The following is a 72,089-nucleotide window of genomic DNA, read 5'->3' on the forward strand; positions in this document are numbered from 1 at the left end:
AGCAGAACTCGTAGCACTCGTTGAGGTGCTCCTAGCATCTCAGGGGCGTTGTGTGACTGTCTATTCTCACTCTACATACATCACCACCATGGTGCACTCTGGACTAGCATGGTGGAAGCGGAGGGAGTTTAGGAGGGCTGGCGGGTCCACAGTACAGCATGTCTCATTGCTAGACAAGCTAACAGATGCGCTCTCAGAGCCGTCCATGGCGGCGTTGGTAAAGTGCACCAACCATTGCAATGATACAGATGAGGTCTCACTCAGTAACGCCACCGTGGATGAGGCGGCCAAACAAGCAGCACATCTCACGGTGCATAATGTTTCAGACTATCCAGTGTTAGTACACAGTTGAGTGCAATTACCTGAATCGTACAACTCACTAACATTTGCACAACTCATAGAACTACAGGGACGGGCCCGCCAGGAAGAGAAGGACCTATGGGTGAAAAGAGGATGCAAACAGACCCCAACAGATTTGTTGTGGAGACAAGAAATAATAGACAAAGTGGTCATGCCGCATGAGTTGCTGCTGGTCTCTTTCGACCAACTGCACCATCCATTGCAAGTGTCAAAACATCATATTGCCACAGATTTACAGGAGGACTGGTTTATCTCCAATCTGCAAGAATTACTAACCAAAATTATGATTAAATACACTACTTGCCAATCTTACAGTACTGGACACACCTTGAAAGCAATCTGAGGTACCTTGCCCCACCCAACTGGGCCATTACGCAAATTGCACATCGATTACGCAGACATGGGGGAGAGGTGTAATGAGTATCGCTAATAATAGCTGAGTTACGCCTTAAGAATCAGGGGGGTAGGGGCTACATCTCACCAGAGGGGGTCTACGGAGGGAGCCTTTCAGCAAGCCAGGAATAGGCATCTGCCTCTAAGGGGAAACAACAAAAGCACTACAGAGTATGTGAATTCGAGTCGGAAGAGGCCCAAGGGCATCTTGTTAATATTGCGTTGATTCGTGCCTAAGAAGAGTGCATTCCAGTAGTCAATTTTGGAGAGTACTAGCACCTCCGTAGCCAGAGCGCTAGTGCTCTCCAAAATTGAATACTGCAACGCACTGTACTTAGGCACAAATCAACCCAATCTTAACAAGTTGCAAGTAATTCTAAATAATGTGCTCAGAGCAGCACTAAATGTCCCTGGATCCCATCATATCTCGGATATTGGAAAAAACACCCAATGGGTCTCTGTCCAACAAAGGATAGAGTACAAAACTTTATCACTCACTCACAGGTGTCTTGACAACTTGGCACCAAGATACCTGGCCGACAACTTCACTGGAAACACCACAACACGTCCCACTAGATCTGCACAAACCCACTGCCTGACAGTGCCAAGGTTCAAGCTGCAGAAAGCTGGAGGTAGCAGCTTCCTGATACTGGCCCCCAAGCTGTGGAACAAACTACCTTCCACTCTAAGAACACAACCTTCCTACCACCAATCCAGAAAAAATGTAAAAACTTGGCTTCTGTTGAAAGAAGCACAGATTCCCTATACACTCCAAGGCCTATTATCACTGAGACCGCTGCACACACATCCTATGTACATCATGTAATTGTAAATAATTTGTATTACATACCTGCTTCTGTAACTATATGCATGTGTAAATAATTTGTGGGTACTTAGTTACAGGCACATGTAAATTCAAATAACCTGTTTGTTTCCTACTGTAAGCTATCATATTGTATTTGTAAGCAATGTGCCCGGATGCCCCAGGGCTTGGTGTGCTGTATAAATAATAAAATAAAATAAATAAATAAAATAAATAAAAATCTGCAAGAAATGATTTACAGTCAAGGTGGTTTGTCGTCCGAGGAGAGAAACATTGCCTTAACATGTAACTCCAAGGCTCTGCGCCATGCTGTGGTTTCTGCTGCGCTCCATTTTAGGAAGTCTTTGTACCATATACAATATTGCAGCCCCTTTCTCTTTTTCCAGGACATTGCAATGAGTCGCTTAGCCAGGTCCATAAACTTAAAAACATTGGCAAAACTTTTCCGGTCTAGGGTATGCACTCAGAAGCTATTCCAAAGGTTCCCATTTGAAACGTGTTATCCCCACCTTGACACGAAGGGCCTCATTCCGAGTATGGAGGTAATCATGGCGTTATTAGCGCCATGACTACCTCCAATACCGGTACTGAGTACGCCCTGGTTCAATGGGGACTTACCGGTCTATTACGACCTTTGCGGGACCGGTAAGTCCCCAGTGAAAAAGCCATTCCCCATTCCCATTTGAGCCCCCATAGGACTCAATGGGAAGGGGGAAGGCGCTAATAACGGTACCGCAAATTGAGGTACCGTTATTAGCTCTAAAGACCTTTAACGGGTCCCGTCCTTACCAGGCGTTAAGGAAGGGACCCGCTAAGGGAACTCGGAATAGGGCGCACAGGGATTACCGGCACCGGTGTCCTTACCGGTGCCCGGTATCCCTTTGCGCCCAACTCGTAATGAGGGCCAAACTGTTTTAATCTGATACCAGAAGGATTGCACACACACACAATGCCAGAACAAATGTATAGGTCCACCCCTAGCATTCCAAATCATGGGCAATCAGAGGACTTTGAAGGGTCAAAAGCAGCTATACGGTGGGGGGGGGGTCATGTAGGTTCTGTGTAATAGGTGGAACTGTGCATTACGATACACCTTTTTGGGAAAGATCAGTGCAGCATTCCATTGAGTATCACCTATTTCCTGGTTCAGGTCTCTTTCCCATTTCATTTTTAGACCCTCACTCCGGCCAAAGATTGCATGCAACCATACAGCCTCGACACAGATTGCCAGCCAACTTCTAGTTCATACATCAATTGTAATAGTGCACATGGTTCAGGTTCACCCGGTCAAAGTGGCCATTTATTTTCCGGTATCCTCGTCAGCCTCCGATATCATAAAAACTGAACTTTAGGTGGCCCCTCACATTGTGACAGATCAGCAAGCTCTCTATATACCCCATCCCTATACAGGTGTCCCCATGTTCCGAGGCCATACTCTTCCCATGTCCTGGTCACAGCTACCTCCTCCTGCCCAAGGCATGCATCTGTCCCCATAGTGACCAGTGGTGAGTACGGATCTCTGATTTTCAGCACTTTCATCGTCCTCGCTCACACTCGCCTCCCCAGCATTATACGTAACATCTGGTTGCTCACAAGCCCTTTCAGTACTATTTGTTTAATCAGTTCTTGCAACAGGTCTGATTCAGTTGTAGTTTTGTCAAACAGCCAGCACACCACATATTGTAACTGTGCAGCTAAGACGTACAGCTCAAAGCGTAGCATCTGTGCACCCCCATCCTCATGTGGCATGCATAGTGTTTTCAGGGCTATTTTTTGGCTACCTTGGCCCCACAGAAAATCATGCAACAAGGTGTCCAACCGCTATATAATGGTGCACATTGGCAAATGGGTAGAGCAGTCATGGCAGTACTATCATTGTAATCGGTGCAATTCTACCCATTAGAGAAAGTGGCAGCTTCCCCCAGAACTTCATGGACCGTTTCACCCCCTCCACAGCCCTAACCGTGTTGTCCACATGCATGTCCTCCGAGGAGTGCCATATGTGTATCCCCAGATATCTAAAAGACCCAGTCTCCCACCGTAACTCTAGGTCATGTAGGTCCTGTGGGTCAAGGTAGCGTAACCCAGCCAATGGGAACAGGCATGATTTTCCCCTATCGAAAGATTTCTCCATCAGTTTAGCGAAGTTGCCCAACACCTCCACTAGGATGGGCAGATTGTGGTCAGGCTCGCATATGTATAAGAGACCGTCATCCGCATACAGTGAAACAAGGTGAGTGAACCCCCCACAACCACGCCCGCTTCCAAGAATTCCTGTCTCATGTACACCGTCAAGGGTTCCAGGGCAGGTATATAGAGCATAGGTGACAATGGGCATCACTGTCAGGTGCCTCTCTGTACCTCCCAGGCCTCTGACACCCACTTCCCAGTCCAAACTCTGGCCTCCGGTAGTGTATATTGTAATCTGACCCATTTAATAAAACCCTTGCCTATGCCGAAACCTTGCATTGCAGCTAGTATCCACTCCCAAAAGATGGAGTCAAATGCCTTAGTGGCATCCAGTGACGCCACTACAAGTGGGGCTTCACTTAGATTAGTCTGATCAATGATATGTTGTATCTGTCGTATGTTCATGGAAGTATTTCTTCCTGGGACAAAACCTGTCTGATCTCGGTGAACTAGAGAGGCTATTGCCTTCTTAAGCCTGCCTGCGAGTAAAGTGCTCAATATCTTGATGTCCTGGTTCAGCATTGCCAGGGCATGGTAAGAGTCACACAACTCCTCAGGCTTCCCTGGTTTAGGTATGGGAACTATTATTGCTTCCATCATGCCAGTGGGAATCCTACCTCTATTATCGTAAGCCTCTTCATACACCTTCAGCCGTACAGAGGTGGTAGTGGAAGTGAACGTTCTGTAAAACTCTGCCAGGAGCCCATCTGAGCCTGGTGTTTCCCAGCAGTGAGATACATAATCACTGCCCCTATTTCTTCCTCCATCGGCAGTAACTCAAGAGAAGTGGCCTGCTCAGCCGAGAGCCACTGGAGCTTAATCTGGAATAGGGCCTCCTTCACCTCCCCAGGATCTACTGTTTGGTCATTTTAGTATAGTTGGTTGTAGAACGTGCTGAAGGCACCATTTATCTCTGCCTGCGACGTCCAGAGTTCCCCACATTTATTCCGTATCTGTGTTATATCTAGTGTCTTGGGCCCTGCCGCCTCTCCTTCATTTATTCTATTTTCGAGCTGTCCCAGCTTCTTACTCAAGATGTTCCTTATCCCACTCGCTCCTGCCGTAGCCTCCGCTCTCTTGACTACCTTAAGTGCATCCCATAAGGAGCTCCAACTGTCCACACTACCAGTATTAGTTTCCAGAAAGTTAGTTAGGAATTCACCCAATTGGTTCCTGAAGGGCTCGTCAACGAGCGACTCAGTCGACAGGTGCCACAGGGAGATCGGGGGACACGGGCCCCTTCAGTTACAGTTTATCAGCAATGGGGAGTGATCAGAAATAGTACATCCCATATACTCAGCGCCTGAGAATTCACCAGGTTCTCAGTCCCCACTAACAAGTAATAAATGCAGGGATTCCAAGATGGCCGCCCGCAGGTGAAGACGCACGTCTCCGAGCTCCGCGCCTGCAGGATTCAAAAGGTGTATAAAGCAGAAAGCAAGAGCTAAAAACAAAAGGCACAGAAAGCGCACGGGATAAAGGCGCTAATAACGTCTGACTGCGGACCGGGGGAGGCTCCCTCAGCGCGGAGGAGAAGGAGCCCCGACGGACAGCGGTGCCCCAACGGTCCGAGTCAGACAGGATCCTCGAGGAGAGAGGCCTGGAGGGGGATGGGCGAGTGAAGTGCCCCGCTGTCAGAGCCCCCGGGAGAAGTGAGAGAGAGCGCGAATAGCCGCCCCCGCCAAGTGTTCTGGTGGCGGTTATTGCCGGGGGGGGCGGTGCGACATCCTGTGTGGGAGAGACGGTGGAGGCCCCACCGAGGGAGAGAGCCACGGCCCGTACCGCCTGAGAGTGATCTGAGGCCCCTCCCCCACCTCCGGCCCCTGGAGAAGAAAGCACAAGAAGGCCGTCCGCCAGCATCGGTGGGTGGATCGGGAGCAGAGAAGCAGCTCCCCGTTGGAACGGCCCAGGCGCGGCCGTGTGGAGGTGGGAGAAGGGGCTGGAAACAAGCGGTGAGCCCCGCGGTGCTGCCCGGACCTTGGAGGGAGTCGGTCCGGGCGGCAGGATCAGACACAGAGGGAACCGGCATAGGTGGCTGGTTCGGGAGCAGAGAAGCAGCTCCTAGTTGGAGCGGCCCAGGCGCAGCCGTGTGGAGGTGCGAGAAGGGGCTGGAAACAAGCGGTGAGCCCCGCGGTGCTACCCGGACCTTGGAGGGAGACGGCCCGGGCGGCAGGATCAGACGGGAGGGAACAGCAGCAGCAGCGAAAGGAGAGCCCTCGGTGGGGGCGAGGTGACAACGGCAGCTGGGGAAGGACCGAAGGGACCGAAGGGACATTACATTACACAGCCTGATCCCACCATTAAACAGTGCAACACAGGCTACGTGGCCGGGTTACCAGAAGCGGTTCCTGGGCCGTAGTAGATACTGGAGAAACTTAGCGCATTGCCCAACGGGGAAAGGTGAACACCATCTGACAGCAGATGCACCCCATCGGCGGCACGTCAAGCCCTGCCGCAATACAAGAAAGGGAACAGAGGGCCTAGAGAGGGCTTAATAAACCCTGGCCCAAGCATAGCAAATGGGATCGGCATCAGTGGCAGCCGCCAGAGCAAGGTAGGAGGCTTGCATCCCTTAACTAACACACAACCAGGGAGGAAGGCCCAACATCAGGCACAGGTCCGGAACAGGCCCGACGGAGGCGAGGAGGAGCGGTGCAGAGGCCTAACAGACACTCCTTCGGGGCCGGCTGGACTCCGGGAAATTAAAGGGGACTTAAAGGACAATCCCCCTCGGGGGATAACGCAGCAACCCCAAATAATACACAATCCCAGTAGCCGGGACGCACGGCCAGCCAAGACCCGCCTCAGCAGCAACGCATTGGCGGAGGGCACAAAAGAGTAGAGATATCTTTGATTAGCCTAAATGCCTGGCGCCAGGACGAAAAGTGCACCCCCAAAGGCGAAAAGGTCCCCCAAAATCCAGGATAACCATCTGGTCAAGTGCTGGAGTCATCAACAACCACAGGACCTAAACACACCGTCACAGCCACAACGCCCTGCAGAGAAATGTCGGATACATTCCCTAGCGCCACAGACCCGAATAAGGAGGACCTGGTGACCTGCTTGAAGGGAATGGAGTTAAGTATGACGAATGCATTCCAGACTCAAATAGGGCAATTACGGGACGACCTTAGAACTTCACTACAGGAAGTCCATAAGGAGATCAACAAGCTGGGAGAGAGAGTGGACACTACGGAGAATGGCCTCTCCAACCTATCAGAAGAAGCTAAACAAGCCAGCCAGTTGCTGGACCAGATAGCGGTAGCTACGAACAACCTCGAGCTGCAAGTGGAGGATCTGGAAAACAGATTACGCCGATCCAACATTCGAGTTAAGGGCCTACCAGAATCGGTTCCAGACGGAGATCTGCGGGACACATTACAGCAGGCCTTCGGTAGCCTGCTACTAGACATTAAGCCGGAATCAATAGAGTTTGATAGGATCCACCGAGTTGAGCCCCGCAGAATGGAACCAGGAGCTCGCCCCAGAGACGTGCTGGTGGCACTAACATCCTATGTCATAAAAGAAACTATCCTGAAATAAGCCAGAGCCACCAGAGATCTGACAATCAATGGGAGTTCAATTCAGCTGTTCCAGGATCTGGCACTGTCTACCGTACATAAGCGGCGCCTGATGCGCCCAGTGACGAGAATTCTGCGGGATAAACAAATCCCCTATGGATGGTCGCACCCGTTTGGCCTTACATTCAGTTGGGAGGGTAGACAGAAGAAAATCAGCACCTGTGATGAAGGCCTCGAGTTGCTGGGAGTGGAAGAGAACCAAAACAGAGAGGAGGGTGGCCGGATTCAAAACAAACAGCAGACTGGGGCCAACGCATGGGAATGGTCTAGACCTCGCAGGAGCAGACCAAGGAGAGAACCGCACCTTAGAGGCCCAACTAACAACTCGCCATGTCAGGAAGCTTAAGGTTAATAACCCGGGAAGCCCCGGGGTCTGCGACCTAAGATCCCTACAGCAACAACCTAAAATAAAAGCACACGTATTTACAGGCCTGCAGGGGCGGAGCGGGGAGATATCGAACCTTGGAATCCAAACCGAGACAGGGATCTCGGAGGGGAGGAGTTCGGGGGAGTAGAGAAACAAAACACAGTATAAATAGCGACAGTATGAAACAGAATAGAATAAAAATGCAAAGAGCAGGGACGGGCGTCATTGAAGTGAATTGGGAGCGGGTCACAGAGAGAGGGGACCCCCCATAGAGGAAGGATGGCAGAATCTAATGTAGCTTCCCTGAACGGACAGGGGTTAAACTCTCCGACAAAGAGGAGAGCCATACTGGAAAGGTTGAGGGCTATGAGGGCGTCTATTGGGATCCTGCAGGAGAGCCACCTCCTCCCGAAAGATGAGAGGAGGATGTCCCACCGAGCTTTCCCACAGCAGTTTTACGCCTCCAGCGGGGGAAAAGAAGAGGGGAGTGGCTATCCTGATAGGACGGTACTTAGAGTTCAAAATGCTACAACTCCGAAAGGATAGCGGGGGAAGGTATCTTCGGGTCAAGGGGAGAATAAAGGGCTGTTTGTATACAATCCTAGCTGTTTATGCCCCCAATGAACGGCAGGACCAATTCCTCTTGAACTTACTAAACCAGTTGGGCAGCTGGTGTGAAGGCCAGCTGATAATAGGTGGGGACTTTAACTGTGTCATGGACCTGGCGCTAGATAAAACCCTCCCGCCCACAGCGGCGGACCAAAAGAATAGGCAGACACTGGGACGTCTCTTGAGAGAGCTAGGGGTCACAGAGACGTGGCGATACTTTCATGAGGAAACCAGGGAGTACACCCACTATTCAGCGGTTCAGTTGGGTTATTCCAGGATTGATATGATCCTAGTATCGGCTACGCTAATCCCCCAAATAACGTCAGTAGAAATAGGGGTGGAATACTGTTCGGATCATGCTCCTGTCATGGTGGGGGTGGACTGGGGAGAGAGAGCGCAGAAACAGAAGCCACCTTGGAAACTAAACGAACTCCTCCTGAAGGATATAGCGCTACGGGCCCATATAGAAAGCACCATCAATAATTACTTTAAAGAAAATGACAATGGGGAAGTGAGCTGGGGGGGAATATGGGATGCGGGGAAGGCAATGATTAGAGGGGAGTTCATACCTCAGGCGGCAACGTACTATAGGAACAGGTCCCTCATAACACAACAACTAGAGAGAGAGGTGAAGAATGCTGAAGTTCAAACCAAGGCCCGGCAAACAAGGAAGTCCCTACGCAAACTCAGGAAAATCCGAGCCCAACTCGAGAACCACATGGCAGAGCGCGTGGCCCAAACACTATTAAATGCGAAACAGTCCTATTATACACATGGAGGCAAGGTAAACAGATTCTTGGCTGCTAACTTGAGGAAAAGGAAGGCCCGAAACTACATTACGCAACTGTACGATAAGCACAGCACCCCCCACACAGCAGAAGCCAAAAAGATGGAAATAATATTGAAATTCCATGGAGACCTCCTGTGTAGAGAGAACCTTGACAGGGCGAAACAATTCTCCTACATTCCCTCAACCATCCGGCCAAGAATCACGGAGCAAGAAAGGAGCGACCTGGGAAGCCCGATCACAACAAAGGAGATCAGTGATGCAATTACAGCACTTCCGACGAGGAAAGCTCCAGGCCCAGACGGCTTCAGCAATGGCTTCTACAAAACATTTCGCTCGCAACTTCTGGCCCCATTGACCAAGCTCTACAACACGATCAGGAAAGAGGGTCGAGTGACGCCAGACATGGGGCGATCCACAACCATACTGCTATTAAAGCCAGGGAGAGACCCCTGTGAGTGCACCAGCTATCAGCCAATCGCATTGCTAAATACCGATGCGAAAATATACACCAAGATCTTGGCAACAAGACTGATGAGGATCCTTCCGAAAATGATCCACGAAGATCAGGCAGGTTTCATCACAGGCAGACTCACACAGGACAATGTAAGAAGGGCAATAGATGTAATAGATATAGGGAGAAGAACGCAACAAGCAATTGCGGTGGCCGCCCTGGATGCAAAACGTGCATTCGACAGTATGGATTGGAGCTACCTGGAAATGGTGATGGAGGCCTCCGGATGTGGACCAAAATTCATAAATATGGTGCTAGCTAACTACCAAATTCCGGCAACTAGCTTCATGATCAACGGACAAAGCACAAAATACATCAAAATTTGCAGAGCCACGCGACAAGGGTGTCCACTATCCCCGTTGATATTTGCGATGGCAATGGAGCCATTTGCCACGTGGGTTAGGCAGGATGCCGAAATCAGGGGCCTGAAATTTGGTCAGACAACTCACAAAATTGCGCTATACGCCGATGACATTATGCTTTTTATGAAAGATCCAGAAGTAAAGATGCCCCGAGCAATGTCACAACTACAGGAATTTCGGGAGGTTTCTGGATTCGCCATTAATCTTTTGAAATCCAAAGCAATGAACATTACAGAGAACAGAGAGGTGATCAAGCACCTAGAGAAGGCCTTCCCGGTGCCGTGGGTGAAAGACTCACTGGAGTATCTGGGGATTCGCCTAACGAGCGACCCGCATAAACTATACAAAACGAACATACCCTGCCTATGGAAACAGATGCAGGATGATATGCTCAGGTGGGAAAACCAGGAACTGTTGTGGTTCGCCCGAATCACGGCAGTAAAAATGACTATCCTCCCCCGTCTTCTCTACGTGGTGGGAGCCATCCCAATGACCATTCCTCAGGCCAAAATCAAAGAACTGCAAAACGCGATATCCAAATTCATATGGCAGGGGAAGAAACCTAGGGTCCAGAAACACATCATGCCGCGCCCACCGCTGCTCGGAGACCTAGGAGTGCCGGATGTGAAAGGCTACATATTGGCAGCTCAGCTAGCCCCAATGTTACGGTGTGCTAACCCCGAAAATCATAAAGGCTGGTGTCAAAAGGAGCAAGCGGCCACAGCAACACCTCTAAAAGCCCTAATATTCCTTAAAACAAGGGACAGAGAGAAAGGGGCCTTCTCCTGGAAGCGACGAGGTGGTCCCTGCTTAATTGGGACACTGCCCGGAAAAGGAAGGGAATCCCGCGAGGGCTAGGTCCTAACTCTCCATTAATGCACAACCCGGATTTCTCACCGGGCCTCCAGAAGAGGTTCTGGGACGGGTGAACAGGAACAGAAGAATTGACTCTACACGTTTTATACATTAACAGCACCCCAGTGTGCTTCACGGAATGCCAGCAGAAATTTGGCCTAGATGAAAATGAGCGATTCAGATACACACAAGTCAGACATTGGATAACTCACCCAACAGTGAAACAGGTGGGCACAAGGACACCAACAGGCCTAGAACTGACCTTACGGGAAGGGCAGACAACAAAAGGAGTGACTAGACTTTACAGACTACTCTCTAAGGCCCAAGCGGAGGAGGTGCTCACGTACCAGATGCGTTGGGACAAAGACTTAGAGCTGCCCTTAACAGAGCAAGAATGGGGCCAAATCTGGGCACGAGCACACGGCACCTCCAGATGCACCACTATCAAGGAATTGGCATATGAAGTATGCCTTAGATGGTACCTGACCCCCCACCGCATCCACAAAATCAACAGGTCCTATTCACCCAACTGTTGGAGGAAATGCGGTGCGAAAGGCGACCTGTACCACATGTGGTGGACGTGCCCCAAAGCAAATGTGTTTTGGAAAGAAATATTGGGCCATATTAAAGACATTACAGGGGTGGAGTTGCCGATGTCCCCCAAAACAATTCTGCTGGGAGTGCCTATAGAGGGAATATACGCAATGACAGGGCCCAGAGCCACTTTGATAACCCATCTGCTATCAGCGGCGAGAATGTCCCTAGCACAGAATTGGAAGGACGAGTCAGGCCCACAGAATGCATGGTGGTGGGTTAAGATCTGGAATGTAATGGTTATGGAGAAGATATGCGCCCTCAATGCCGGAAAATACACAAGTTTCCTAACAATATGGTCGCCCTTCCATGACCTAGTGAAGGACAGAGAAGCCCATTACTTCAAGCCACGCCTACTCAGGAACATACACGTTATTTGACTCTTTACTGTGTTACACTCAAGACTCATATACTCACCGGGAAAACCTCCCGGTGAGTTCTCTACAACCCTCAAGTTGGTGTTCAAATGTTACAGGTTTAAGAGGGTATAAAGGGGAGTGGGGGGAGGGAGGAGAAGAGGGGAGAAAATGGAAAACACTCGGAGGCTAATAGACAACTGTCACCCCGAAGAGTATACAACAGGTGGCGTGCATTAGTCTATCCGACTATAAAGACTCAACAAGGGGTAATGTATTTGTTTCGCTCTTTTGATGTCGTATGCCTTATTCTACCAGACTATAAAGACTCAACAAGGGGTAATGTATTTGTTTTGCTGTTTTGATGACATATGCCTTCGATTAATAAATAAAGTTGTTTAAAAAAAACAAGTAATCAATGCATGTGTGAAATCGGTGCGGTAGCAAGTAAAATGAATTCCCTCTACCCCCTTTATTCTGTTCCCTCCAGATATCTGTCAGTGCCAAATCCATCACTATCCCGTTAAGTGTCTCAGTTGCCAAAAGTGATCTAGGTTGAGATGCGTCAGATCTGCCAAGGGTTGGGTTCATTATGCAATTAAATTTCCCTCCCCATAAAAAGAGGGTCCCCTGCAGGTTATGCAGGAATCTGAGGGAAGCTGGTATAGCATGATTAGGACAATATGAGTTCACTATACAAACTTCCAGTTGGCCTTATGGCCTTTTTGCCCATGCACAAAAACAACTTCACTGGAAACACCACAACACGTCCCACTAGATCTGCACAAACCCACTGCCTGACAGTGCCAAGGTTCAAGCTGCAGAAAGCTGGAGGTAGCAGCTTCCTGATACTGGCCCCCAAGCTGTGGAACAAACTACCTTCCACTCTAAGAACACAACCTTCCTACCACCAATCCAGAAAAAATGTAAAAACTTGGCTTCTGTTGAAAGAAGCACAGATTCCCTATACACTCCAAGGCCTATTATCACTGAGACCGCTGCACACACATCCTATGTACATCATGTAATTGTAAATAATTTGTATTACATACCTGCTTCTGTAACTATATGCATGTGTAAATAATTTGTGGGTACTTAGTTACAGGCACATGTAAATTCAAATAACCTGTTTGTTTCCTACTGTAAGCTATCATATTGTATTTGTAAGCAATGTGCCCAGATGCCCCAGGGCTTGGTGTGCTGTATAAATAATAAAATAAAATAAATAAATAAAATAAATAAAAATCTGCAAGAAATGATTTACAGTCAAGGTGGTTTGTCGTCCGAGGAGAGAAACATTGCCTTAACATGTAACTCCAAGGCTCTGCGCCATGCTGTGGTTTCTGCTGCGCTCCATTTTAGGAAGTCTTTGTACCATATACAATATTGCAGCCCCTTTCTCTTTTTCCAGGACATTGCAATGAGTCGCTTAGCCAGGTCCATAAACTTAAAAACATTGGCAAAACTTTTCCGGTCTAGGGTATGCACTCAGCAGGTATTCCAGAGGTTCCCATTTGAAACGTGTTATCCCCACCTTGACACGAAGGGCCTCATTCCGAGTATGGAGGTAATCATGGCGTTATTAGCGCCATGACTACCTCCAATACCGGTACTGAGTACGCCCTGGTTCAATGGGGACTTACCGGTCTATTACGACCTTTGCGGGACCGGTAAGTCCCCAGTGAAAAAGCCATTCCCCATTCCCATTTGAGCCCCCATAGGACTCAATGGGAAGGGGGAAGGCGCTAATAACGGTACCGCAAATTGAGGTACCGTTATTAGCTCTAAAGACCTTTAACGGGTCCCGTCCTTACCAGGCGTTAAGGAAGGGACCCGCTAAGGGAACTCGGAATAGGGCGCACAGGGATTACCGGCACCGGTGTCCTTACCGGTGCCCGGTATCCCTTTGCGCCCAACTCGTAATGAGGGCCAAACTGTTTTAATCTGATACCAGAAGGATTGCACACACACACAATGCCAGAACAAATGTATAGGTCCACCCCTAGCATTCCAAATCATGGGCAATCAGAGGACTTTGAAGGGTCAAAAGCAGCTATACGGTGGGGGGGGGGGTCATGTAGGTTCTGTGTAATAGGTGGAACTGTGCATTACGATACACCTTTTTGGGAAAGATCAGTGCAGCATTCCATTGAGTATCACCTATTTCCTGGTTCAGGTCTCTTTCCCATTTCATTTTTAGACCCTCACTCCGGCCAAAGATTGCATGCAACCATACAGCCTCGACACAGATTGCCAGCCAACTTCTAGTTCATACATCAATTGTAATAGTGCACATGGTTCAGGTTCACCCGGTCAAAGTGGCCATTTATTTTCCGGTATCCTCGTCAGCCTCCGATATCATAAAAACTGAACTTTAGGTGGCCCCTCACATTGTGACAGATCAGCAAGCTCTCTATATACCCCATCCCTATACAGGTGTCCCCATGTTCCGAGGCCATACTCTTCCCATGTCCTGGTCACAGCTACCTCCTCCTGCCCAAGGCATGCATCTGTCCCCATAGTGACCAGTGGTGAGTACGGATCTCTGATTTTCAGCACTTTCATCGTCCTCGCTCACACTCGCCTCCCCAGCATTATACGTAACATCTGGTTGCTCACAAGCCCTTTCAGTACTATTTGTTTAATCAGTTCTTGCAACAGGTCTGATTCAGTTGTAGTTTTGTCAAACAGCCAGCACACCACATATTGTAACTGTGCAGCTAAGACGTACAGCTCAAAGCGTAGCATCTGTGCACCCCCATCCTCATGTGGCATGCATAGTGTTTTCAGGGCTATTTTTTGGCTACCTTGGCCCCACAGAAAATCATGCAACAAGGTGTCCAACCGCTATATAATGGTGCACATTGGCAAATGGGTAGAGCAGTCATGGCAGTACTATCATTGTAATCGGTGCAATTCTACCCATTAGAGAAAGTGGCAGCTTCCCCCAGAACTTCATGGACCGTTTCACCCCCTCCACAGCCCTAACCGTGTTGTCCACATGCATGTCCTCCGAGGAGTGCCATATGTGTATCCCCAGATATCTAAAAGACCCAGTCTCCCACCGTAACTCTAGGTCATGTAGGTCCTGTGGGTCAAGGTAGCGTAACCCAGCCAATGGGAACAGGCATGATTTTCCCCTATCGAAAGATTTCTCCATCAGTTTAGCGAAGTTGCCCAACACCTCCACTAGGATGGGCAGATTGTGGTCAGGCTCGCATATGTATAAGAGACCGTCATCCGCATACAGTGAAACAAGGTGAGTGAACCCCCCACAACCACGCCCGCTTCCAAGAATTCCTGTCTCATGTACACCGTCAAGGGTTCCAGGGCAGGTATATAGAGCATAGGTGACAATGGGCATCACTGTCAGGTGCCTCTCTGTACCTCCCAGGCCTCTGACACCCACTTCCCAGTCCAAACTCTGGCCTCCGGTAGTGTATATTGTAATCTGACCCATTTAATAAAACCCTTGCCTATGCCGAAACCTTGCATTGCAGCTAGTATCCACTCCCAAAAGATGGAGTCAAATGCCTTAGTGGCATCCAGTGACGCCACTACAAGTGGGGCTTCACTTAGATTAGTCTGATCAATGATATGTTGTATCTGTCGTATGTTCATGGAAGTATTTCTTCCTGGGACAAAACCTGTCTGATCTCGGTGAACTAGAGAGGCTATTGCCTTCTTAAGCCTGCCTGCGAGTAAAGTGCTCAATATCTTGATGTCCTGGTTCAGCATTGCCAGGGCATGGTAAGAGTCACACAACTCCTCAGGCTTCCCTGGTTTAGGTATGGGAACTATTATTGCTTCCATCATGCCAGTGGGAATCCTACCTCTATTATCGTAAGCCTCTTCATACACCTTCAGCCGTACAGAGGTGGTAGTGGAAGTGAACGTTCTGTAAAACTCTGCCAGGAGCCCATCTGAGCCTGGTGTTTCCCAGCAGTGAGATACATAATCACTGCCCCTATTTCTTCCTCCATCGGCAGTAACTCAAGAGAAGTGGCCTGCTCAGCCGAGAGCCACTGGAGCTTAATCTGGAATAGGGCCTCCTTCACCTCCCCAGGATCTACTGTTTGGTCATTTTAGTATAGTTGGTTGTAGAACGTGCTGAAGGCACCATTTATCTCTGCCTGCGACGTCCAGAGTTCCCCACATTTATTCCGTATCTGTGTTATATCTAGTGTCTTGGGCCCTGCCGCCTCTCCTTCATTTATTCTATTTTCGAGCTGTCCCAGCTTCTTACTCAAGATGTTCCTTATCCCACTCGCTCCTGCCGTAGCCTCCGCTCTCTTGACTACCTTAAGTGCATCCCATAAGGAGCTCCAACTGTCCACACTACCAGTATTAGTTTCCAGAAAGTTAGTTAGGAATTCACCCAATTGGTTCCTGAAGGGCTCGTCAACGAGCGACTCAGTCGACAGGTGCCACAGGGAGATCGGGGGACACGGGCCCCTTCAGTTACAGTTTATCAGCAATGGGGAGTGATCAGAAATAGTACATCCCATATACTCAGCGCCTGAGAATTCACCAGGTTCTCAGTCCCCACTAACAAGTAATAAATGCAGGGATTCCAAGATGGCCGCCCGCAGGTGAAGACGCACGTCTCCGAGCTCCGCGCCTGCAGGATTCAAAAGGTGTATAAAGCAGAAAGCAAGAGCTAAAAACAAAAGGCACAGAAAGCGCACGGGATAAAGGCGCTAATAACGTCTGACTGCGGACCGGGGGAGGCTCCCTCAGCGCGGAGGAGAAGGAGCCCCGACGGACAGCGGTGCCCCAACGGTCCGAGTCAGACAGGATCCTCGAGGAGAGAGGCCTGGAGGGGGATGGGCGAGTGAAGTGCCCCGCTGTCAGAGCCCCCGGGAGAAGTGAGAGAGAGCGCGAATAGCCCCCCCCGCCAAGTGTTCTGGTGGCGGTTATTGCCGGGGGGGGCGGTGCGACATCCTGTGTGGGAGAGACGGTGGAGGCCCCACCGAGGGAGAGAGCCACGGCCCGTACCGCCTGAGAGTGATCTGAGGCCCCTCCCCCACCTCCGGCCCCTGGAGAAGAAAGCACAAGAAGGCCGTCCGCCAGCATCGGTGGGTGGATCGGGAGCAGAGAAGCAGCTCCCCGTTGGAACGGCCCAGGCGCGGCCGTGTGGAGGTGGGAGAAGGGGCTGGAAACAAGCGGTGAGCCCCGCGGTGCTGCCCGGACCTTGGAGGGAGTCGGTCCGGGCGGCAGGATCAGACACAGAGGGAACCGGCATAGGTGGCTGGTTCGGGAGCAGAGAAGCAGCTCCTAGTTGGAGCGGCCCAGGCGCAGCCGTGTGGAGGTGCGAGAAGGGGCTGGAAACAAGCGGTGAGCCCCGCGGTGCTACCCGGACCTTGGAGGGAGACGGCCCGGGCGGCAGGATCAGACGGGAGGGAACAGCAGCAGCAGCGAAAGGAGAGCCCTCGGTGGGGGCGAGGTGACAACGGCAGCTGGGGAAGGACCGAAGGGACCGAAGGGACATTACATTACACAGCCTGATCCCACCATTAAACAGTGCAACACAGGCTACGTGGCCGGGTTACCAGAAGCGGTTCCTGGGCCGTAGTAGATACTGGAGAAACTTAGCGCATTGCCCAACGGGGAAAGGTGAACACCATCTGACAGCAGATGCACCCCATCGGCGGCACGTCAAGCCCTGCCGCAATACAAGAAAGGGAACAGAGGGCCTAGAGAGGGCTTAATAAACCCTGGCCCAAGCATAGCAAATGGGATCGGCATCAGTGGCAGCCGCCAGAGCAAGGTAGGAGGCTTGCATCCCTTAACTAACACACAACCAGGGAGGAAGGCCCAACATCAGGCACAGGTCCGGAACAGGCCCGACGGAGGCGAGGAGGAGCGGTGCAGAGGCCTAACAGACACTCCTTCGGGGCCGGCTGGACTCCGGGAAATTAAAGGGGACTTAAAGGACAATCCCCCTCGGGGGATAACGCAGCAACCCCAAATAATACACAATCCCAGTAGCCGGGACGCACGGCCAGCCAAGACCCGCCTCAGCAGCAACGCATTGGCGGAGGGCACAAAAGAGTAGAGATATCTTTGATTAGCCTAAATGCCTGGCGCCAGGACGAAAAGTGCACCCCCAAAGGCGAAAAGGTCCCCCAAAATCCAGGATAACCATCTGGTCAAGTGCTGGAGTCATCAACAACCACAGGACCTAAACACACCGTCACAGCCACAACGCCCTGCAGAGAAATGTCGGATACATTCCCTAGCGCCACAGACCCGAATAAGGAGGACCTGGTGACCTGCTTGAAGGGAATGGAGTTAAGTATGACGAATGCATTCCAGACTCAAATAGGGCAATTACGGGACGACCTTAGAACTTCACTACAGGAAGTCCATAAGGAGATCAACAAGCTGGGAGAGAGAGTGGACACTACGGAGAATGGCCTCTCCAACCTATCAGAAGAAGCTAAACAAGCCAGCCAGTTGCTGGACCAGATAGCGGTAGCTACGAACAACCTCGAGCTGCAAGTGGAGGATCTGGAAAACAGATTACGCCGATCCAACATTCGAGTTAAGGGCCTACCAGAATCGGTTCCAGACGGAGATCTGCGGGACACATTACAGCAGGCCTTCGGTAGCCTGCTACTAGACATTAAGCCGGAATCAATAGAGTTTGATAGGATCCACCGAGTTGAGCCCCGCAGAATGGAACCAGGAGCTCGCCCCAGAGACGTGCTGGTGGCACTAACATCCTATGTCATAAAAGAAACTATCCTGAAATAAGCCAGAGCCACCAGAGATCTGACAATCAATGGGAGTTCAATTCAGCTGTTCCAGGATCTGGCACTGTCTACCGTACATAAGCGGCGCCTGATGCGCCCAGTGACGAGAATTCTGCGGGATAAACAAATCCCCTATGGATGGTCGCACCCGTTTGGCCTTACATTCAGTTGGGAGGGTAGACAGAAGAAAATCAGCACCTGTGATGAAGGCCTCGAGTTGCTGGGAGTGGAAGAGAACCAAAACAGAGAGGAGGGTGGCCGGATTCAAAACAAACAGCAGACTGGGGCCAACGCATGGGAATGGTCTAGACCTCGCAGGAGCAGACCAAGGAGAGAACCGCACCTTAGAGGCCCAACTAACAACTCGCCATGTCAGGAAGCTTAAGGTTAATAACCCGGGAAGCCCCGGGGTCTGCGACCTAAGATCCCTACAGCAACAACCTAAAATAAAAGCACACGTATTTACAGGCCTGCAGGGGCGGAGCGGGGAGATATCGAACCTTGGAATCCAAACCGAGACAGGGATCTCGGAGGGGAGGAGTTCGGGGGAGTAGAGAAACAAAACACAGTATAAATAGCGACAGTATGAAACAGAATAGAATAAAAATGCAAAGAGCAGGGACGGGCGTCATTGAAGTGAATTGGGAGCGGGTCACAGAGAGAGGGGACCCCCCATAGAGGAAGGATGGCAGAATCTAATGTAGCTTCCCTGAACGGACAGGGGTTAAACTCTCCGACAAAGAGGAGAGCCATACTGGAAAGGTTGAGGGCTATGAGGGCGTCTATTGGGATCCTGCAGGAGAGCCACCTCCTCCCGAAAGATGAGAGGAGGATGTCCCACCGAGCTTTCCCACAGCAGTTTTACGCCTCCAGCGGGGGAAAAGAAGAGGGGAGTGGCTATCCTGATAGGACGGTACTTAGAGTTCAAAATGCTACAACTCCGAAAGGATAGCGGGGGAAGGTATCTTCGGGTCAAGGGGAGAATAAAGGGCTGTTTGTATACAATCCTAGCTGTTTATGCCCCCAATGAACGGCAGGACCAATTCCTCTTGAACTTACTAAACCAGTTGGGCAGCTGGTGTGAAGGCCAGCTGATAATAGGTGGGGACTTTAACTGTGTCATGGACCTGGCGCTAGATAAAACCCTCCCGCCCACAGCGGCGGACCAAAAGAATAGGCAGACACTGGGACGTCTCTTGAGAGAGCTAGGGGTCACAGAGACGTGGCGATACTTTCATGAGGAAACCAGGGAGTACACCCACTATTCAGCGGTTCAGTTGGGTTATTCCAGGATTGATATGATCCTAGTATCGGCTACGCTAATCCCCCAAATAACGTCAGTAGAAATAGGGGTGGAATACTGTTCGGATCATGCTCCTGTCATGGTGGGGGTGGACTGGGGAGAGGGAGCGCAGAAACAGAAGCCACCTTGGAAACTAAACGAACTCCTCCTGAAGGATATAGCGCTACGGGCCCATATAGAAAGCACCATCAATAATTACTTTAAAGAAAATGACAATGGGGAAGTGAGCTGGGGGGGAATATGGGATGCGGGGAAGGCAATGATTAGAGGGGAGTTCATACCTCAGGCGGCAACGTACTATAGGAACAGGTCCCTCATAACACAACAACTAGAGAGAGAGGTGAAGAATGCTGAAGTTCAAACCAAGGCCCGGCAAACAAGGAAGTCCCTACGCAAACTCAGGAAAATCCGAGCCCAACTCGAGAACCACATGGCAGAGCGCGTGGCCCAAACACTATTAAATGCGAAACAGTCCTATTATACACATGGAGGCAAGGTAAACAGATTCTTGGCTGCTAACTTGAGGAAAAGGAAGGCCCGAAACTACATTACGCAACTGTACGATAAGCACAGCACCCCCCACACAGCAGAAGCCAAAAAGATGGAAATAATATTGAAATTCCATGGAGACCTCCTGTGTAGAGAGAACCTTGACAGGGCGAAACAATTCTCCTACATTCCCTCAACCATCCGGCCAAGAATCACGGAGCAAGAAAGGAGCGACCTGGGAAGCCCGATCACAACAAAGGAGATCAGTGATGCAATTACAGCACTTCCGACGAGGAAAGCTCCAGGCCCAGACGGCTTCAGCAATGGCTTCTACAAAACATTTCGCTCGCAACTTCTGGCCCCATTGACCAAGCTCTACAACACGATCAGGAAAGAGGGTCGAGTGACGCCAGACATGGGGCGATCCACAACCATACTGCTATTAAAGCCAGGGAGAGACCCCTGTGAGTGCACCAGCTATCAGCCAATCGCATTGCTAAATACCGATGCGAAAATATACACCAAGATCTTGGCAACAAGACTGATGAGGATCCTTCCGAAAATGATCCACGAAGATCAGGCAGGTTTCATCACAGGCAGACTCACACAGGACAATGTAAGAAGGGCAATAGATGTAATAGATATAGGGAGAAGAACGCAACAAGCAATTGCGGTGGCCGCCCTGGATGCAAAACGTGCATTCGACAGTATGGATTGGAGCTACCTGGAAATGGTGATGGAGGCCTCCGGATGTGGACCAAAATTCATAAATATGGTGCTAGCTAACTACCAAATTCCGGCAACTAGCTTCATGATCAACGGACAAAGCACAAAATACATCAAAATTTGCAGAGCCACGCGACAAGGGTGTCCACTATCCCCGTTGATATTTGCGATGGCAATGGAGCCATTTGCCACGTGGGTTAGGCAGGATGCCGAAATCAGGGGCCTGAAATTTGGTCAGACAACTCACAAAATTGCGCTATACGCCGATGACATTATGCTTTTTATGAAAGATCCAGAAGTAAAGATGCCCCGAGCAATGTCACAACTACAGGAATTTCGGGAGGTTTCTGGATTCGCCATTAATCTTTTGAAATCCAAAGCAATGAACATTACAGAGAACAGAGAGGTGATCAAGCACCTAGAGAAGGCCTTCCCGGTGCCGTGGGTGAAAGACTCACTGGAGTATCTGGGGATTCGCCTAACGAGCGACCCGCATAAACTATACAAAACGAACATACCCTGCCTATGGAAACAGATGCAGGATGATATGCTCAGGTGGGAAAACCAGGAACTGTTGTGGTTCGCCCGAATCACGGCAGTAAAAATGACTATCCTCCCCCGTCTTCTCTACGTGGTGGGAGCCATCCCAATGACCATTCCTCAGGCCAAAATCAAAGAACTGCAAAACGCGATATCCAAATTCATATGGCAGGGGAAGAAACCTAGGGTCCAGAAACACATCATGCCGCGCCCACCGCTGCTCGGAGACCTAGGAGTGCCGGATGTGAAAGGCTACATATTGGCAGCTCAGCTAGCCCCAATGTTACGGTGTGCTAACCCCGAAAATCATAAAGGCTGGTGTCAAAAGGAGCAAGCGGCCACAGCAACACCTCTAAAAGCCCTAATATTCCTTAAAACAAGGGACAGAGAGAAAGGGGCCTTCTCCTGGAAGCGACGAGGTGGTCCCTGCTTAATTGGGACACTGCCCGGAAAAGGAAGGGAATCCCGCGAGGGCTAGGTCCTAACTCTCCATTAATGCACAACCCGGATTTCTCACCGGGCCTCCAGAAGAGGTTCTGGGACGGGTGAACAGGAACAGAAGAATTGACTCTACACGTTTTATACATTAACAGCACCCCAGTGTGCTTCACGGAATGCCAGCAGAAATTTGGCCTAGATGAAAATGAGCGATTCAGATACACACAAGTCAGACATTGGATAACTCACCCAACAGTGAAACAGGTGGGCACAAGGACACCAACAGGCCTAGAACTGACCTTACGGGAAGGGCAGACAACAAAAGGAGTGACTAGACTTTACAGACTACTCTCTAAGGCCCAAGCGGAGGAGGTGCTCACGTACCAGATGCGTTGGGACAAAGACTTAGAGCTGCCCTTAACAGAGCAAGAATGGGGCCAAATCTGGGCACGAGCACACGGCACCTCCAGATGCACCACTATCAAGGAATTGGCATATGAAGTATGCCTTAGATGGTACCTGACCCCCCCACCGCATCCACAAAATCAACAGGTCCTATTCACCCAACTGTTGGAGGAAATGCGGTGCGAAAGGCGACCTGTACCACATGTGGTGGACGTGCCCCAAAGCAAATGTGTTTTGGAAAGAAATATTGGGCCATATTAAAGACATTACAGGGGTGGAGTTGCCGATGTCCCCCAAAACAATTCTGCTGGGAGTGCCTATAGAGGGAATATACGCAATGACAGGGCCCAGAGCCACTTTGATAACCCATCTGCTATCAGCGGCGAGAATGTCCCTAGCACAGAATTGGAAGGACGAGTCAGGCCCACAGAATGCATGGTGGTGGGTTAAGATCTGGAATGTAATGGTTATGGAGAAGATATGCGCCCTCAATGCCGGAAAATACACAAGTTTCCTAACAATATGGTCGCCCTTCCATGACCTAGTGAAGGACAGAGAAGCCCATTACTTCAAGCCACGCCTACTCAGGAACATACACGTTATTTGACTCTTTACTGTGTTACACTCAAGACTCATATACTCACCGGGAAAACCTCCCGGTGAGTTCTCTACAACCCTCAAGTTGGTGTTCAAATGTTACAGGTTTAAGAGGGTATAAAGGGGAGTGGGGGGAGGGAGGAGAAGAGGGGAGAAAATGGAAAACACTCGGAGGCTAATAGACAACTGTCACCCCGAAGAGTATACAACAGGTGGCGTGCATTAGTCTATCCGACTATAAAGACTCAACAAGGGGTAATGTATTTGTTTCGCTCTTTTGATGTCGTATGCCTTATTCTACCAGACTATAAAGACTCAACAAGGGGTAATGTATTTGTTTTGCTGTTTTGATGACATATGCCTTCGATTAATAAATAAAGTTGTTTAAAAAAAACAAGTAATCAATGCATGTGTGAAATCGGTGCGGTAGCAAGTAAAATGAATTCCCTCTACCCCCTTTATTCTGTTCCCTCCAGATATCTGTCAGTGCCAAATCCATCACTATCCCGTTAAGTGTCTCAGTTGCCAAAAGTGATCTAGGTTGAGATGCGTCAGATCTGCCAAGGGTTGGGTTCATTATGCAATTAAATTTCCCTCCCCATAAAAAGAGGGTCCCCTGCAGGTTATGCAGGAATCTGAGGGAAGCTGGTATAGCATGATTAGGACAATATGAGTTCACTATACAAACTTCCAGTTGGCCTTATGGCCTTTTTGCCCATGCACAAAAACATGTCTGCCCTCATAGTCCCTTTCCACATTTATAGGTCTGAAGGGGATCTGTGCGTTGATCCACACCATAACTTCTCTAGCAAAATTAGAGTAGGCGGATCAGTAGTCCTCTCCACCCCACCTGGCACTCACTGAGTCCTGCTCCGCTGGTAGCAGGTGTGTTTCTTGCAACCAAGCTATTGTGATCTTCTTCCTATGCAAAAAGGAGCTCACCCTGTTCCTGTGTAGATAAGTCCCCAGCCCCTTAACATTCCAAGTCACAATCTTAATCGCTGCCATTGACATAATCCAGGTCCACCCCCATTTGCTGGCAAGGGGGCCTATAAAAGGGAACATCCCCCCAAAACCCCACTTCTATCAGGAAACATGACTGCGTAGCTCATATCACACCAAACCAGACAAACCAAACAGGGTGGGACACCAACAGTGTGTCTTGAACTATGTAATATAAAAAGTGCCCAACAGCATCCAGCTGTTCAGGCTTGCCCATATCCCTGCAGCTAATGGGCCAACTGGGATATAAGCATCTGCACTGACAAGTCGGCGTCATTTTCAGTGTCCCTTTGGGGGGAGTCGGAAGGTCCACACCTTGAGCAGTGGCGGTGCATTCCTGCCTTATAGTAACTTCAACAGGCAACCATCTATATTAAAGTATGCAGACTAACTGCAACAGTAAAGAATAGGGGACATGTTAGAGCAGTAAGCCTATCTCTTGTTATCCATGCAGGACTTTGTGACTTTCTCCGGCATTCCGTTATGGTCCATCCACATATTTATCGGTTCTGGAGTTTCAAACACATGCGCCTTCCCATTGTGTAGAACCTTTAGCCTGGCCAGATAGATAAGCATGTATTTTAGGCCTTGCATGCGAAGACGTTCCTTCGTGGGGATGAACCTGTTGTGCTTCCGCTGATCCAACGGTGTGTAATCCGGATAAATCACTATCTTAACATTCCCTCTTTGTAGTGCGCCACCTTCTCGTGAATGCTGAAGGATTACTTCTCAATCCCTAAAATTAAATACTCTTGCTATGATGGGCCTTGGGTGAGATCCCGGCAGTGATCTCCTCTGTAGGGATCGGTGTGCCCTTTCTATCGCAGACCCCTGGATAACTTCCCTGCGCCTACCTCTTGCAGAATCAAGTTTTCCACATAAGATGTAAAGTCAGCGCCCTCATCTCCCTCCGGGACCCCGACCACTCTTATTTTGTTGCGGGCTGAGCGACCCTCTGTGTCTTCAGCGCGGTCCTCTAATATGGCATTACTGGCTTCCAAGGATTTCAACCTTTTTTCCAAGTCTGTGGTAGCAGAGGCAGTTTCTTGCAATAATTACTCTGTTGTGGTTACTCGCTCAGCCAGCGACCTTATGTCCTGCCGCAGGAGATGGGACGTCTACTTTAACCTCTTCAATCCTACTCTCCAGGGAGGACCGCAGTGCTGCAATGGCGGCTGGGACGTTGTTATCCTTATTGTCCTGCCGGGCTGTCTGTGCTTGAGAGGATTCATTATCTTGCTCTCCCGGGAGACCAGGGCGCTTTGCCTGTGCAGCAAAAGAATCCATGATGGAGGTTTTGTTGTTGCCCTTTTTCTTAGTGTGGGGCATCTTAGTGGTGTTCCCAATGATACACTTCCTCTGACCTCTTTGTCAGTGTGGACAGAAGTCAGGGGTCTGGTGTCTGATCAGGCGTGCAAATGTAATATGTGCCAGTGGCCCCTCCACCTGTACTATTCAAATGATATCAGCGTGTGTCTATTTCTCCACCAGGGGGGCTAATCCATGTGTGTATGCTGGGCCCACCTAGATGTGGCAGCTCAATTGCTCCACGGTCACCAGTGCTGGCAGTGTTAATGTAATGGTAGTACTTTACACATAGAGGAAGGGGCTTCCTCATGTACTGGCTCCAATCGGCGCAACTAGGGGGAGAATCTTCAGGGCTTAGCTGGTGATGGTCTCTATCCAAGGAGGCCCAGCCCTGTCAGAGCCCGTGGATAGTCAGGCCTCAGTCAGTGCCCCGGTGCCAACAACATACTGTGCTGCAAGAAGCAGTGGTAGAATCTTGGTGCATCCCGTGTTCAATGAGCAGTGCTATTTGGCCCCTATGGATGCGACTCAACGTAAGCACCCAGGAGCATATCACTGCGGGTCTACCCAAGCTGCCATTGCTTCTCAACGCATTGTCCCCTCCACTGTTATAACAGAGACTGCTTCAGTTGATCCAAGTCCCCGGAGCCTCCAACCCACTTCCATGGAGCTGCAACCATCCCTGGGATGTAGGTCTAGGCCGGGGTCCTCTCTCGTGCCTCCTTGCTGCTCCTCTGTGGCGTCACCTCCAGCAAGGCATCATCCACCCCAGTGTATGGGGGACGGGGTCACCACCGCCCCCCCAGAGGCATCATGTACACACTCTCTCCACCGTGGAGGGCTTGGTTGAGGGGGGGCCCCTGTCGCCGCAGGCACCGGAACACGAAAGCCCAGTGGGGCAACTCAATCTTCGGAAGGAAGGTGTGCCGGGGGCCTCAGCAGAGCACCACCTGCAGCCCGGCCCTAGTGCTTCTGGGCAGCCATCATCTTGTCCAGCTCCTAGCCTTCAGTCTCTCTGTCTCGCCGCCCTTGCAACGCTCTAAATTTTGCTGGAAAGGAAGCACAGAGATCAGCGCTATGAACTTCTTGCCAATATAGGTTAGTGGAGTGAAGAAAATATGAATGGATTGTGGTCTTATATGATATTACAACAGGATCCAGGCAGAAGATCTCGCCTCACGTGTCTTCACGGCATGGATCCTGGCCACGTCCCCTGCTGTGCGAGGTGTTAAGATCCAATAATGGCACTCATTTTTTCAATGAGCTGTTTAAAGAGATAACAGCATTTCTGGGCCTCAAGCATCGGATGTGCACAATTTACCACCCCCCCCAGGCCAACATATTTGTGGAGTCAATGGTCTATTCAAGACTATGCACCACATTAAAGAAAAATTGGTTGCAATGTTTGCCCCTGGGGTTATTCAGCTTATGCACAGCCCTGCAAGAATCATCATTTATCACCACATCAGGTGGTAACTGGGCGGCAAATGCACACGCTCCTATCTCCCATACGGAAAGCATCTGATTCTCACAGTTCTGTGACTGTTCTTGGGGACAAATTCTGGGGTTACCTTTTTGCCTTAACAAAAGCAATGCAATTTATTTCTCAACAGATTGCACCGCCACGATCTGAAGATACAACTAGCGCTGCAACTACCTCAGTAGTTTATGTTAAAAATGTTGTCCATTGGTGGAACGAGCCTAGGTACAACAGTCTATTTACCATTGTCTATGCTACTCCCCTGGCAGTAAAAGAAAGGGAGCTGCAGTATTGGATACATCTTTCAGATGTCCGCAAAACACCCAATGCAGCAGCCCCAGCACAGATCGAATAAATTCTAAACGTTTAACAGCACACGTTGAATAAAGAACCCATATTATTATTGCCTGTAAGAATTTTACAAGCACAGCTATTTGTTGGTTGTCACACCAGTATTTTCATTCTTATCTTTCGCAAAGTGTTTACCAAAAATTACAGCTGCTAAGCACATTTTGCACTTGTGCTCTTTTGCTCTCTCTCTATTTTCAATTTTTTTTTCGTGAATAATAAAAATTTACTTTTTTATGCATTTCTCTGCAAGAGAGCAACATTTACAATCACATAACCATGCTGTGGTAACTAAATTTTCACTCATTTACATTTGTGTCATGCATTGTGTTGCTGGATTGTTTGCTCTGTCCATGTTTATATTGGGAATTCATTTAGGATGTCGTTTTATATGGGGAGCTCATATAAAAGGGCGGGACAGGGAGAAGTTACTAATACTACTAACATTGCCAATTTTGCTGCTGACATTTCCTCCTCATATGCTAATGCAACTATTTTTCCAAAATTATATAACTCTGAGATAAACAATGCATCTTTTGTTCACACAAATGTACCCGAGAACAAATGGGCAAGTTTACTGAATTGGTTATGTCACTGTTATTTCCAAATGTGTTTTCTAATATTACTGCAAGGTTGAATCCCTCACACGTTACTGCCTCAAAACGTTTCAAATAACAGCTGACCAGAGCCAAGTTTGATGAGTACCGAGGCATAGGTCTAGATGTCATAGAGGATGTGCTCCATCCAGAATTGAGTATTAGCTGGTACGCAGGCATGAGCTCAGTAGGTAAAAAGAGGGTTAATGGGAGCAGTTACATCTGTTTCTTGATACCACACTCGTCGGAAGACCCCAAGGTATTAATGCCACAAGAGATTGCACTCTTGGAGGCTCAGTGTTTGGTCCATCTAACATTGTGCAGGCATGCGAAGCACCTTCCAAGCACAGAGTGTACAACTTGCGATGACAGACCCGGATGAACCGCAGTGTGCTCGAAACCCTAGAAGTACACAATGTTTACAGAGACTGTATCTGAAGCAGGAGGGAGGGAAGTTCGTGGCAAGTAGCTGGCAAGAAACCACAATGAGTTGCATGGCAGAAGGCCTCGTGGGATTCAGAGAAGAAGTGACCTAAAAGGTGAATGCTGTATGTAGAGAGTACTGGAATGAGCATGTGGCAAAACTCACGTGGATCGAGGCAATGGAAAACTAGTAACAGTGCAAAAGCAGGAAGAATATAAGCTGTGTTTCTATAACAAAGGGAGCGTCTTTGTGGGGGCCAACAGCAGGTGTAACAAGACATTATACACCCCAGACCTCAAGAAAGGGCCAGCAGCAGTAATGGACAATTACTGGGTGTGCGGCCAGCAGGCGCTTCTGCACCTTCCGCCACTATGGAGAGGCACCTGCTCACGGGCCTCGTTGCCCTCAGCTCTCCTAGTGGTCCCTGAAGAGCACTTGATAGTGGAGCCAGGTGGCTTGTCGGCCCCAACACCAGTGCCATTGTCGGCGGGTTCCTACCACAGTTCCACTGCAGAAGCCCATATTCTGAGACCTTCTCCGCATCGTTATCACTATTGCGCTGCAAATGCCAAGTGGCTCTAAATGGCCGCTGGGAGGTGATACAGCTGGAAAATGACACCGAACAAGGCTTCAATGCTATCAAGACTGAGATGCGAGCAATCCGGCTGATGACGCTGCAGAACCACTATGTTCTGGACTTATTAACAGTGATGGAAGGAGGCGTGTGTAGCAAAATTGGCAATTGGTCTTTTCCCCTAGACTGCATCGTGGATGGGGGCTATTGTGAAGATATTAGTACCCGTGATCGTGTTCATACTGGTGATCTTCTGCACCTGCCAATTGTGACTTCGATGTTGTACTAAAGCGATGCCTAGCAGTACAATGATGATGGTTTCAATTGGGGTACATGGGGCACCTTGTGAAGACAGCGCAGTACAAACAGATGATCCTGACAAACCCTGCATGGTTGTATTAGATCAACGCCTTCACCCCCAGGCACCATTACCACTCCTCCACCAGACCCCGAGAACTATGTAGAGCACTGGGTGTACATAGCAGGGGATAGGGGATGTCTATACATGACATGCACCCCAGAACAGTATGCACAAGCAGGGGAAGGTTTACGGCATGTGTGCAAAGCCTGGGTACCCGAAGAGGAAACACTGCCGCATTTAGAAGCTGAAAGGCTGGAAAGGGAAAACATAGAGGATGAGAGGTAAAGGCTTACCTGGCAGTTTGTTAATGTGGTATTAACAAAAGGGGGGAATGTTGGGAAGTGGGGGCAATCGTCCCAGGCACCCACGAAGTTTTGAATGCGGCAGAGGCCCAAGACTCTGCTGTAGATGCCTGGGGAGATGTTAGGGGGAGGGGGCGCCAATAGAAGCTGTATTAGGTGTAGGTTATAGTGAGATTGGGTGAAGACTGTACGAGTCACGGGTTGCCATCTTAGAAAACAGCAGCCATCTTTGAATTAAGGCCTGGCACGGCGCTGCAGCCAGGGCAGTAGGCCCAAGCGTGGAACATAGAGATACGTGTGTGAACGTGGGAGTAGATTGCAGCTTGTGCGGTAGTGGGGAAGGCCAAATTCACGAGGTCCCCTAAATCCCTCATTGTCTCATATTGTTAGTGCATGTAACCTAGAATAAATGTGCACTGCAAGTCCATGAGGGGACCGTGAGCTCCCTGGGAGCAGATATCACACAAGCGAGAAGGAGGGTACGGGCCTCCAACCTACTTCTGCCAAAACCTTACGTTACAGTGACCAGATGACCCCTGTCCCAAGCCCCTAACATACCAGAGTACTAGCCAGCCCAAGACCTCAGACCATAAAACTGTTTGAACACCCATTTGTTACAGGTGCCAGGGAGGGAAAGTAACGCATTTAAATCCGAGGGTGGGAAGACCTGGAACGGCGCTGACGAGTCTGGGATCAAGCTGGGGTTTGTAAGATATGGTGGCCTCGAATGTAGCCTCTGCATCCATGTCTGCAGTACCGGGTGCACATTAGGCCACAGATAGGGCGTGCTAGAAGTTTCATCCTTAATTGGCAATAACGGAGCCCAGCACCTAATGATGCAGTGCGAAGTACCCCACGTGGAAGAAGATGGACAGAGGGAGCTGGGACCAATGGCTTGGCATCCCTTGTGGAGCAGGTAGCCTATGTATAAAGTCACACCATTCAGCCTTTCGGAATTCGTAACCTCTTTAACCTACGTCACTGAGGACGCTGTCTGCCCTTTTAAAGTGTTGCTTTACTTGACTTTGCCAGAGCGCTCTGTGGCAGCAGAGTTCTTTGCTATCTCGTACTTGTCTTTTATGAGAATAAACCTTGTTCTTCTTGCAAGAGGTGTACTGGGCCTTTTTCCCAAGTGGGTTGTATTTTTTCTGGTGTGAGCTTGGAGGGGCTTCTACACAATTGCTAAGAGAAGACAATACCAGGGCGGAGCTCCGGCTTCAATTCTAAGTGCTTTGCATACCTACGGAGTCCATTAAGATGAGTGCGAGTGGACACTGATTAACAGGCATCTGAGAAGGTACTTTAAAGCAACAAAAAAAACATATTTGCGAGCGACCCCTTTTACACTACGCCCTTTAGCGCCTCCATCTGGAGGGGGAGGAAAGAGGCATTTCACAAGAAAAGCAGATATTTCCACTTTTACTGGTTTGGGGTAGAGAAGAACTCTAAAAAGACAAAATCAGAACCCTAAGGTTTCGGTGCAGGAAGGAAATCATTGCGCAATTAATCACAGAAAGTAACACTAGCCCCCGCGCTTATCTTTGGTCAAAGTGGGCGCTGCTTGTTTCCTCTGTGCTTGACCTCCCTTGCGATAAGAACTCTAAAACAAGTAGAGGGAATAAGCCTGATTTTCACCCATCCCCAACTTCTCCCTTCACTTTTTGTTGAAAGGTTATAAAAGAGTTGTTTCTTTTCTAATACATTCCAGTCAGAATGTACTTCTGTGTAATAGTTGTGATGTATTGTACCTCACTTCACCCCACCAGCTCCTGCAGAGCACTAAGGTCATGCACGAGATGTTAGCGAGTCTCTTATTTACCCTACTACCGATAGCAACAAGAGAACTCGGGTAGCACCATCTTCGTAACAACCAAGCTGTACCTTCTGGCTAGAGCTGCTGAAAGTCTGACAAAGGATATCTGTCAGGGCAGCAAGCAGGGCCGGCCCGAGGCATGGCCAGTCTGTGCCAACGGCCCCTGGCCCCGCTTGTGGGGCTCCCGCAGGCACGAGTGCCTGCCTCGACTATATCAAGTATTATTGTTTTATAGAGGGGCTGTGCTGCCTCCAGCTCCCTCTTCTGTGGAGTCCCCTCCCAGCCCCTAGACTCTCTAGAGACAAATAACCCCTCCAGTGACAGACTCTGAGGTCCCCTGAATGACTGGGTATTACTTTCTTTCTTCTGGCAGAGCATTTAAGGTGGGAGCTATTTACAAGTGACGGCTCGTTTAAAAGACCAGTGTTTTGGAGAAGATGTCCTTAACGTGTCCATGTTAAGAAGTGCAAAGGTGCATTTTCATTCCAAAAGCACACACAAAACACCATTTAATTGCCTAAATATACACCCTCCTCTGGGCCAATTAAAATATATCACAGAGAACAGTTTTCAAGTAACTACATTATTTCAGATGTCCATATTTAACATACCAAAAAGCATTTATTTCTGGTAGCGTATCACGTGATGTGATACGAAGCCTGCAGACGCTGACCCACAAGACCAAATAAAAGTGTCATAAAAGCACGCCTCGTACTGAGATTTTGTTTTCCAGGGAATATTTCACTATAGATTGTAAGTTTAAAAGGTTCGCACCTTTTATACTTTGTCAGCAAAGTTATTGGAAAATATTTTCTACGAGATAATTTTTTCAGGTGTTGATTCACTTTTTGAAAGGCCAATGCTCTCTTGTCTTGTGCACATTCTTCTAAGGGAGAAGGTCAATTGAACTAAATGTATATCATTCACTTTAAGATATGTTCACTTACTCTTTGTATATTTTTGGGTTCCAGGTTTTGATTTTCACTATGGGGCCGAAGTTCCCATGCTGAGTGAAGCGAGGAAGCCTACACATCCCCAGATCGAAACACATTTTACAGCATATTTTTCAGCAGGAATAGGAAAAAGGCCAACTGATTTACAGGATGGTCTAAACATATAACATCTCAGCAACAGTCACCTAACCTGCTGTGTTACCTTTTCAACATTCTCCTATCAGAACCCCTGCTTGCTTCGCCTTGGTATTCCTACGCCCGCTCAGACCCGCAAATCAAGGCTCATAGGGTACATTGATGAGGCCCCCGTCTTATTTTGAAGTGAGCATCACTTGTTCATTTTTCAAGATGCATGCTTACACGTCACCAAGCCATCAACCCAGCAGGAGAGGAGACAGTGATTTAGAGGAGCATGGCACTCAATCTGGAATGTTTTTGTTTTTGGTCGCCCCATGCAAATACTTTGCAACATCGCCACAGAGACAAAATGACACTATTGCCCCTGTTGTTCAATGAGAACAGGAGCAACTGCCTCTGTGCGCTCAGCCCCAATGTGAATATTATCGATCCCCCCCACCATTTTTTAGGACGTAAGTACTGTTCATTTTGTTAACATTTAAAGACCTGCGAAATCGCTTGCTCTCACTGCCTCAAGACCTCACAGGAACATGGGCTCTATCTCAGATTGAGGCAATCCTGCCGTAGACGTAACCTGCTTGCTCTGCCCCAGGGCCAATCCCTGCCCTGACATGACATCCTTGCAAGCTGTATTAGTTTATTTCTTTTGACAGTCAAAATAATCCTTATCTGTAGATTCTGAAATAAAAGCATATTGCTAGTTTGGACATTATGGCCAAATGTACACACAATAAAAATAAAAACAATCGTGAAACTTCTGAAGCAACAGCAGTTACCTTCGGTTTGCAAAACAGTCACCTTATTTTTGCAATGCCTTCCACAGTCAGATGGTATTTCCCAAGCAAAGTTTCAACAAGACCTTTTGCAAACAATATTTCTGCCAGTTTCATCTGGGAAGAGATATGTTCAAGAGCCTAAATTGCAGACTGGTCTCAAATCCCAGCTTCTCCACATAACCAAAGTGTGGGCTCCCGGGCGAATCATTTTATCTCAATATGCTTGATCTGCCCAAATTAGCAGTCTATGCAAGGCATTCAACCTGCACTGATTGATACTTTAAAAAAAGCCTCACTCCTGATATTGCTACCTAGGTAAATATTAACAGTGACAATGCATATACTTTATGTCACAGCGTATTTGTTGCCTGCTTATGGTAACGTGTTTTTACTTACAATTCCCATGAAAATGTTTCATATTAAAGACTCATTCTGTGTATAATATTCTCTAATATCACTGATGTCACTATTTATGCAAATAAGGGGGGGTGGGTGGGCAGACACCTTCTGCCACCCAGGGAAACGCAAATCCTAAGGCCAGCCATGCATGCAAGGTTAAGTGCCTGACAATAAGGACCACCTGACACAAGGGGCCGCCATTTCACTCTGTGACTAAGAATCTATGTCACGCTGTCTCTGAGTCTGCATGGCAACCAACAAGGGAAAATAGCTTTGGGCAAGCGTGCCTTTGTTCTGTCTCCCTTTAGCTAACAAAGCGATTTGCAAAGATCCCTATTGCTCAGGGTCAGCCTTCCCTATATTCATATTAAAAGACATTGATTTGCAGCCACTGCTTTATTTTGGTCATAATGGAGCTGGTGTGATGGCTCCCACGCTGTAAAATGAACTCTGTGTACATGAGGAATTCTGACAATAAAGAGCTAAGAATAACTGTGATGAAGCAACTTCCGGGGGACCAGTGGTCCAGTGGTGAATATCGGTTTCTAAACCATCAGTCAACAGACAGTCTAACAATACTATCAAATATATCACACCCTGTAAGTGCAGGGGGAGGACAGACAGGATCAAACAAGGAACAGGAGTGCACTCTGGATACTGACAGGAGGTAGTCGGCATGGTTTACTTGGCTTCAGCACAAAGGGGACAATGGGTCTTAATATGACGCGCGGGCCTTCTGCGAAGGACCAGGGGGGGGCAGAACCACAATATGCCTTGTGCTGTAGGTGTTCCTGGTGCTCGACAGGGTTGAATCAGTTTCAGGGAGCTTTGCAGGCTTCTGTGAGAGTTCAAGACAGGAGTCAGCTGCGGGTATCAGCCTGCAAGACAGTTCGGCGAGCGAAGCTGGACAAACAGCTGCAGGCTGGCAAACACATTGCAGCTCGGGGTCAGGAATCGTCTCAGGGCTGATCGGCGGTTCTGAAGCACTGGTCGAGATGTCTCTGATGTCTTTAAGCGACTGCGGCTTTACAACGGTCAGTGTTGCATTTGGTTGCAGCTCGAGGAACTCGACTGCCTCGAAAATGTCCTTTAAGGCGTACGCCGGTAGATACTCGCCAAGGTACTTCTCCCAGCTTCTTCAATGGGCTTGTGTCATCCTTTAGGGCGGACGGCCCACAGCTGTGGAGTGTGTTGCAGGCAGTTGCCTTGTCCTTGTTTGTAGGTTCAGAGACTTTCTGGAACTCCCTGTCCAGGGAGCTTGCTGAAGAGCCTAGCAGGGAACGCTGTGTGCTAGTTGGGTACCGGTTCTGGAGCAGCTGGAGGGTCCTCTGAGTTCTGTTTCTCTCTATGTTCCCTAGGAGAAGTTTAGAGGAGGGATCTTGCTTCCCTCTTTGGATATCCTGTCCTTCCTTCACTGGCGGAAGCTGTAGGCAGACTGTACCTTCAGCCAGGGTCCAAAGACAAGTTCTTTCCTACTTCTTGTGAAGTCTTCAGATGATCTACCAAAAGAGGGGCTCAGCCCTCTTTTAAAGCCAGGGCGGCCAAAGTGATTGTGTAGGCTAAGCCTACCTTAATGAACCATCCTGTGGTCCCTACCGCCAATCTCCTATTTGCATGAGGTCATAACGAGAGTGCTCTGCAACAGGAAAGGTAAAGGGGTGGAACTTGTGATACTAAGTCCCACCCATCTTCACGTCTGTTGTTGATCAAAGAGTCTCTCTGGGTAATGGATCTCTCTATGGTTCCTGATTAAAGCGGCAGGTCTCCCTTGAAGCTGCAGCGAGAGCAGACTCTCTGGCTCCTGGAAACCACATTCTCGTACTTTATGAATGGGGTGCCTCTCCCGTGGTGGCCTACTGTACACATGCAGTCCCAGTTTGCCGTAATTGATAGTTAGGGCGGTAGCTGAAAGTTATATATGAAAGGTTGTTGGGTTTCCCGTCTCCTTTGTTAACCTCTGCAGTCAAGCCCCATGTGGGCCTGTTTGAAGTACCCTCTAATTGGTATGTTAATCGCTGTCACCAGCTGCAGGGCTGAACAAAAGAGCAAGATGGATACATGTAGCCTTTGTTAGGTAATCATGCTGGCCATGGCAGGGGGAGCTTGGGCCTCCCCCTACCTGGAGAAGGCATATTGTACACCTGCCTGTCAGATTCCAACTAAATATGACAGGGCGGACTGTGCCTGTAAGCTGTGTCCTCCCCGAGGAAACGGGTTTATGGGCCTCATTCTGAGTTTGGTGGTAAGGGGTAACCTTTACCGCCCAATTCCGAGTTCCCTTAGCGGGACCCGGAAAGGACGTGTGGTCTGACCACACGTCCTTTGCGGGTCCCGCTAAGGGACCAGGGCGCTAATAACGGGCCTGCTATTTGCGGGCCCATAATTAGCGCCTTCCCCATTCCCATTGAGCCCTATGGGGGCTCAAATGGGAATGGGGAATGGTTGGTTGAATGGGGACTTACCGGGTCGCACAGGTCGGAATGTCCCGGAAAGTCCCCATTCAACCAGACTGGACCCGGGTTTGGAGGCAGCCATGGCGCTAATAGTGCCATGGCTACCTCCAAACTCGTAATGACCCCCTATGTGTGTGTCGTGGCGTGTGCATAGGAAAATGTGTGGGGATCAGCCCCACACATTGTCCTGAGGATGGTCTACCATCATTCCATTTAATTAAACATTTCAAAAAAGCTCAGGCGAGCGCACGGCCAGGTGGAGAAATTTACAGTAACTCAACTTTAATAGCTAATAAAAAAATGCAATATATCCAAACCAACCAAAACACTTCTGGCCAAGGGCAGTAGGCTCTTGAACGAGAAGCGCTGAAGGTTGCTTTCTTCAATGATGGAAGGTCTTACCAGCTTAGGTGGGAGAGGGTGGGAACACTTTGCTTTCCCCAGCACTACTAAATCATTAATAACCCAAAAACACATTTTTGAAACAAATTCGTATTTTCAGACATGCTCATTCCAAGGTTGGTGGTAGTCATGGCGCTATTAGCGCCATGACTACCACCAATAACGGGACCCTGTCCGGTCCCGTTCAATGGGGACTTACCGGTCCAGTCCGATCTTGGCGGGACCGGTAAGTCCCCATTGAAAAAGCCATTCCCCATTCCCATTTCAGCCCCCATAGGGCTCAATGGGAAGGGGGAAGGTGCTAATAACGGTACCGCAAACTGCGGTACCGTTATTAGCTCTGAAGTCCCTTAACGGGGCCTGTCCATAATGCCTGGTAAAACTAGGCATTAAGGAAGGGACCCGCTAAGGGACCTCGGAATAGGGCGCAAAGGGATTACCGGCACCCATGTCCTTAACGGTGCCCGGTATCCCTTTGCGCCCACCTCGTAATGAGGCCCATAACCTGCAAACGGTAAACCCATAGACATATGGGCTCCTTTTCGCAATTACTTATTGTCAACACAAGTGAATGCGCATGACAATGAAAACTCGCCGACCAGGCTGTGACTCTCCCCCCTTTCTGGTCTCTCTGTGTAGTTGCGGGTGGACCTAAATTGCTACTTACTTTGTATCATGTCTCCACTACTGCAGAGTCAATGTGAGTGATTGCAAATGTGGGATTGTCCTTTCATCGATGCTGCTGCTTTCCTCGTTTTTTGTTATGTCAAGCACATTATCAATAAAGTAAGAAAAACAAGCGAAATAATACATTGTTAGTTTTACTTTCTTCATATAAAATACCACGATTTTACTATTTACATTGCTGCCAATGTAAAAAATCATTATCTTTACCCCGTCATTTCATCTGCTTCATTGCCAGCTCAAGTCATAATTCCCAGGATGCTGTGACATAATATTGATAGCTCAGGGGGCTGACTTCCTGCCGTGGAGCTCTCTGTGCATCCCATAAGTCCCAGGGGAGGGAGATGACAAACACATAAATTAGGTTGGTTAATAGCAGCACCTGATGCGCGAGTGCTGAGAGTTGAATCGGCGTGTGCTATGTGAATTGTCTTTATTAGAATGTTGGTTGGGGTTTGGACGAAACAAATCCCATCTTGTGATTTAGTGACTGTAACAACCCCCTTGTGTTGTACACATGAGTTCGAATGCACTGTAGGCCTTTTCTTTGAACCGCGTCTACGTCCACAAGTTAAGGTGACTCCAGGTTCAACTGGTTGATGCAGCTGATACAGGGCACATTCTACAACCTTCAAATGCCAACAGGACAGACCGGCAGATGTATCTGTCTGGGGTTGGTAGAATGAGTGCCAGTGAGGTGGGTATAAGGGCCGCGCGTTACCTCGCTGTACATGTTAAATGACCATGCCATAAAGCCGTTGGGGGTGCTACTGCGCTTCCATCTCTGGGGTACGGGAAATGGGTCTCAGGTCTGCTCTGCCCTTCCAGTCACTGCTGGGCGTCTGCTTTGAAACCTTTCACAGATGAATACAAGCATTACAAGAGCCGCCATCGCTTGCAAACCAACACGTCAGGCGTTAACTTCATGGGAGCCAGGGTCGGCTGAGAGGATAACCATCTCGTGGGCCATTTCTGCTTGCGAACACAATCCCCCCAAAAGATGTCATTGCTTATGGGGACACCCTTTGCAGGAGCTCTGGTTGCGAGCACAACCCCCAGAGCAGCTCCGTATGATTTCTGAGCAGAAACATCAAAGGAGCTGCCATCACTTAGAAACACAGACATCACAGAAGCTTGTGAACACAAACATTTAAAAAGCTGGCATTTCTTTTGAATACAATCATTTTGGAAGATGCCCCTCCATGCAGTTGTCACTTGTGAACACAAACATCACAGTTTTTGTTGTAGTTTGGGGACAGGCACATTATGGTGGTTCAGTTGTTTCTTTTCAATGCAAACATCTTCAGAGACAAGCATGCTAGGAACTCGAACATCGCCAGAGGCGTCATTGCTGAGAACACACACATCGTGTGCTTACTAATGCAAAAATCTTGAGAGGTGATATTACTTGTGTACACATACAGTTTTGGAGCTGCCACCATTTATGAACACAAATAACACAGCAGCTATTGTCAAATGTAAACACTAACATCACAAGAGGGACCATCATTGCTTGTTAACTCAAACATTTCCGGAGCTGGTGAACATAAACCTCTTGCGCGCCATTATCACATGTGAAAACAACCAGCGTTGAAGATGTCAGCAGTTGTGAAAAAAAACATTGGAGACGTAGTGGCTTTCCATCATTGGGCCTCATTCCAAGTCCGGCCGTAACCGAGCCGGAAAAAACGGCAGTTTGCTGCCGGACTTGGAATTAATTACCGGCTCCGGAATTGCCGGAATTACTGGGGCATTACAGCCCCAGTGGTCTGGTAATTACAGAGCCAACATTCCGTTACTCCCCAGTCTCGTGGAGTCCCATAGGAATGGGGGCCGTGGAAACACCAGCACCATGCGGTAATAATGCCGGTGTTTCAACGTCCGTCTGTGGCCGGTGGCGTTACGCCCACCAGGCCAGACCTGGCAGGTGTAACAGCACCGGCCGCAGATCTCGTAGTTAGCTGGTCCGGAAACGGTGCTGGTACGGTTTTACCGGCACCGTTAAATGTGACCGGCTAACTTGTAACGAGGCCCACTGTTTGTGAATGCAAATATCATGGGGGCTGTTGCTTCTGAATACAAGCACCTGGTGAGCGGTCGTCACGCATGGACACAAACCTCTCAGGAAAAGCGTTGACTGTTCTGGCTTATGAACATAAATATTTCGGCAGCCATTGAGTGTGTATTGCTCTTAAACACAATAACCTCAAGAGCCAGCAACGCTTGGGATCCATCATTTCTGATGAGCATCAACGTCATGGGAGCTATTACTCCATTGCAACACACACATTGGAGGAGCTCCATTCATCACTTGTGAGCACAGACATTAACCCAACCTCTTTTGCTTGTGAGCACTAGCAACATGGAGCACGTTGTTCCTTGTGAACAGAAACATAACAGAACTGTTTTCTTGTGAACAGAAAAATCATGGACTCCTCCATCACTTATAAACACAAACATCATGAAATTCATATTCACGCGTGAAAAAAAATGAAACAGAAGACTTTGCCGCTTGTGAAGATTAACATATTTGATGCCCTCATTGTTTGTGAACCCAAATATCATGGAGGTTGTTGTTACTTGTTAAGTCAAACATCTGAGCAGTTGTAAGACCACAAACATCACACAAGATCCATGAGAAGAGGACTTGTGTGCCTTGGGAGCACACACATTTGGGAAGCTGTTGTCACTTGTGAATACAAGCTTCATGGAAACTCTTATTTGTGAGCAGTGACTAAGTCAGACACTGGCTTGGGAGGGCTTAAACCATCGAAGGCAGAAGGTAGCACGCTGCCATGACTCTCAGCCCGGGGCATCAATAGGAAAGGGGGTCCCCAGCAAGAACCTGTCAAATCTCTCACTCATGAGAACAGAGTGTTTATGTTTAAATACATGTCAACAGTAAAAAGAAACAAACATGGCAGAGGACAGAAGCCTGCCCTGCCATGCCTACATCAAGATACCGCCCATGACCAGGTCAGAGAGTTATCGGCTCTGCTTCTAGATGGCTCCCACTTCTCAATGATTAGCATCTCTCTCTGAAACTGAATAGACTCTGAATTGGCGTGAAAGATGGCTCAAATGGGCCAATGGATGGCATAACAGATATTCAGTCTCCTGCTCTCAGAGTACGGGCGTTGATAGTGCAGTGGGTAAATGCACCTACTGCACCCATCTTTGCTTGCAATGCTGGGACCTTTTGTCACTTAATCACCTCGAAAGGGTGCCCTGTCTGATTGCAAGCACTAGTAACTTATCAACACTGACCCTTACACCATACATGCCAACATTCTGAATCACCTGGGAGGAAGAGTTTGGCACGGAAAGCGGGAGGCATGAATGTTCCCATAGGCTTGCGTTGAAGTTAGAATTATTTTAGGAGGGAAAAAGGGAAAGATAGCACTATTAATAATTGAAAACTCAGGTGTTCGCCTAAAATCGGGGGAGCTGGCGTGTATGTTATACTTCACTATTTTCCCTAATATTCTACTGGACATTTGTGCGCGGAGGGACAGGTTTGCAGAGGCCCGAGTCGACAAAGAAAAGGCATAATTGTGATATGGCAAGCAGTTACAGGGAGGGGCATTGATCACTCAGGGCCCTACGCTCTGTCTACTTTTGAAATCTGTCCTCCGCCCCCCCCCCCCACCCCCACATCACAAACTTTGAGGCTGGCCTTGCTTGTGAGCACAACATCTCGGAATCACTCTCCTAGCTAGGGAGCAAAACCAACATGGCAGCCTTTGTGATTATACGCCTCAAGGCGTGGATTCTGTCACGTTATTAACACAAACATCAGAGGATACGTTGTCATTATACACACAAACATCATGGGGGCAGTCACTTACGAAGACAAGCATCATAGGAGGTGGGGTTCTGTTTCAGAAACATCACCTTCAAACCAGACGCGCCAACACTGTGGAGCCCCTGAGGGGGAGTCTCCCACCTAAATGGGGAGGGTTGGCATCCTGTATGCTTTCAAACACACCAGTTGAGGGGCTCGGGGGAGTTGCATTGTCGTTTGTAAATGCACGCATTAAAAGGTTCCATGTAATAATGTCGCCACAAAAATCTCGCCATGCAAAAATATCGTCGAAAAATGGCCGTTTTTTGTGGCGACATTAATGCATGGAACATGCGGGGGACACCCCCGCAAACCCCACATTTATTTTTCTTTTTCCGTTTTTAAAATTTTTTTTTTTGCCTTGTCCCCATATTTATGTTCACCCATATAATATCGCTGTGACCTTTTCCCGGCGATATTATTTACGGCGACCATATATATGGGGATAATATTACCTGATACCCATTAAAAGGGCCGTTAGTGGTTGTGTTTTCACACATCTGGGACTGTGCACCGGTCGTCCGTGCAGCCGGTAAACGGTGGCGCACCAGGCCGTTGCCTGCTGCAGCGCAGCTCTAATTGATATGCCAGGAGGCGTGTGTGACATTCTACGGCGCAGCCTCCCGCCCCTGGGAGTTGATGATTCACACACACGCGCTTGAAGTATCTGCAGAGCTTCTCCTCGCTTCGGCCACCTGCCTTTCTGGCTACCTCAAGTAGCTCGCCAGTTTGTTGTACTAGCCTGTCAAACGCGAATAAAAATAGATAACACTGCACTACTTCCGCATCTCCATCTGCCGGGCCTCGCTGAGGTGGGGGAGAGGCCTCTGAGAACTGGCGCGCAAGTACCCACTCTACAGTCAACCCTCCCCTTTCTATGTCCATGAACATGGCAGCAAAGGGCCCACAGGCTGCGGGAACGCCATGGCCACAGGGAAAGGGGGCTGCGAGTGATAGCTCTTTGGCTTGGCTGCCGGCCACTGTAATGCGATATCCAAATCAAGGGACCTGGAGGGTGAACGAGTGTGTAACGCTGTAACCAATATGCCTACGGAATAGCAGAGTGGGATACTAATTTGATCGCCATGGTAACAGGATTTAGACGTGAGCTGTGCCAAGTAACACTGAACAGAAAAAGACTTCAGCTGTCCAATCAGAGCTGAAGGTGACAGGGGAATATGGAGCGGTCCAATCAGCACTCGGGAGCAAGACATCAGGATCTCTCCACTAACAGAGCAGCACAGAGGGGGCACTTGGAGCTGTCCAAATCGAGACGCACGATTAAGGAACAACTGGAGCTTCTTTCTAATCACCCATGAAGACATACTTGCCAACCCTGCAGATTTAGGCAGTAGCCTACAGATTTCAGTGACAGATCTTACTGCTTTTTATAGTGGCAAGTAATTTATATGACTATAAGGCAAGCTCCAGGACAAAGCGTGCAATACATTAATTAGTCTGTCTGTACAGTGGACTGGTAGGTGATTACTTTGATTGGGCTCAGACCAATCCACTGACCTGACTGATAGCTGCTTGACTGGCCTGCACTCTGGCCAGGACAACCCTTAGGTGAACCACCAGCGAAGGCAAGTGGCAGAGTGTAATACCATCACACAACATCTGCCTATCAGACTTAGGGGGGTATCAGTCACCATCATTCAGTGTTCAACTTGCAATATATATGTACTGCCTGGGCTGCTGCTACAGAGTAGTGGCAAACGTTGCCCACCAGCTCTGTGTAATTACCTTCTGTGAAGTTAGGTAATTGAATTTGGTGTTAAGTTACCATTCAGAATTATACATTTTTAACATTTGAACATCTTTCCATATTGTGCTGTTTGATGGGTTGTGTATTTTAGAATACTTCAATGGTGCCAACAATGTATGTTATGTATTTTCCTGTGATGTCATTGTTATGGGAATTATTAATTTTTGAAACTTCAAAAATCCTACATCTTTCTGGTCACAGAATGTTGGCAACTATGTGAAGAGAGACCGTGGTACGGGACGCGTGTTATGATAACTATGGAGTGTGTTACCGTGCATTGGATAGTGAGCACTAGAGAAAGTCCACACTTGTTACGCAGATGTTTACAGGGTATTGTAGATTTCTCACTGAATAAAGATGTTTAACATTCACTACCGATCACACTCAGATTTTAAAACCACTGGAGCCAGGTGTAGCACCTGTCCTCCTATCCTCATATCCACTGACATGGGTAGGACTGAGAGGATACCCGTAACAGGAAGGGGAGGAGGCCAAAAGAATTGGAAGTAAAATAAAGGAACACATACTTACCTGATCCTGTGTGGCGTCCCTCTTACTCATAGGTGTGGGAGTGCCCCTTTTCATATTGGGAACCAGAAACCCAACATTGGCGACAAAGCGGAGCGAGAGAATGCGTACCTCGCCTTCTGAAGCCGCTGCAAACGCTCACTTCTGCAGGGGGCGGGTGTAATTTCATGAACTTGCTGTTGGGCCGAAACTCGTAGACGAGTGCCCCACAACCAAAGGCCTGAGCGCTGCTGTCAGCAGACTCAGAAGGAGAGGCCCATGTGCGGCGGACCTATGGGTAACAGCCTGTGGAGAGGGCAGGCATTCAGAAGGCCCACTACGCATGGATAGGACACACATATGATACAGTTATACTCAGTTAACCATTTGAAATAACTCACCATGCCAGATATAGAGACGTCCATGGCTACTCCTCGCAGCCTAGTAAACCAGACACTGTTCATGATGCCATACAACTACCGGCACTGCCACCATTCGACATAACGGACTCCAGGAACCTAGGGCCAAGATCGGCCAGGTGGCTCAAACATTTTTGACACAATGGATGTGTGAGGGATGTGTGAGAAGACAGACGCATAAGAGGCCTACTGATGCACTCCATAGGGCCCACAGTCAGAGATGTAGTCTATAAGGTGCCAGAAGATAACACAAACACGTTTGTGGGGGTAATTGACTGTCTAAACACATATTTGGCTCCACGCAGGAACATTGATTATGAAAGACACGTATTTCATGCCACCACTCAAAGGGGGAGAGGTTGGACAAGTTTGTCATGTGATTACAAAAGAGGATTAAATACTGTGATTTTGACAATTACTCCACAGAAGAAGTCCTTGAGTCACAGATAATTGCTGGGTGCAATTCTTCAGCATTCAAGAAGAAGCTACTGCAGAAAACAGGGATGTAAGAACAAATCCTGATGTTAGCCCACACAAACATGGCCATCGACATGCAAGCGGATGCCATGGACAAGTTCAAGATATCACAAATAAGTCCGGCACTGGTGTGTCAAGTTCTTGCAGCAGAAAGACAAATGCATCACAACACAAGTGTTAAAGATGTGGATATGAGTTTCCACATGATGGGAAATGTCCGGCTATAGGACATGCATGTGATGCGTGCGGTGGAGAATGCCACTTGCAGGCAGTGTGCAGAAACATTAAATAAGGACAGCGTGCAAGCTATACAAGAAGGTCCTGGAGGAGCCAGGGCCCCCCGTGACAGGAGAGAAGAAGGTCAACAGCACCAAGACAAAGAATGCCTCCAGAGAGAGATCAAGCATCTCCATAGAGACCCCAGAAGCCAGGAGAACAACTTGGAGAATTGAGACAAATGTCCAACTCAGAGGAGTACAGAATGAGGTCAGTGCGTCAGAAGATACGCTACCTGGAGTTGTCACTGAGGCGTCAAGAGGACTCAGAGTCGTCATCCAGAAGAGACAGGAAGAGAGGGTATGTGTATGCAATAGGAAACTGAATGGTGATAGAGTACAGCCCCACCTTACTACTTCAGGTGTACGGCTGCCCTTGAGAATTTCTAATTGATGCAGGGGCTGAAATATACTGCCAAACTGCAAACACCCGAACATTTCATTTATCTTTATGGATCAAAGACGGCACTTCTGTACAAGGGGATGTTACCACATGCTCTTACAAAGACAATGGGCCTCATTACGAGTAGGGCGGTAAGGGATAACGGGCACCAGTAAGGAGACCGGTGCCGGTAATCCCCTACCACCCTATTCCGAGGTCCCTTGGCGGGGACCGTAAGGAACATGTGGTCAGACCACACGTCCCTTACGGGTCCCGCTAAGGAACCAAGGTGCTAATAACAGGCTTGCACGTCGCAAGACCATATATAGGGGCTCAATGGGAATGGGGAATGGCATGTTCAAAGGGGATTTACCGGTCCCGCCAGGGTCGGACTAGACCGTTAAGTCCCCATTGAACTACACCGGTGCCGGACCCGTTATTGGTGGCAGTCATGGCGCAAATAGCGCCATGACTACCACCAATCTCGTAATGAGGCCCAATGTAGTAAAGCTGATGATCTATGTCACCAAAGGAGATGTACCTGGAAGATGTATCCTTAGTTTTAAGTTTGCAATGCAGATGGGGTTGGTACACATTGGCCCTCATTACAACTCAGGCGTTAAGGGTTAACGCCACCGTTAACCCTTAACGCCTGATTCCCACCATAACGCCTGCTTTTTGCAGGCGTTAAGTTCCATGGTGCTAAGGCACCTTGGTGCTAATTACGGCACCGTAATTTACGGTGCCGTAATTAGCGCCTTCCCCACTCCCATTATGCCCTATGGGGCAAAAATGGGAATGGGGAAGGGAAAATGGGAAATGGGGATTTACCGCCCCACTCACCTTGTAATGGGGCGGTAAATCCGCCATCCACCATGGTGTAAACGTAGTTTACACCATGGTGGTAAAGTTGGTGCACTTAGCACCTCAGTTGTAATGAGGGCCATTATGTATCAAATCTTGTCAGCGTACACATCCAGCGCAAAGGACATGGTAATGAAACTGCATCCATCACTATTCCAAGGTCTCGGATAATTAAAGGACAGGCAGGTCAAGTTACACATAAATGAGACCGTCAAACCTGTTGCACAACACTACAGAAGCATTCCACTGAACATCCAGTCTCGGGTGGAGGATGAAATAAATGTGCTGCCGAAGCAGGACATAATTGAGCATGTACTGGCAGTCCCGAAGAAGGAGAATAGCGAAAGAATTACTCTGTGCGTGGACATGCGCACATCAGATCAGGCTATAGAGAGAGAAAGACACCTATCATCTACATCTATCATCTAGGATGACAGACATGATACACCTACTGCATGGAGCCAAAATATTCTCGAAACTGGACCTGAACAAAGGGTATCACCAGTTAGAACTGCACCCAGACTCCCACTATATTACAACCTTTACAACACACCTAGGAATATTTAAGTATAAGAGACTCCACTTTAGGATTTTATCAATGGCTGAAATATTTCAAAATGTTCACAGAGTCATACGTCACATCCCACAGTGCATAAAACTACAGTGACCATATTCTGGTGTTTGGGGCAACTCAAGAAGCTCATGATGATACCCTGAAACGAGTATGTATGGCACTTGAAGATGCTCACTTAACTCTGAATGCAGACAAATGTAAATTCAGCAAGTCAACACTGAAATTCTTTGGGCATATCTTTTCTAGCAATGGTTTCCAGCCTGATCCAGACAATGTACACACACTGGTCTCAGCGCCAACCCCAACATCCACATCTGCGTTACAGTCTTTCTTAGGGATGGCCAGCTACTGCACCAGGTACATTATACATTTTGTGTCCATTAACACACCATTATGACTACTTACTGGGACTGGACAGGAATTCAAATTGTCACCTGATTATCAGGACACCTTCAGAGAAATCAAGGATCGAATCTCGTCAGCGGCATGCATGGCATATTATGACCCAAACCTGGAAACCAAACTCATGATGGATGCCAGTCCCTTGGGGTTACAGGCTATCCTGGCTCCGTTTAAATCCTCATCTCCACGATGCATGGTATCATATGCTAGCCGGAGCCTGTCAAACACAGAGTGGGCGTACTCACAGCCGGAGAAAGAAAGCTTGGCTGTTGTATAATATGCATGGCATATTATGACCCAAACCTGGAAACCAAACTCATGATGGATGCCAGTCCCTTGGGGTTACAGGCTATCCTGGCTCCGTTTAAATCCTCATCTCCACGATGCATGGTATCATATGCTAGCCAGAGCCTGTCAAACACAGAGTGGGCATACTCACAGCCGGAGAAAGAAAGCTTGGCTGTGGTATAATATGCATGGCATATTATGACCCAAACCTGGAAACCAAACTCATGATGGATGCCAGTCCCTTGGAGTTACAGGCTATCCTAGCTCCGTTTAAATCCTCATCTCCACGATGCATGGTATCATATGCTAGCCAGAGCCTGTCAAACACAGAGTGGGCGTACTAACAGCCGGAGAAAGAAAGCTTGGCTGTTGTATAATATGCATGGCATATTATGACCCAAACCTGGAAACCAAACTCATGATGGATGCCAGTCCCTTGGGGTTACAGGCTATCCTGGCTCCGTTTAAATCCTCATCTCCACGATGCATGGTATCATATGCTAGCCGGAGCCTGTCAAAGACAGAGTGGGCGTACTCACAGCCAGAGAAAGAAAGCTTGGCTGTGGTATGGGCATGCAATCATCACCATCTGTTTTTATATGGAAAGAGTTTCACAATTGTCACTGACCATCAAGCTCTCACGACGATCTATGGAAAACCAAATGCCAGAATGCCACCGAAAATCGCACAGTGGGGACTACATCTCCAAGAATATCAATTTGACGTATACAAGCCAGGTAAAGACAATACTCCCACTGATATTTTATCCAGACATCCTCTTCCGGCATTAGAAAGTGCCCAAACCTCAAATGCTGATTAATACATTAATTACCTTGTACATAATGCCCTTCCTAATGTTCTTGACGTATCCACTATTGTGAACGAGTCAACCAAGGATGGCATATTAGTGAAAATAAAACAAAGGTTGCTGTCCGGTAGGTGGTGAGTTTCCAATGGCTCTGAGGAGGCCGTTTTCAGAAGAAGAGCGGAAAATGGTACAAACATTTTCACTCATGAAAGATTAACTATCTACATCCCTGCAAGGTCTTGTGGCAGGTCAGATGAAGGACGCAGCCTCTTTTAAGACATTATTAAATTAATATTTATTAAAGAAAAGGATCATACCTATCTTTCCCTACTTCTATGGGGTATTCCCTACCTAACAAATTAACGAAGGTGCTTGTCAGTCGTCAATGAATGTCTTAAAGTAATCTGTCCACTGGTCAAACTAACCCTGGCTGACCCTATCTCTATCTTAACGACTAACGGCAGGAGAATGACTCCCATCTCCTGTGTTTTTGCTTCTCGCAAGTTGGTTGTTCAAGAATTGATTTTCAAATAGTCTCTTGAACTTCTTTAATCAGTTCATGCAATTCTCTTAATACTTTGTTACTCTTTTGTTCCATCTCAACTTGGAGTTTCCTTGGTTTTATACTGATATATTTTCTGTTATAAGTGGCTTCTCCTACTTTGCTATTTTCCCACTGTAAGATTATCCAACCTTTCTGAGTTTCTCCCTTCAGGTTTATTTCTCTTCTATTTAATTCATAACCGGTAGTCTCTGTATTGTATGGATCTCTGGATATGTGTGTTCTTTCATCCTTATCTTCAGGATTTTCTTTTAAGTTTCACTCTCTCTGTCAATGATATTTTCTTTACTTTGACTATGACGAGTAGGAGTGCTTTAATAACGATTCTCATTCCTTTCTCCGATTCTCACGGTTATATTCTCATTATTTTGACTATGACGAGTATGAATGTTCGTATAACGATTCTCATTCACTTCTCTGGTGTTCACTGTTACATTCTCATTATCTTGACTGGGACGAGTATGAGCACGTTTATAATGATTCTCATTCACTTCTCCCATCCTCACTGTAAGACTCTTGATATCTTGACTGGGACGAGTATAAGAACCTTTATCTCATTCACTTCACTTGTCCTCACTGTTATATTCTTGCTTTCTGGGCTGGGACAAGTATGAGCACTTTTATAATGCTTCTCATTCTCTTCTCTCGTCCTCAATGTTATATTCTTGTTATCTTGACTGGGACTACTATGAGCACTTTTATAAGGGTTCTCATTCATTTCTCTCATCCTCACTGTTCTGTTATCTTTATCTTGACTGTGACGAGTATGAGCACTTTTATAATGTTCCTCATTCACTTCTCTCATCCTCACTGTTAGATTCTTGTTATCTTGACTGGGTCAGGTATGAGCACATTTATAATGCTCTCGGTTCACCCACCTAAATCTCCTGTTTTCCCTATTACCTGACTCTCTCGGGATAAGATCACAGAGCTTTTGCTTCATTTATCTTGGCTTCTCTCTTTTGATTGTTCGATACCGTTTCTCGCACCCCGAGTCTTCCTCCCGAGTTGCTTTCTGGTATCCCAGGTACCGATATGGTACGCAGCCCAAGTTGCGTAATGGTCTCTGTTTGGTTACCAGGATCACTGGTCCATCACTGGCTCTCTCTGGTTGCACCGGCACTGGCTGCTTCTCTCCTTCTCCAGCTGACAGGATGCTGCACGTCTGACACTACCACTTTGGTTTGGCAGCCGTTTTGTATTTCGCAGGTCTCTCAGATATTCCAGTCTCCTCCCCCTGCTGAAGTTACGTAGCCATGCGTCTTCCCCAGCATATCTCCACCTCTCTCTCCTCTCGCCTATTGGGGAATTTTGTCTCTTTTATTCTTCATCCTCGTCTCAGTTAATTACATCTCTTCATTCAAAGGGATGTTCACATTTTTTGTATACAGTAACACATACCTGTTCTTTCTTCGTTCAACTCCTTGGAGGGTATGGTTGAAGAGGTAATGTTAGTAGGATTTTTAGGGTATTCCTCACAGGAACGGGATTCCTTGTCCCCACAGTGGGGGTCTCTCTCGGTGAGGTCCCACTTGCCTCTACCCCTAGACAGGGTGTCACCTCCCCAGCCTCATGGGGGGGGCTTTCCCTTGGGGAAAAGGGCCAAATTCCTGCAATTTGTCACAGGGCCTCATTACACGGAATGCGGTAAGGATTCACCAGTACCGGTAAAATACCGGTACCGGTAAATCCTTACCGCCTTACTACGAGGTCACTTTGCGGGTTGGGGGATTTAACACCTGCTTTTTGCAGGCGTTAAAAACCAACCCGCAAAGGGACCCAGGGAGCTAATTACGGTACCGCAATTTGCGGTACCGTAATTAGCGCCTTCCCCATTCCCATTATGCCCTATGGGGCAAAAATGGGAATGGGGAAGGGCAATGGTGGAAGGGGGAATTACCGCCCCGCCAACCTTGGAATGGGGCTGTAATTCCCCTTTCCGCCAAGGCGGTGCCGGTATTTTACCGGCATGAACCATGGCGCTAATAGCGCCATGGTTCTCCGCCATCCGTGTAATGAGGCCCACAGTCTTCTCATGAAAGAAAATAGGATCATTATTCCGTCGTCACTACAAGGTCGGGTCACAGAGCTTGCACATGCAGGACATAGGGTCATAGTGTCAACCAAAAGGCTATTGAGGAAAAAGGTGTGGTTTTACAAGATGGATGCCAGAAAAGGGGCGGCTTTAGAGAAAGGCGTAATTTGCAAGTCGGTGGCCAAGACATTCCCGGTACCATTGAAGATGGCGTCTTTACCTTTGAGAATTTGGGAAGAGGTAGCAGCCGACTTATTTGGACCACTTTCAAATGGCAAATAATATGTGTTAGTGGCAATTGATAAAATATCACGATACCCTGAAGTGCAGCTGGTGACGTCTACAGGGGCTCAGGCGCTCATTCCGACCCTTGATAAAATGTTTGCAGACTATGGAATTCCAACAGTTGTAAAATCTGATAATGGTCCTCCATTTAGTAGACATGAATTTACATTGTTTGCTGAATATCTAGGCTTTAATCATAGGAAGGATACCCCTTTGTGGCCACAGGCCAACGATACAGTGGTGAGATTCATGGCCAACATTAAAAGAACCCTGCAGATATGTAGCATCACGAAGGGGTAATCCATGCAGGCTATCTGCACCTTATTCAGAGACTACCGGAACACCCCCACACAGTACTACTGGAGTATGCCTGTCAGAACTCATGTTTAATCAGGAGGTTCACACACAACTACCACAGGTGTCCAAGGGTCAAATGGAAGAGGAAATGGGCCAATGAGCGAGACAAGCTGATGAGAGCAATAAATCAAAGATGAAGGCATATGCCGATCGCAGGCAGGGTGCCAAGGAATCAGATGTTCAGGTTGGTGATTGCGTGATTGTACTCCAAAGAAAGTCACACAAGGGAATGCCTGATTTCAGTTCCAGTCCATATACAGTGACAGATGTCAAAGGTTCAATGATCTCGGCAGAATGCCAAGGTCATACTGTCACCAGGAACTCACAATTTCTGAGGAAAATACAGGCTGACATGGCAATGGCAGATGAAGAATTGGACTATTCAAGCTCAGATGATGGTAGCTCTGATTACATGGAGGGTGATGTGGATACGGAAGACAGTAGTTGGATTGAAGTGAATGATAATTGTGTACTAACGACCCAAGGGGCCCCTGGATATACTGCATACAAAGAATTAGTGTGAAGTAAAAGTTAATTCACAACTGTATAGAAACCCAAACGCCTAAAGAGAAAAAGACACTACATCAGAACTCTCCTGCAGGAAGGAGGAAAGGATTCTGACTAGAACCCATCAACCATTAATAAAAGGCGATAAAAAGACTATCATCTCATCAGGGAGTTGGAACAGCGGACATAGAGGATTACAAGAGACTATTTGAGAAGTGCATACTTATCTGAAAAGAGAAAGAAGCAAAGACAAGTACAGAAGCACAAACAACAGGAGAAAGGAGCCATTCTCCTGACCTTAGTTGATTATAAAAGTGTTAGGGCCAGTTAGGTTAATTTTGGATGGCAGACTGTTTTCATTTGTATATTTATCCACGACTGATGAGCACCTTAGTTAGTAAAGCGGACAGGGAAGCCCGATAGTGATAGGGAAAGATAGGCATTCTTTATTCTTTAACTAACACATGTTACAAATGTCCCCAGAGTGTCTGCGTCCTTCTTTTGATCCTTCACAGCACCCATCATGACATATACTGGTCCAAAACAGGAATACTTTTGTTTGTTTGTTTGTTTATTTATTTATAGCGCACGCCAGACCCGAAGGTATCCGGGCGCGTGTACAAGAATACTTTAAGCTTACAAGTTACAGTTGCACAATAAAGAGTAGTCACAGGAGAAATTAACAACAAAGATGATGATTACCACGCAAATTTTGTACACAGAGTTATATACAGAGTTATAGACAAAAATACTTTGTACACCGAGGTGTATACACAGTATACATTGAAAGTCAAGAAGCAAGGTAGAGTAAGCAGTGGAGATAAGCATGTAAGTATGCGTCCAGTTGCGGATTTACAGATGGGTCAGACGTGAGTAGTCCTGGCGTCGGTCAGTTATAGGTTGTTTTTTTCTTTGAGCCATTTAATACAGTTAAGTCTGAAGTGTAGATAAGATTGGTCAGAACTTAGAGAGGTTGGGAGGGAGTTCCACAGCTGGGCCGCTTTGACAGGGAAGTTGTTGCCTCCGGCAGTGGTCAATTTAAATGGGGGCACAACTAGGTGGTTGGTATATGCTTCTGTGGTAGGTCTATTGGAAGTTTTTCTTTTGAACCTTTCCATTAGGCATTTGGGGGCTAAATCATTAATGCTTTTGAAAGTTAGAGATACTGTTTTGAGTTTGATTTTGTCAGCTGTAGAGAGCCAATTAGATTGCCTTCTGACATCTGAGATGTGCTCTCTTCTTGGGATTCCTAAGGCGTCTCTGAGGGCGTTGTTCTGCAAGGTTTGGATTTTTTGCAACGTATGTTTATTAGACCCTATGTATAGTGCGTTGCAATAGTCCAATTTGGATAATAGCAGTGCTCTTGATAGGGTGAGGCAGCCGGTAGTGGACAAGTATGGTTTTGCTGCTCTAATCAACTTGCAGGTGTATGCAGTAGTAGAGGCCATCGCACTCACCTGTTTCGTTAGGGAAAGGCAGGAGTCGAGGGAAAAACCTAATGTTTTTACCTCTTTTGCTACTTTAATAGTGTTGCCATCTATAACAAAGGAAGAATAGTCAGCGTTCAGTCTTTTGATATTTTGTGTATTCCCCGGTATGATGAGTTCCATTTTGTCATCATTCAGGCATAGACCATGACGGGCCATCCATGCCTGGATGATGAGGTATATCTTATTCACCAAGGCCAAATCCTGTTCACAGTCCCCCGAAAGTGGGATGAGGATCTGAGTGTCATCTGCATAGTTTGTGTAGGTGACACCCAGAAGGTCCAGATCATCAAACAGGGGCTTCGTAAAAATGTTATGCATGGTCAGAGAGACGCAGGATCCCTGGGGGATGCCACATGTGATAGGTACTGGGTCAGCTGCTGCAGAGGTAGAGAAAACCCTCATAGTTCTGCCACTTAAGAAGAACTTGATCCACGCTATGTCATGTGAGGAGAAGTGGGCCATTGATTCCAGGTGGGTACAGGGCACATCATGATCCACCAAGTCAAATGCTGCTGAGAGATCCAGTAGGAGGAATAGGGCTGTTTTTCCAAGGTCTCTCAACTCGTCGACCTGGGTTTTGAGAACGATAAGCACGGTTTCGGTACCGTGCTGAGGCCTGAAACCTGATTTCTGGTACCTAATAGTTGATGCAGCTTCAAGTATTTTTGGATCTGTAGGTAAGCCACTCTGTCCAGTATTTTTAACAGAAATGGTACGGTTGTAATTGGCCTGTAGTTAGTCAGGATGGACGTGTCCAAAGTTTGCTTTTTAAGGAGGGGAGGACCCATGATTGTTTGAGGTTGTCTGGTATCGTGCTTGATATAAAGGAAGCATAAATAAGTTTAGAAATAAATGGGGCTAGGTCTCTGGCCGCATCTTTTATCAATTGGGCTGGGCAAATGTCGCCTCGGCAGTTGGATGGTTTGAGGGAAAGTATTATTTTTTCAATATCTAAAATAGTTACTTTAGTGAAGTTGAATTTTAGTTCTGGTTTGGTGGAGGTGGGTAGTTTACCTCTTTGATCGGTTGAAGGAGGAATATTTGGTTTCTTTTTCTCAATTTTGATTTGGAGTGTAGCAATTTTGTTGTTTTGTGCTTTTTGGATGTTGGAGCACCACATTTTGTTTTGTCGCAGTTGTCCGGAGCAGGGATAGGGTTTTCCAGTTCCTTTAGTATAATGAATAGCTCTTTGGTTCCGGATTTTCCCTAACCAAATAACTAACATTCTGTTGTTACAGCTCTCTTTTTTAGCTCTCCTTATTTCGTTTTTGTAGATATTAGAGGCGTTGATGAGAGCTGCTTTATTACTCTCAGATGGAGTTAGTCGGCAGGCAGATTCACACCTACGTTTTTCTATCCATAGGGACTTAAGGTGAGGGGTGAACCCGGTATTTAAATGTGCTCTGGGCTTGCTGTCTCTCAGTTTCAAAGGGGCGATAGTGTCCAAGGCTTTGGCCATGGTTGAGTTGAATTTGTTCACTAGAGCTGAAGGGTTTAGTGATTCAGGTAGGGAGTTTAGAGTTGGGAGGATTAGTGGTAACAGTTTGTCCGTGGTTATATTTTTTTTGTTCCTAGTTGGAAAGGGGGGAGCTAATATATTTTCCTTAGGTTGGGTAGTTTTTTCATTTATGAGGAAGGTTATTAGCGCATGATCCGTCCAGATTTGTGGGCTGACATCAGTAATAGTTACATTACAGTTATGGTCAGCTACCCAGTCAAGAGTTCGGCCTTTTTCGTGGGTGGGTTGTGAGATTCTGTGGGTAAATCCTAGTTCTATGAGGACATTGGCGATATTGGTCGCTTACAAATCTTTATGGTTGTTGAAATCTAAGTTCAGGTCTCCCAGAAGGATGGCTTGCAGTGAGTTCTTTAGGTTATTTGAAAGGATCATAGAGATGTCCTCCTCAAAGGTTCCAAGGGGACCTGCTGGCCTATAGATGAGGTGTATATTGATGGATTGAGAGGATGATGTTAAGAGTTTAGCGGTTAAGAATTTGCAGGATTTGGTGGGTGAGGGTTCTTCTATTTTTATGATGAGATTATTTTTAGCGATGATGGCTAAGCCGCCTCCTCGAGAGCAGGTTCTATCTTCTCTGAGAATATTGTACTTAGGGGGTAAGGCAAGCATCAGAGCGGGTCCTGCTGCTTGGAGAAGCCAAGTTTCTGTTATGGCTAGGAAGTCGTAATCACCTATATGGATGAGATCAGCAATTTCGGTGGCATGTGCTATTAATGACCTAGCGTTAGTAAGGGCACCCTTCAGAGGGGTGTTTAGTTTAGGTGTCGCAGGGGTGACACAGCTTTTTTTTTGGTTAGCCTATTGCTTGGTTTGCAGTGATTGTTAGTGGGGTTGTTATGGTAGGAATCTCTTTTGGTGGGGGGGGTGTTTAGTTTGGGGGCATTAAGTTGGAAATCTCTTCTACTGCTAGATTTGGTGACTAGTCTGGCTGGTGGTTCATAGATTTTAGGTAGTCTTGATCGTAACTTGGCATTTCTGCTTAAGGTGTCACACTGGAAGTTTGTTAGAGAGTAGTAAGGGATAGGTAACTTTATGGACCGAAGGTCAGTGTCTCGGGTGGTAGTCGGTCGGCTCTCAACAGAGTTCAACGTCCCCTTTACTATTCAATCTATATCTAGCTGACTTATCTAAATCCCTAAGTAGGGCTCAATCGTTACTGCCTAAAATATCTACCATGCTGTCATGCCGCAGCAGGGATGGCGGGCGTGGAATCGCTGGCGTTTTTGTCCGCCATAGTGCTTTCCTCCACAGCCATTCACCGCACCGTTCTAGTCGTTGCACGCGAACATGACCGGAAGTATAAATTACTCCGCTTCCGGGTCACTTACGCGTTGCAACGTTTCCGGGTTCCCTCCTGTGTTGCTGCCGCTCCTGCTACTGGTGTTTACTCCGCCGTCTATTTTCGCCTTCTGTTCCCGTGCTTTTCTATTTTTTCCTCCTTTGCTTCTTAGCCTTGTGCCTTCCTTCCTCTTCCTTTCCCTGCTCGTCAGCCTTTTCCCTCTCTCTTCTCTTCCTTGTATTTCCCCTGTACCTGATTGATCTGCTGCCTTCCAGACCCTTGCCTGTTTACCGGACTGCCTGTGTCTGTCCCTTGTACCTGATTGATCTGCTGCCTTCCAGACCCTTGACTGCTTACCGGACTGCCTGTGCCTATACCTGGTACTTTATTGACCTGCTGTCTACCTGACCCGTGCCTGCCCACCGGATTGCTCTCCATTACCTATCATCCTCCAGCGCACTCTGCCATCTTCGCTCATCCTACAAGCCTCTTGACTTTTTTCCCCTGAGCGGCGCTCCCGGTGGGATAATCCCCGTGCCCCTATATTAGAGGCACGGTGGCATCCTATCGAGGGCGTCCTTACCTACACAAAAAAAGGAGAAGCCTCCAAGAAGCAAGGAAGGGAAACCCAAGAAGAAAGTGGAAGGTGAGGAGTTGGGGGAAGGGGGAGAGTCTGCCTTTTCGTCCGACGAAGAGGACATCATCAACATTTGTGACAGTTTGCAACGCCCGCAGGAAACTGAGATGGCAACACCCCAGCAAGTACAGGAACTTGTAGCTGCCGTCCAAAATCTTAACCTGGAGGTCCAGAACCTCAAGACATCCAACGCAGCCTTGCAGCTAAGAATGACTGAACGAGAGCGGCCCTTTGCAGACCTACCCTCGCTCCCTTTGGTGTCAGGCAAATTTGATGGATCACCTAAGCGAGTGAAGGAGTTCTTAGACGCATGCAATCTCCACTTTTCCTTTCGCCCACAGACATTCACCTCAGTTCATGCCAAGGTAGGATTTATGATTACCCACATGACGGGTAACGCTCTGGCGTGGGCCACCCCTTTGGTTAACCAACCTGATCCTGTGCTGCAAAACTATGAGGATTTCAAGACTCTGTTACAGCAGACATTTCTACGCACAGAAAGTACCTTTCTGGCATCTGAGGACCTCTTGGACATCCGCCAAGGAAGCACAGACTTACTCACCTACATCACTACCTTCAAACAGATAGCTGCAGAAGCGGGCTGGCAGGAACAAGCTCAATATGCCATTTTCCGTCGAGGATTGAGAGAGGATCTTAAGGATGAGTTGGCACGTATTGCAAGTCCAACATCCTTTTCGGATCTCATAACGGCCACTCTTCGGATTGATTTTCGGCTCCCGGAACGGCGGTCAGAACGAAAAAAGACCAAATTCTACAGTCTCCCTCCCCTAGAGGCTCAGTCACCTTCCTCTCAGCCACCTTCTCGTCAAGGCAAAGAAGAACCGATGCAAATCGGAACTGCTCGCGCGGCGCTCACCCCAGAGGAACGTAAGAGACGACGGGACGGCAATATGTGCATGTAATGCGGAGCCTCTAACCACCTGCTTCGGGACTGTCCCGATGTCCCTCTGAGGCGTTCGGGAAACGAGCGCCCTCGGTGAGTGTCAGGACGCACTCCCGAGGGGCCATTCCAAGTCCTTACGCAACTCTATCAGTGTCGTCTTCAGGTATACCGGAGGACTCCAGGTTGATGGTTCTCACAGTCACTCTTACTTTGGGCAAGATCGATATCTTAACCCAGGCCTTACTCGACTGCGGCGCAGCAGGCAACTTTATCGATACCTTGTGGGCAGAAGAGAAGGGTATCCGTCGTCTGGCTAAACAGGAGGTTCAGAAGGTCGAAGGAGTAGATGGAGAGCCTTTGAGTTCCGGTATGATTCCCACACCACCGAAGAACTGAAACTAAGCATTCAGCAGCATTCCGAAAGAATTTCATTTGATATCATTCCAGCAGCCCACTTCCCTATCATACTCGGGATAGGCTGGCTCAGAAAACACAACCCTCACATTGATTGGGCAAAGAACGTGCTTAGTTTTCAGTCCACCTTTTGTAAGGCAGAATGTTTGCCAGAACCAAGTTTCGAGACAGTTCAGACCACCAGTGTTTTCGATTCCAGACTCATCCATCGTCTTCCTCATCATCTTCAGGAATACGCCGAAGTGGTGACAGAAAAGACACCTAGCGACCTTCCTCCTCAGCGACCAGAAGACTGCTGCCTGGATCTTGTTCCAGGCACTAGTATCATTTTGTAGGATGTTCCCTTTATCTCTCAGGGAGAAAAACGTCCTCCGGGAATACCTCGATAACAATCTGGCCAATGGGCTCATAAAACCTTCGAAATCACCGGCTGGGTCTTCCCTGTTTTTCATCCCTAAGAAGGACTCACAAGAGCTGAGACCCTGTATAGACTACAGGGGTCTGAATAAGGCGCCAAGATTTTTACGAAATTGGATCTTCGGAACGCCTATCACCTTCTCTGGATTCAAAAGGGGGATGAATGGAAGACAGCTTTCAGGACCCCCTATGGGTTATGCGAATACCAGGTGATGCCCTTTGGGCTTGTGAATGCCCCGTCAGTATTTCAGCGATTTATGGACCGGCTTTTTTCAGACCTGCTATGTCAGACCACAATAGTCTATCTTGACGACATATTGGTGTACTCAAGGACTCCGGAGGAACACGAATTCCATGTAAAAGAAGTTTTCCAGAGACTTGGAGACAACCACCTCTCGGTCAAATTGGACAAATGTGTGTTTTCCGCTACGTCTATCCCATACCTGGGATTCATACTATCCAGTCGGGGTATAGCCATGAATCCCCGCAAGGTGTCCGCCATCCTAGAATGGCCCTCTCCTAAATCCATCAAAGATGTACAAAGATTCCTGGGACTGGCGAACTTTTATCGGAAGTTCCGTTCCAACTTCTCCCACCGGATAACACCCATTACCACCTTACTCAAGAAGTCTTCCAATCCGTTTTCCTGGTTCAACGAAGCTGAAGACAGTTTTCGCAATCTTAAGGAAGCTTTCTGTACTGCTCCCATCCTTCAACAGCCAGATCAAGATCGACCCTTCATTGTCGAGACGGATGCTTCTTCATCGGCCATTGGGGCAGTGCTTTTACAAGAACGTCAAGGAGTGGAATATCCTGTTTCATATTTTTCCAAAACCCTCAATACCAGCCAAAAGAACTACTCAATCATAGAGCGTGAGCTGTTGGCCATGAAGTAAGCCTGTTTGGAGTGGCGCCATCTTCCACAGGGAGGCAAACACCCATTTTCCATAAGAACCGATCACAAGAACCGACAATTCGAGTGCTACAACACGCGTCAAGCACGTCGGGCCCATTTCTTTTCCCAGTTTGATTTCGATGTTACCTACATCCCAGGGCAACAAAATCTTATTGCGGACTCTCTATCTCGCAGCGGAGACTACATGTCCGGACCAGACGAATCACATGATCTGATGTTTCCATTACCTAGATGAACAGGTGTTCTGTCCACCTTTCTAAGGCAGGTGAAAGAGGCTTCTGAAGGCAGTTTCAAATCCGAGAACCATCCTCAAGACATCATCTTCGATATCAAGGAAGGGCTCTATTTTGTGGAAGGCAAGTTGTATCTACCTACCCCTGAGTTCCGGAAATTGGCACTAAACTGGTGTCACGACTCCAAGTTGGCAGGTTATAGAGGCACCAAGGGCACTTTGGACTATGTGCAGAGACACTTCTATTGGCCAGAAATGAAACGAGATGTGTACTGTTATGTACAATCCTGCACTACGTGCCTTCACAGCAAGGGTTCCTCTCTCAGACCGTTAGGAATTTTGGAACCAAATTCTTTTCCCGATGGTCCTTGGAAAGTCGTTTCCACGGATTTCATCGTAGATTTACCTCCTTCCCAAGGGTTCACGTGTATAATGGTGGTAATCGATTTCTTCACAAAAATGGCTCACTTCTCTCTATTACCAGGGGTTCCAACAGCGGCAGGTATGGCCGAGACCTTTATCAAGGACATCTTCCGCATCCACGGAGTTCCTAAGAAAATCATCTCTGATCGAGGTAGCCAGTACACCTCTCGATTTTGGAATTATCTATGCAACCGTCTAGGCATTGAGAGAGCCTTAACGTCCGGGTTTCATCCCCAGTCCAACGGGCAGACGGAACGCCTAAATGCCACCTTAGAACAATACCTACGATGCTATGTAAATCTCCAACAGGGCAATTGGGTCTCTCTACTTCCCTTGGCTGAGTTCTCTTATAATAATTCCTTTCACTCTACTCTCGGTCTCACCCCTTTTTTCTGTAACTATGGTTACCATTCACGATCCATACTGCCCGTCTCTGGCATCACCACTGGCTTACCAACTGTTGATTCCGCTCTCTCCATATTGCGAGACGTTCACCTTCAGGCTAAACAAAACCTTAGCGAAGCACAAATGAGATACAAGGTTCAGGCTAACAAACATCGTAAGCCAGTCCCTGATTGGGGGGTAGGTTCTAAAGTCATGTTGTCCACGAGATACTTACCTCGATGGGCACACCCTTCCGAACTTTCTCCTAGATTTCTCAGACCTTACGAGATCACACAAGCTATCAACCCGGTGGCTTTTCGTTTAAAACTACCCAAAAGCCTTCATATGGTTCACCCTGTGTTTCATGCTTCACAACTAAAACCTTTCCATGAAGACATCGGGTCCCGCAAAAAGATAAAAGCCCCCTTGCCCGCTACTTCGACCCAGGAGGAATTTGAAGTGGCTCAAATTTATGATTCCCGGTACCGCCTGGGGAAGGCTGGAATACCTGGTGCGATGGAAGGTGTATCACTGGTCGGAAAACTCTTGGGAACCAGCCTCTCATGTCCATGCCCCGCTTTTAGTCCGCAGGTTCTATCACTTTCACCCTGGCAAACCTGGGGGGGGGCCCCCTAGGAGGGGGCATACTGTCATGCCGCGGCAGGGTTGGCGGGCGTGGAATCGCTGGCGTTTTTGTCCTCCATAGTGTTTTCCTCCACAGCCATTCACTGCACCGTTCTAGTCGTTGCACGCGAACCTGACCGGAAGTATAAATTACTCCGCTTTCGGGTCACGTACGCGTTGCAACGTTTCCGGGTTCCATCCTGTGTTGCGGCCGCTCCCGCTACTGGTGTTTACTCCGCCGTCTATTTACGCCTTCTGTTCCCGTGCTTTTCTATTTTTTCCTCCTTTGCTTCTTAGCCTTGTGCCTTCCTTCCTCTTCCTTTTTCTGCCCGTCAGCCTTTTCCCTCTCTCTTCTCTTCCTTGTCTTTCCCCTGTACCTGATTGATCTGCTGCCTTCCAGACCCTTGCCTGTTTACCGGACTGCCTGTGTCTGTCCCTTGTACCTGATTGATCTGCTGCCTTCCAGACCCTTGCCTGCTTACCGGACTGCCTGTGCCTATCCCTGGTACTTTATTGACCTGCTGTCTACCTGACCCGTGCCTGCCCACCGGATTGCTCTCCATTACCTATCATCCTCCAGCGCACTCTGCCATCTTCGCTCATCCTACAAGAAGGACACCTTCTAGGGTTTTTTTTGTGCCTCTTGGCTTTTTTCCCCTGAGTGGCGCTCCCGATGGGATAACCCCCGTGCCCCTATATTAGAGGCACGGTGGCATCCTATCGAGGGCGTCCTTACCTACACAAAAAAAAGGAGAAGCCTCCAAGAAGCAAGGAAGGGAAGCCCAAGAAGAAAGTGGAAGGTGAGGAGTTGGGGGAAGGGGGAGAGTCGGCCTTTTCGTCCGACGAAGAGGACATCACCGACATTTGTGACACATGCCAATATATTGGTTGGCGTACGCTGATAACCTCCTTATCAATATAACTCCCACAGATCTATAAGCACCACTGGATAACCTGGCTGAATTCACCAGAAACCATAAGCTTAGAATACATTCCGCCAAAATAAAGGTAATTACTTTTCAGAGAGCAAGAAGAAAAACAGGTAAACCTATAAATGGCCACTAAATGGGGAGAAGGTTGAAGAGGTCACGGAATATAAATATCGGGGGTCATTATTGACCATAGGTTAAACTGCACTTAGATAAACCTGAAGTCACGATTAAACAACAATTAGGAGGTGCCAAACACTTTGAAAAAGAATATGCAGGCTATACAATCACCTCCCTAATATCGATCTATTAAGCAAAAATAATCCCCAAATTAACATACAGGGCAGATGTTTGGGAGCAAAGAAAGAAAGGGAACCCCACATTCTGGAGTCATACTGTATCAAGGCCATGCTGAGCTTACAAGTTAGATTGCCTGTAGAGTTCTTGAAAAGTTAATTAAATATTTGCGCAATTATCATGCAAGCGCAGTATCTAAGATGTAGGTACTATTGAAAGCTAATAAATACAGAGGATCTACACAGAAAGTACAAAAATTGGGAATATGGCGATTAAGACTACAGGTACAAAAATAATAGTCATAGGGGAAATTTGGTCTCAAAGATTAAACATTGATCGTCGAGGGACGAGGCGTTTCATTCCGAGAGAGGAATGTAAGTGTAGAATGCGTGAGGTGGGGGAGCTTGAGACTGCAAAATATGTATTGTGCTATTGTAAGATCTTTCATCAAGCAAGAGTCAATAGCCTGAGAACAGCTGGAACGGGAACCCTACTAAATATTGAGGGTGATGATATTTGGAGCCTATATGTGAGGGGTAATAATATCACGCTCATTTATCATTCAACTACACTGTGGATTTCTGTCAGAAAGATTATAAAGGAATATTTTGACAAATTTGCCCCCGTTCTGGAAGACCCACTAGAGACAGTTAAGAAGTAATTTGATGAACCCGCCCCCCGGGGGCAGCCAGTCTACAGGGGACGGGAAAATGCTACCTTGGTACCCTTACTCCCCTACTGAGTTGTTCTCTTTTTTTAGGCAATGAAGGTATTGTATGAAAGGCATCTCGAAATGTTCATATACATAATGGTTAACTGTATTTAAATGTTTATAAAGAAAAGCCATTGTTATGGCTGAATTATACCAAATACATTTATTTGAATGAATAAAACAGAAAAGGTTGACTCTTATGACTACTTGGGTGTGCGATTTAACAAGAAAGTGGATCGGAACCCTCATATTCAGAAGAGTAATCATTAGGAATTGAAGAACCAGGGCTCTCCTGAGCTTCTCTAGAAAATTCAGGGGTATGGTAATTGAACCAACCTTAGAAGTCTATAGGGCACATACCAAGTCAGCATATCTATATGCCAATGATCTTTGGGGGCATCGAGACACCGCCAAAATGAACATTATGGGAAATACGTTTATTAAGAAGCTACTGGGAGTACCCGTTGGCACCATGAGTTCAGCAATTAAAATGGAATTAGGACAAAGTGGAATAGACTACAATGACCACTTGAAACCTCTCCTATTCTGGGTTAAGTTATGGACAAAGAATGAGCTGTAGATATTCAGAGAGGCAATGTTGGATGTTCTGGGAAATATTCATACAAAGCCCTGGGCGAGGTTTCCTCATGTCAAGAATGCACTGCTTAAGATCAGTTTAGATTCTTTCTGGCATAAAACAGAATCCCTAATGTCTCTACTTCTTAAAAAACTAAAAGTTCATTTTTGGATTTTGGGCTTGGGTTTTAACGGACATCATGTTATTAAGAGTACATTCCATAACTACTTAAGTATCAAATTGAATATAGGAATGGAACAGTACCTTACTTAGTCACTAAGATAAGGCCCAAAAATCTTTATGTTAAGTTACGTTTAGGCATCCTACTTGTAGACTTCCATACTAGAAATTGGTCCACACAAGTGTATTCTTGTTTTCCGATATGTAGTGCAGCGAAGGAGGATGTTTATCACTTTCTTTTTTTCTGTCCGGTATTAATGCCTCTTAGAAGAAGATGGATTTTACCGATTTTAAAAGCAAATACCATTGACACTTTAATCGATGCTCTTGAGTTTTGTAAAACACCAACCTGTATTTCAAGTGTTTATGCAGTTGCTAGCTATCTAATTAGAGCTGGTAATTGCCAGAGGAAGTACTGTAGATGAAATAATTGTATAAACTAGTCTTGTTCTTCTTGTATTTGTCTTGGCCCACTGGTGATTATTTTATATGTTTTTTAAGATTCACAATTTGATCTTTTAATTGCACGCGCTAAGGAAAAACAATAAAGTCAATATTTTATTTTCCAGTTTTTTATTTCTTTCATTTTCTGCTGATTTTGCAATAGTTAGTGCATAACTTTCAAACCTAATAATCCCTCTGAAGATCTAAAGAAGTCAGGATCTACTGGACCCATGCAAAACAAAGATCAGATATAGCGAAATGGGCATGGATCGCGGAAGCCTTGGCACAACATGCGTGCCCATAGCAACCGAAGATAAAGGAACAGGAGGCCCAACTTTCAGAGTGTCCTGAGACGACAATTAGTGTGCTGACCGTAATCAAAATGGCCTCATGGAACACAAGAGGTTTTAAGCACCTGACAGCACCAAGTGATGTTAATCAGGGGGACTTTGATTTAATATGTCTCCAAGAAACGGTATCACTACATATTATCCCCACCAAAAATATCACTGTATATATGGTCGTCTGGAACGACCATAGGTGTTATTTTTGGGGGGGGGGTCATTTTTGGGGGTTTTGGGACCGGGGGTTGTGGGGGTGTCCCCCGCTCCTTTAAAAATAATGCAGGGTTTTCGGGGGTGTCCCCTGCAGGTTCCATGCCTTAATATCGCTGCAAAATATGGCAATATCTTTGTATGGCGATATTTTTGTGGGGATATTAACACATGGAACCCAAGAAACTTGGTTACGTGAAAGCCCCTATTTGGACGGATACAAAATCATTCTTTCCCCCCGCCAAGAAAGAAGCAAAAGGACACCCGACATCAGGCCTATTAGCTGCGATAAGATCAGGAAGCGGACCAACAATGATAATACCAATCTTCTCCAGCTTGTTTGCGCAAGAACTTTTGATGTCCTGGAACCATTTTCCTAATTCACCAACACAAGTAGAGGCAGCCTCCTTGGTGGTGATAAATGTATACTGCAACCCGCAGGTGGTTACAAACGAGTACTTTCTAAATATGGTCTCAAATCTCATCGAAGTTGCTAATACCATCCAAAGCACAAACTATACCCTACTATGTGGAGATTTAAATTTGAGTTCCAACCAACGTGCTCATAGAAAAACAAGTGATATCGTTCCACTTTATGGGAGTCCCTTATGAATTCTTGGGACCTCCATAATTTAACAGCAATGGTCGAGGGCAGGGAGAAATTGTTGCCTACATGGGAAAGGGGAAGTCAATGTACAGATATTGATTACATATATGTGTCCAGAGACCTTTTCATGCTAATAACATCATTCAAGGTAATTAGTACTGTGAACAGCGACCACAATCTGTTATGTACTACCTGGCCAGTACCAATAATGGGGAAAAAACAGCAAATGTCACTAGCCTTTGAAGACCGTCATGGGGTACTCGACTCAGATTAAATACATTTGCTGGGAAAAAACGTACGCAGACATATGTTAATACTTTAGAAATTAGCACCAACACATCAAAGCATCCACTAGTTGGCTACACGCCTCTCTTGGAATGTTATTGAAAAAAAAAGGAACAAAAAAGGATCAGGAAAATAAAATTCATACGTTCAATGCATTGGTGGTGGAAAAGAGAAGAGAAATGCAAAGACTCAAACGGCAGAGATGCAGCAAAGAAATATAGAGCCTGGTTTACTGACTATCGACTGGAATTATATCAAAATGACTCTGAAAATATGCTGAGAGCTCTTGCAGGGAAAGAATCTAAAGACTTTTGGACTCTGGTAAAAATATTGGGATAAAAAATGATGGACCTCCAACAAAATATCATCTCTGAAAAGAATTGGATAGAGCATTTTTCATCATTCTATCAAAACACCACCTCTTTACCAACTCAGTCGGTGGGGACAAGTAACACTCCATGGGGTATACCCCACGAGATTGATGACATTCGACGCAAATAACAGAGTCTTACTACATCAAGGGCCCAAGGCCCTGCTGGGCTAACTAATGCAATCCTCAAAGAAAATCAGGAGGAATGGGCACTCTTTATACATGAAGTGATTAAAAACATCACCAAAAGCCATGTAATCCCCAGTTCTTGGAAGACCGTGACAGTCATTCCCATCTTTTAAAAGGGTAAAAAGGAAAACCTGAGAAATTATAGACCTATCACATTGCTTGATGTGATCGGGAAGGTTTTTGGCTCTCTATTGTTGCAGAGGTTCCAAAGGTGGACAAAGAAAGAGGATTGCAACAACCCCTTTCAAACAGGGTTCATAAAGGAGATCGGAACAATGGTGAACATCTTTCTCTTGGGTGTCCTAAAGGGGATAGTTACTGAAGGCAAACCAAGAATCTTTATGGCCTTCATAGACCTCGTTCAGACAATTGACCAGATTGACCAGGCAAAAGTTTGGGAAAAGGTACATCATCAATACTGCCTGAGGCCAATTCTAGATCTTATAATTGCCCTCCACTCTGGTACACCCATTCGAGTATGTTTAAATAGGGCAGGCACATTGTCATCTGAAATATTAACAGCTAGAGGTGTTACGCAAGGATGTCCTCTTGCGCCTGCCCTATTTAATTACTACCTTACAGACTTAAAAGATGAGTCCTCCGTCAGATCCTTCCTACCAAGCATAGGAGATGCTCGGCTGACGCATCCCCTGTATGCGGATGATTTAATCCTCATGGATCAAACTGCGTTGGGTTTCCAGTGCCAACTCGAAGCTCTCAAGAGATACATCCAGAAGAACAACTTGGAAATAAATAAGGAGAAAACGAAATTCTTATGCTTTGAGAAAGGGAAAAAGCATAAAGAAAAATTAGGATGGTATCTGGACGCTTCAAAGATCAAGCAAAATTTAAATGTCTTGGTGTGACACTGAGTAAGAGTGCAGTGGAGGTGGCAGCGCAGGTCTGTCTACAAGAAAAAACAAAGGGTCTGGCGATCCAGGTTAGTGCAGTGTCATGGATAAGAAATATGGTCGCTTTTGTATACTACCAGTCTTGAACTTCTACAAGGGGAAAGTGGTACCAGCCGGAGCAGAGGCCCTACTAGAGATACAATCGTCACTCTGGCCAAAATTAGAGGGCCTATTCTGGAGGAGAGTGTTGGGCCTGCTGTACAAAAGGTAGACCCCACCCCACCTCAACTGAATGTATAGGAGGCAGACCCCACCCTCTTAAACTGAATGCAGATAACTTATCAGGTTGATCGAGAACTCCAGTATTGCGAAAATCAGAATTGTAGTCCCAGGAAGACCAAAACAAGTGCATTGTAGGGTCGGAATGCATTGTGCAGTAAATGGCATGATGGATAGCATACATTTGACATAGTTACTAAAAATCTAGATTGAAATCGGAGCAGGTACCAAGTTCTGATCAAAAGTAGGTTGGTCCACCATTTTCTGATAAACCAGGCATAGTCGGGCAATTTCTAAGTTGGTGGACGTTTGCAACTCATGTCAGAAATAATTATATAATTCCCTCATAACAGTTCATTGAAGGTTCAGTAGAAGATAACATACTGTCTAGACTTCTTAGCAACAATCTTGACATTGACGAGCTGGGGGCTGCCATGTAGTGATTCAAGACAAGGTAGCAATTAGCTCAGACATCTGGTCAGCTAGCAACAGTGGCTGGGCTCAAAGGGAGGGCACACAGCTGATGCCCATACTTGGGCTCCTGTGACAGGGAGACATGGTGCTGCCTGCTGAAAGTACCTCACTGTTGACATCAGAAATATTCTCTCTTGACACATCAAAGGATTAATTTTAAAGATTGAGTATATCACACAGAAATGTAATTAGTTGCATGCATACGTATGCCATGGGTACTTGGTGAGTAACAGTTCAGTCAACCAACCAGGGAAGGGGGAGGGCTTGTCTTTGAGTGTCTAAACCAAAGAGAGTAAACTTCATCATGAAATAGAAAACTGTGCCAACTGCAAACTGAATATAAGGGCGTAAAATCAGAGCTTGTTTGATGACTGTTGGAGTTCCTGCTGTATGCTGACTGCTGTAACCTGTCTTGCTGTACCCTGGAAGAATAAGATGCATTTGAAATTCAGCCTGAGTCTTTGCCTGCTTTCATACTTGGAATCCAGAATGCCTTCCCTGATCCAAAGATGCCAAGACCCTAGGGAGGGCATTGGGCCCTACTGTACATTGCCAAACTCGACATCGATTGCCACAGTATGCAAAAAACTGGGTCTGCTAGCATTGCAAGCCGTGATTGACTGGAACAGACTAGCTCAGTTTAGGAAAATTGTGTGTCCAAAACGGCAGAGAATTTTTGAGATCATAAACAAGAAGTTAAAAGTGGGCGGCAGTAAACTCCTGAATTGTTGGCGGGAGCAAAACAGAGTGAAACTAGTGGAAATTGGCTGTTCAAAAGAGGGACTATGTTCAAACCATACAAGAGTAAAAAGCAAACTGGGTGATCACGACTGGATTAGCACATAAGAAGCTGCTTTATCATACCGACTAACAGCGGATCTCTCATGGGTACGTAAAAAATTAAACCATCCAGTGACCTACTTAGTAAAGTTTCCAAGCAGACCTTATCGGGAAACCTTCTTAAGGACTAGATTAAACCTGCTTCCTACTAATGAGATTTTGGCAAAAAGAGGAAAAACAGGACGAAGTGGGGGTCGAATCTGTAAGGAACCCAACACCGTTCAAAATTTGGAATATCTATTACTGGACTGCCAGGGTGTGGTTAAGGCTAGAGAACTCTTTTTGGCACATCACTTCTTAAAGTGTCAGTCGTATACCAGAGAGGAGTGGTGGACAGCTCTGCTGAACGGAGAAAAGACATCAATGGTGATTTCTGTTGTATCGTTCCTAAACAGGATTCTCCCCCGTGAAAAGGACTAATGAGGAGAGACCTAATAGAACTAAGGTGTTGGGGAATAGAAGAACAAGGATTCGAGGATCTTTTTATGTGATGTAAACGGATCTATGATGTCAAGTGAAATGCAGAATTGAAAATTGGAAAGTGAATTTTTGTAAAAATTGTAAATAAATTAAAACAAATAAAAAATGTAAAAACAAGTTAGTGCTTCCTGATCATCCAAAAATTAGAGTGGGTATTTTTCAACAGAAAGTGTTGTCAGTTGATCAAAAAAAGGAAAAACCCTCTACACGTGTTTCACCACTTTATGTGGATCCGCAGGAGGTGAATTTAACTTGTTGGTTTGTTGATTAATCTAAAATCATTAGAACGGCAAAGAAAAAAAAGATGGCCGTTGATTAGTCTTGTTTGTTTAACCATTATTCAAAATTATAATTAGTGATGTCTGCTTTGTAAGGTAGACTTACCCTGTTTGGAATGTAGCTGTGTGGGTTTGCTGTATGTCACACAGATTGTAGATCCTTATTTGGGATACTTCACTTGGATTTATTTTTCCAAAGTCTTCAAATTAGATTGTGTTGTCCGGTGGGAAAGAAAATAAAGTCATTGTTGTTGGTGGTCTCAATAACACTCTGTTTTTACTTTTTAATAGAGCAAACAAGCATAAATCTACTTGTTGAATGAAGTAAAAGATAAGCGAAAAGTGAGCAAATAGATTAGCCAAAAATAGTAGTTCTGCATAGTGAAGGGATGTTGGGCATCTATGCCCTTCAGGGGTCCAAGCTAGCTCTTTGTTAACCCAATTCCAGAAAAACGGTAAATAGTAAGTTTTATTGTTACTGTTTGGCAAACACAACAGTTCATCTTTAAGCAAGCGACAAGGACACCAAAGTTTATCAGCAAAATACTCGCCAAGACACAGAGGGCCTCATCACGAGTTTGGCGGTAACCCTTAAATCCGGCGGTAGTGCTATTACCGCCGGATTTAAGGGTCCGCCAAATCAGGGCTTTGGCGGATTTCTCCCCAGCTCTGAGCTGGGGGGAAATCTGCCGAAAATTCGTGCTCATACTGCCGGTGGGAAATCCGCCGGCGGTATGAGCGCGAAAATTCCCCATTGAGCACAATGGGGGAATGGGGCATTCCCGAATGGGCTCAGTGGGGAATGGGGAATTCCCTCCATTACCGCCAAACCCGTGATCCGGCGCTAATAGCGCCGGGGGGTTTGGCGGTAGGGCAGATAGCGCCAGCTCTATTAGCGCCGGCGTTACCGCCCAACTCGTAATGAGGTCCAGAGTGATTGTTTGCCAACACATTTTTACAATGTTTTTAAGATATTCTAAAGTTGGATTTTAGAACTTAATACATATTAAAATTTTTATCTGTTTTTAATCATTTGTTTTCACCTGTGTTGGATGCATTTGTAAGATGTTTATGTGTTTGTGTGGATTTTTATAAAATTGCTTTTATGGTTCTTTAATAACCGAAATAAAGCACCAATCAATCAATTATAACATACCTAGCAAATAAATAAACATGTTAAGTGCAGGATGCTGTAGCTGGTCCAATTATTTTGAGCCTTAAATTGAGATGAAGTGATATGCCTTTTCACCCTGCTGGAAACAGACCTTCAGATTCAAACACATATTTAGCATTTTATTCGCAAATAAAGTTTAAAAAATGTGTTCATAGATTTCCACGTACGTTTTCACATATTTGGAGTGACACTAGAGAGCACCTGCGACGCTTGCTGCAACTAGAAGACTCAGGACCCCATGGAATGTTGACAGACTGGCCGTGGGTGAGAATTGCCATCATTAACTTCCCCTTGGGTTTAGCATCTGCCAGCACTGAATTGCAGACACCTGTAATTATTCTAGTCTAGAAAGACGTTATAGCTTGGCTTGTACTGAAAAATGATCACAATCAGCCTCTTACTATCAAATCAGAGGGGCCAACTATTGGTGGAAGGCGTCCAATGAAGGGATCACCAAATTTCACCAGCCAATGAGCTGGTGGCCAGCTCCAGGTATAATTGTATTTTTTTTTTATTTCTGGGATTTGGTTAAGAGTTACACACGATTCCTGCTGGCTTTTCTAGGGTGTTATTTTCTTGGCAACTTCGGTTCGGGTGTAGCGGCCAGGTTCAATGAATATCAGACAGTAATGGATGAACCTATCATTTCCACACAGGCTGCTGCCTCCCAGTGTCTCAACTAGTACCACTATACAGAATGCTGTAGCCAGATAACCCTGCACTATGGTATGCTGGACCTCAGAAAAGTAGCTTCACTCTATCTACAATAAGTATTCCTCATACAGCGTTAAACAAGGCTGGCAGTTACCACATACAGCGAAAAACACAACGTGAGAAGAAAGCCTCATTGTGCTTAGTGTTTTTAATTGGGTCTTTGCCAATAAAAATACCAGTTGGAAAAATTGCATCCTTCTACCTTACAATGCACTTGTCATTCATGCATTTTGCCTCCTCTAGGACCACCAACTGCTCCCAGCACTCCCAAAACCTTTTGTGGGGGAATATGATTGAGGGGGAACTGAGATTGGCCCAATGTGTGGCAAGCTGCTCCAATGAGTCCATCAGGTTTACTTGATCACCGGCTGTGGGATTCTCTGCTAAGGCTGGACAGGGGAGACTAGAAAGCTGAAAACAGGAGGGTCACCAACATCCTACCCTCATCCCTGCTGCAAAAGCGTCAAAGACTGCTCCGTCCGTGAATGAAGGGGGCCTTGTTTTGGTCTATCCAAACGCGGCCCATAGTATTACTTAGCACACTGCTGGCATGATAGATTGCCTTGTACAGTATACAAACTCTGCAGCAAGGTCTAACCCATTTGTCATCTGCATTACAGAAGAGATTTACTCTCCTTTCTGACCTTAAGACACTCATCCTCCCCAACAATGTTGGCTAGGTTTGGTGATTGGAATCCTAACTCCAGGCACTATACCATAACCAGTCATTTTTAGAGATGACCTTGCCACCAGACTAATCAGGCAACAATTATTACATTTTTGTTCAGAGGTGCAGAAATTAATATGCTACCTCTGTCTGCAGGGACTTGGTGTTCCAGCAGTTTTCAATAATGCACATGCGACATCTGAACTTGCCCTGTGCCAGCGGATACTAGGGGCTGCAGATGTCAGGACATTGGTACAGCAAAGGTACACGGATGTACTATCCTTTTAGAATGGAGATTTTTTATGAAAGGGGGGTCTGATTAACAGACCTCCCTTTCAGAAACAGAATCATCTGCATCGCTTTATTTATTAATACAAATCAAAAAAGGCGTCTCCTCCCCACACCCCAGCCAGTCACACTTAGAACATACCTTCCTTTCTTCGGTCCTGATTTATGGTCTACCTTAATGGATCCAGATCACCCCATCTATGTGTCTGAGACATTTCACCCGCTTTCCCATCCTCTTATGTCCTCT

The sequence above is a fragment of the Ambystoma mexicanum genome, chromosome 3p (genome assembly GCF_040938575.1).
Source record: "Ambystoma mexicanum isolate Mex_15411 chromosome 3p, UKY_AmexF1_1, whole genome shotgun sequence".
In the NCBI taxonomy this organism is placed as follows: domain Eukaryota; kingdom Metazoa; phylum Chordata; class Amphibia; order Caudata; family Ambystomatidae; genus Ambystoma; species Ambystoma mexicanum.